General features: G+C 40.6%; 2 protein-coding genes across 6 annotated transcripts; one reads left to right on the top strand and one right to left on the bottom strand.

Moving 5' to 3' along the window:
* Positions 1 to 1,167: 1,167 nt before the first annotated feature.
* Positions 1,168 to 15,129, bottom strand: LOC124131722 (alpha-amylase-like). The gene is made up of 8 exons (XM_046495190.2): positions 15,048 to 15,129; positions 11,455 to 11,591; positions 7,335 to 7,486; positions 6,152 to 6,486; positions 5,306 to 5,495; positions 4,408 to 4,704; positions 2,266 to 2,621; positions 1,168 to 1,346 (listed from the first exon to the last, which is right to left on the bottom strand). The coding sequence occupies exons 1-8, from the start codon at positions 15,085 to 15,087 to the stop codon at positions 1,309 to 1,311; spliced, it is 1,545 nt and encodes a 514-aa protein (XP_046351146.2). The 5' UTR covers positions 15,088 to 15,129; the 3' UTR covers positions 1,168 to 1,308.
* Positions 15,130 to 22,098: 6,969 nt separating this feature from the next.
* Positions 22,099 to 53,631, top strand: LOC124131673 (uncharacterized protein C8orf34 homolog). Of its 5 annotated transcripts, none has more exons than XM_046495111.2 (20): positions 22,099 to 22,235; positions 22,621 to 22,716; positions 24,290 to 24,332; positions 25,669 to 25,719; positions 26,034 to 26,132; positions 27,420 to 27,503; positions 33,189 to 33,346; positions 34,576 to 34,721; positions 35,883 to 36,025; positions 37,214 to 37,281; positions 44,767 to 44,813; positions 45,355 to 45,374; positions 47,967 to 48,017; positions 48,471 to 48,538; positions 49,968 to 50,001; positions 50,491 to 50,566; positions 51,159 to 51,285; positions 51,760 to 51,868; positions 52,020 to 52,049; positions 53,173 to 53,631. In XM_046495111.2, exons 1-20 carry the CDS (start codon positions 22,179 to 22,181, stop codon positions 53,178 to 53,180), a joined length of 1,515 nt encoding a protein of 504 aa, XP_046351067.2. In that variant the 5' UTR covers positions 22,099 to 22,178; the 3' UTR covers positions 53,181 to 53,631. The 5 variants fall into 5 exon arrangements, with proteins under 5 accessions (XP_046351067.2, XP_046351069.2, XP_046351065.2 ...); XM_046495113.2 differs by having other exon boundaries at positions 48,471 to 48,532; XM_046495109.2 differs by lacking the exon at positions 45,355 to 45,374 and adding an exon at positions 46,405 to 46,442.
* The last annotated feature ends 18,458 nt before the right edge of the window (positions 53,632 to 72,089 follow it).

The following is a 72,089-nucleotide window of genomic DNA, read 5'->3' on the forward strand; positions in this document are numbered from 1 at the left end:
ACCTATGTAACACAAACATATAAAATTTCTCCTACCTACAACAAATTATCTTTGATCTGTAAACATCTATCCAGCAGTGAGGAATCGTACAATGGACTGAAATGTTTGCAGATATTTCTTATGAATATGAAAATGCTTTTGTCGTTAATATTTTCACAATCAAAGCAGCGTTAAACCCAGCTTACTCAATCATAACGTTTTGAGAACTAGACTTGTTTTCACAAAGCAATCTTAGCGCTTTGAGTACTTTAACTCTTCTAACTGTATCAATCCTTACAATCTTCGTAGCATTGTGTCCATCTGAGACCAACCATTTGACATTCTTACAAGTATTTTGCCTGAGGTTCTACCATAAAATGTTGCTACATGCTGGATGTCCCGAAGACATTAATTGTGTACAAGACGAAATAACTTGTTCGGCTCCCCCTTTCAGAGATTTAATATTTGTATGTCTTGAAGTAACTGGTTTTACAAGTAGGTACCCTGTAACCTACTGTGTAGGTTTTTAGTGTAGTTTCTTCTTTGATCAAGGTTCGCCCCATGTTGTATTTCCTTTTAGATCCTTCTATTAATTTTCGTCACTGTTGTGCCTTTTCAGATAGTCGATATGTTGACGTTTTGAATTAATATGCAGCAGTAGTCAAATGTTCAAGGTGTGAATGGGTCATGTGTAGGAATATAAAAATGAAGAACATTCATTGTAGTTCATATTGCAAAGATAACTTTTTCACTTTTTAGTTCAAAGTTCATCATCTATATGAACGTCCAAAGTATCTAACCCCTGAAATGGGTGTTGTTGACAGGTTCTTATAGTTTACGTGTATTTATTATATATAACCTTTGAATGTCACGAATTTGGCTGAAATATTGCCGATGTGACTTTAAATTTTAAACTTTTTAAACCACGGACTTGGTATGTAGGTCCGTGCTGGAACCAATGTGGTGATAAATCCTATTGATGATATCCTTCCATCATTACAGTTACGATAACGTTTCTTAATGATCTACTTTGATCAATGTTTTCCTTATAATGTGTTGGGCAAAATTTACAAAATTCGTCAGTGACGTGTAACGAATGCATATTTCATGTGTACATTCCAGCTGTATAATATTGACAACGTCTACGTTTGCAAGCTCTAGACATTTATTCTTATGTCGTTTGTTCATTTTGTTATCTTTTAATTTGTGAGTTATTGTAATTGAGGTGATTATGAATTACCTAAATCCTATGAAACAGTTTTCTTTATTAATGTACATATATCTCAAGGATAGTTATTCTGCGATACATCCGAGTAAGCACGGCCTTGTTTAGCCAACACGACGCATAGGAGATCCGACCTTTGCCCCTAGAAGAAAACAAAATATAATATAATGGTTTAGGTTACACATTAAAGATATCAATTCAGCGAATCCGATTTATCAATAATAAACACATGCTTTTGGTTCAGCTAAGGTCAATGCTATTCCAAATATTTACTTTCACAATTTGATCAGTCAATAATTATTTATTTGACTACAAAATATAATTTGTTTCCTTATACCTGCCGGTTTCAAGCATCATCGTCGTACACCTGTGGTGATGGCGGGTTGGAATAAGCCCACAACAAGCTTTGCTTATCATGAGAGGCGACAAAATGGTGGTCAAGCTTAGAGACTTGCATATCACGGTATCGCTGCTCATAACATCAAGAGTGAGTGAGTGAGTGAGTGGGTGAGTATGGTTTTTCGCCGCTTTTAGCAATATTCCAGCAATACCACAGCAGGGGACACCAGAAATGGGCTTCACACATTGTACCCATGTCGGGATTCGAACCCGGGTCTTCAGCGTGACGAGGGAAGGCTTTAACCACTAGGCTACCCGACCGCCCCAATAACATAACGACAAACGAGTTCCAATTGTTCAGCACCCTTGTCATTCGGGGTAAAAATATAGGGCCCCAGTTGCCTAAGCCTGTCGTAGAAGGGAACTAAATGGATTGGGTGGTCGGACTCGGTGACGTGGTTGAGTTCATGCCATCGTATCCCAATCGTTGATCAATCATGTAGATCGATTCACATGATGTCACTCACTTGACTGTCTTGTGTCTTGTATAGATTCGATTATGGACAGACCGCCATCCGAGTGTGGCGTTAAACAACAAACAAACAAACAAACAAACAAACAAACAATCGAATTATTCAGGGTAAACCTCGAAAGGAAAAAATCTGTAAAAAAGGTAAATGCTGCTGTATGATGTTTGTAAATATAATACTGTCATTGCTTACCAACATGGATGGCCACCATGGGGTCTTGGTCAGATCCACCGACATGTATAGGGGCATGTCCGTCAGCATCAACGTGCACTGTGTGGCCAGTGCAGTTTCCGTTCTCAAGGTTGCCGGAAATTACATCGCAATAGTCTCCAGACGGAAGTCCAGTGTTGAGTGTCTGTTGGAGATCGGCTCCCTCGAGATTAAAGGCAATAAAGGCCTTGTTCCCTCTCGAGAATGCTATCTGATAGTCTGAACCCGACCACCAGTTAGTCAACTCAGAGCCATAAGCAACGTTCTTGAAGGCAACCATGTTGTACATCGGGCGCCATCGGTGCTCACAAGTCCATCCGTTACCACAGCTCATATCACTGGAATACAGCAAATTGAAAAACGTGAATGGAATCAATGCTTTAATGGTATTCGTATTCGCATTCGCATTCGCCCGTGAAGAGGTCACCCGTTCAATAAGCATACAGGTGTATTACACATTGCGTTATACCAAAGAGTGTGCTCATGTACTGCGGGAACAAGTTTCACTGACAAATATTGAAAACTCTCAACATCCCTTGGCTTATTCATTGACACTGCGTGTACGGATGATAGATCACTGAGAGTACACTCGACGATCCGAGCAACACCGATGCTACTCTGACGTCACGTGGCATAGGGTATGGTGACGTGATTGTACACTTTGTGGTGCAAGATCCCGTTCCACAATACAAGACGTTCGTAGCGCAACGACAGTCGTGAGTCTATGTTAAAGTACGGGAGCTTCTATCGTTTTGTGGAACAGACCTCTGAATTCTAATGTATTGTATACGGTTAGTACTAAAACTATTCACTCGTTTCACAAAACTGGTAGTACACGGGAGCCCGTTTAGTATTCTATATGTCTGTGATGAGAAAAGAAAAACGAGTTCCAACAAAATGGCAAGACAAAATTATTCACAGTAGGATTACAATGGATATGCATATTCTGCCGCTACATTCGTTGTGGGGCATGTATGGCAATAAGCAGATTACCTTCGAAAAAATGTTCAGGAAATAATGTCTCAAGTTACATGAGACTTGATTCAATAATGCCTTAATATAATTGTAGTTTCAAGGATCAATGAAATCTGTGATACTATATTAAACTGTTTTTCAAATCCATTTCAAGAGACTTGAGACGATGACAGCTAGCTGTAACATTATATATAAAATATATGACAGACATAGAGACAGAGCCAGGGAATTGAGAATATGTGAGCAATGTGGTTTAAATGTGATTTAAGATGAGTTTCATTTTCTGTTGGTTTGTCCAAAATACGACCACCTAAGAAGAAAATATATTGATATGCCTTTTTATGTACATCCAAATCAACAAAAAATGATATCGATCATGTCAACAACTGTAAAGATACTCTAAAAATTCTATCAATGTTAATTTATCATGCTTCATTAATTGGAATATGACCTGTTAAACAGGGCCCCGTTCCACAAAGCGATCTTAGCGCTTAGTCGGTCGTAACTCCCATTATTTAACACTGACTTACGACAGTCGGTCGTAACTCCCATTATTTAACACTGACTTTACGACAGTCGTAGCGCAAAGATCCCTTTATGGAACGAGTCCCAGATCTGTAACCACTCCTGAAAACAGAATTGCACAATGGGCCTGATGCCTTTCAGTATGGAATAAACCTTATCCTTATCCTTATCCTATATATAAAATTAATATACAATAAAAGCGACGAATAAAACCTCTTCCATCATCATAAAAAAATCTATGCGAAAAGCAGAGGCCATTGCACGAGTGTACATAAAAGCGGCAAAACATTTCCATAATTATATGCAACAGCTGTACGATTCCGACTATATTACAAACAGTGATGATACAAGGTGTCCGCCACAATGAGAGCGTATTCTGCCCCATCGGTGGCACCCGTCACAAACACACGCAAAGGCAAGTCAGGTGTTCACCTGAACAAACACGTGAACACATGGTACTAGTCAAACTAGGGAATTGCATCGGACATCATTTGTGTCACAGATGCGTCAAATTTGGAAATGTCCTCCACATGTCAACTAAGACATATTCTTGTTGGACCCGTGAATACAGCATTATATGGTCAAACATTAAGCTTCATAGCTTTGATCTTGCAATACATATACCTATTGATAGACACTGATTTGATGGTCATGTCGTTGTTATGAGGAGGTCCCTGATCACTGTCCGTCAGGGGAAAGTCGTATGAGCTCATCACTTTGGCGAAGCCATACGGAAAGGCTAACATGAACGCCGTCGCCATCTTGTAAGCACGGGGTTCAAAGTGGGAGAGGACGTCCCCTGGGGCTCCATGGTCTCCGTGGTCTCTCTGGGTGTCCTGGTTGTCAATGAAGATAATTGTATCGTCAGATCTCATCATCCCTGTTACCAAGTTGATCAACAGTTTCATGGCCTTCTGTTTCCTTGCAGAGAAGAACAAATACACACGGTCAGTGTAAAATAAACATACTTACCACACTTGTTTGTATACAAACGAACGATTCAAGGAAAAATGAATCAAGCACAGTAATTCAAGATTCATGATGATATTCCCTTTATATTGCATCATGTATAATATCAATCTAGCCGTTAATAATCACGCAATATATCTCACAATGTCTGAAGTTCACAAATGAAACTTATAACAACGTCTTTCCTTGCCTGAAAATGAGTACGGTGGCTCATAGTGCATAGTTAACTCGTGTTATATTTAAATTGTTTGAGTGGCGGGTGCTACCGGTAGACCATTGTCCGAACACCAGATCTTCTCAGTTTGGGATTCTAAATTGTCTTCCGTGCACAAAGTTGGATGTCAGGTATTGCTGAATACTCCTACTGGAAGAGCAGGACATGCTTACCCTATTCGCGAATACCTTGTGTCGGCTCTGATTTTCAGTGATCCATTCGTATAATTGTCACCACTATTTTGTCTTTAACCCCCAATGGAATCTATTTTGGCAAATAATCGAGACCGATTACTGCCGTAACTTTTTATATGTAAACATAACCATTGTACGTTGCTACCTGAAGTACTTGGTGATCTCGGCTCCATAGATGAAATTGGTGACTCTCCCGCTACTGAGATACTGGTCTCCCGTGATTGGCTCAGGGACAGCCCTGTCTATTACTTCTTGGAATACGAAGGGCCTCTTGTTGTGACCAAATACCTCGGAACGGAGGTTGTTCACTTGATCCATAATAGCTAAAATGTCCCCTAGAACGAATTGATACCAAACATGCACAGATCTATTACGTCAAGTGAAACGTATGGCATTGAACATTTCCATTGTAATATTCTGGATACGATTAAGTTCACAATAACATATGGGTATTGGACATTTAGGGTTATACTACTTTAACTTTATAACATCAACATTGTCGTAAGAGACGACCACCGGATCGGGTGGTCAGGCTCGCTGACTTGGTTGATGCATGACATCGTATCCCAACTGCGTGGATCGATGTTCATGATGTCAATCACTTGACTGTCTTGCATAGATTCGATTATGTACAGACCGTCGTCACATAACTGGAATATTGCTGATTGCGGCGTTAAACAACCTTTACACAAGAAATAAATAAAAAATCGACACTAAACATTTAAGTGAGTGAGTATAGTTTTACGCCGTTCTTAACAATCACGTTGGGGACACCAGAAATGGGCTTCACATATTGTACCCATGTCGGGAATCGAACCCGGGTCTTCGCCGTGACGAGCGAACGATTTAACCACTAGGCTACCCGACCGCCCCCTAAACACTTAAGGTTATAGAAAGTTTGATAATTATTATGTGCCAAGACGGTCGTCGAACGTACACGTCAATTTTGAAATAAAAAACGAAAGGACAAGGACGGCACGTCTCTACATACCTGGCCACATGTGCTTTGCAGCATCCAGCCGGAAGCCAGCGAACCCCATGTCAATCAGGTGATTCAGATAGGCCACTATCTTGACTCGAACAGAGGTCTTGTCCAGCTGCAGATCTACCAGGTCAAACAGTCTGCAGTTCCGCACCTCTTCAACATTGTTGAAATCGTGGATGCTCATGTCAGGGCTGTGGCACGTAGCGTCGTCGTTGAAGTCGGAGGGGCCAAAGGGCACGCCGGGAAATTGAAGCGCAGTCCCGTTGTACGTACTGCCAGACGTCCCAACTCCAGAACTCGCAGCGCTTGCCATGTGGTTGATCACCGAGTCACCGTATATTCTGTAAGTAATAAGTGTAATCTTGGCTGTAAGGGTAAATGTTGTTTATCGACAGTAAACACTTGAAACATAACACAGCATGGTGACAAAGAAACATCTAGAAAAAAAAGTAATTATCCCACATCGTGTGTGTTCTTTGCTAGACCAAATAAAGCACGCACATATCTTACAGAGAAATTTAGTACAAAGCCTTCAAGTAGTTTCGCAATTCAAATACATATACGTTAGTTGTGATATTCGAAAAGAATATAAGTAAACTACGGTTATAACGAACTCAAAGAGGCCACTAATTTTGGTTCGTTATAACCGTAGTTCGTTATAAGCATATGTATAGCGTATATGCAGCAGTGGCCTGGGCAAACAAATGAGTTCCTTATATTTGTCAGTTCGTTATAAGCGTGTTCGTTATAAACGTAGTTTACTGTATACCTCCTAAAGTTTTCAAAGGAATATTGAGATGCAGGTACCATACTGTCGTAATATTGCATTGCTCACACCCCATTCAACATCAACAATATTTGCTGACAAAACTTACATAAACCTCCAAGAAGATCAGTCTTACTTATGCAGGTTAAAACGTCTTTGCATCCCTGAGATAAAAAAATCTGAAAATATGACATCCTCTCAAATAGGCTGCGAATAGAGAACATAGGGAGATGGACATACTCACTCACTCGACCACTCACTCACTCACTCACTCAGACATTCCTTGCATATTTAAGTAATTAAATTTTTTGACATTTTTCTTTTAACCAATCCCTAATTCTGTGTGGTTTTTGAAGTATACAAATGTGAAAAATGAAACGAACCCTCTCCCTGGGACGATGGTGCCAACAGCCAAAAGCTCACCTGACTCCGACCTTGTTGCACCTGGCTACCATGTCCTTCAGATCCTGCTCTGTGCCACTCCTCGTCTGGAGTTTGAAACTGATAGGCTGGTACCTCTCCCACCATGGCCGCATGGGGTTGTTGATAACTCGATTTTCATGGGGAGGGGAGATCTATTAATAAATAATGATAATGTGCACTTATAAAGCCTCCATGTAGCAGTTAAAGCTCAAAGAGCTACACTATTATTACCCCGAACAATGGATCACTCGACTTTCCTTCTCAGCTCCCTGGGGAGTATAAAACCTAAGCTGCCTGTGAGGCGCTAGAAGGTTAAGAGCCACATTACCATATCATCCTACCGGGTACCCACTCACTGCTGGGTGAACAGAGGCACATTTCGAACAAAGTCACTTGCCCAAGGAGACACCACATGTGGTACATGTGCTGCAGTGTGGGGCAGGACCAAAGCCCTAGAACCTCTCAGGAGTCAAGCTGCTCAACGTGGTCACCCATCCAACTACTCTCCGAGACCGACGTTGCTTAAGTTCACCTGATTTGTGACCTGAATGAATGAGTGAATGTTGTTTTGTGAGAATGGCAGCAGTGTGTTTGCTACCTCACAATGGTCTTTAAATCCTCATCTCCCCGAGGCAAGGGAGTTAACTGACAGTTAAACTCCAGATTCAACCCTTGCCGAACTAGGCTGACAATTATGGGGTTATAGTTTGGCCGGACTTACGAGTCAATGCAAAGTCCAATAAAAATCGCGTAACTAAGTCGACATCCGGTTCGTAACTAACATGGATTTCAACGTTAGGATTTCGGTCGACTGCAGGATTTGCAAAGAGGTGTACCGCCAATTGGGCGTCGACATATATTTTCCAAATCTTTTCATGTTTTTAATCAAGTAGCTCACGTGATTTGATGCGCCTCGCGAAGTAAGACCCGTCTTAATGCAATATATATCTTAATCATCGATCAGATCGTCTTGACTGGGCGCCGCCATTTTGACTGTAGCAAATGCACGTGATATGAGAGGTGGAATCTGATTGGTCAGTGGAAGGGGCATAGAAAGGACATAACTAATAGCCAGTGGTGGCGCTACTATCAAGCCCAGAAATTCCAGCCAAGTGCGGCAAGGGTGGAAACTGGAATTATAAAGTCAGTTAAGACCCTTGCTTCGCGTAGATGGTTAATCCTCGAGGCAAACCAATTGTTGATGGCACGAGGGCACACAAGCAGGCAGGCACTTGGCATGCGTTGGAATGTATAAATGATTTACATAAGGACAAAAGTAGCTTGCATATATTGGCTGACTGTTTGATTGGCATTCTAGAGGAAACTGTTCGTGAGTAAAAAACAAAAACGTAACATCTTCTGGTTGATTGCATATAGCGACGTTTTCGATGTAGATTCTTACACTCTAGCTTGATCATGGTGTAAAAACTACATCGAAACGTCGCTCTATGCAATAAACCAGAAGGTGTTATCCATAAAATTGTACGTTATGTTATATATGTTGGCTGGTTCACTGGGTGTAGATGATTTGGGAAGTTAGGGTAATTTCGGAATTTCATAATTTTAGGATAAAATTAATAAGTATGAAATATGTCGCTTCCTTTTTGCTTCAAAATATCGACAATCAAATAATGAAAGGGGGGATCGTAAAAAAAATATTTTTCTTTCCCTTAGAGGTATGTTTTAATATCAACACATCGTCCACGCACAGTTCTCGGGAACTGTCGAGTTATTTGTTACAGCCTTTCGAGAAAAGAGGATATTAAAAATGCCGATAGGGATTAGGGATGGTGACGATACGATGTATGCTAGAACGGTAAAGTTACGCGGTTTTAAAAGATTTTGTGGAATCATTGCGAGTCAGTGTCTCAACAGCCTGACCAGGAATTGATGTAAAGAAGTTTACGCCACTATGATGTTTTGGTAATTTTCTTTATACTTTTACCATTTTTGACCATATCATATAGTTGGAAGAGTTTTTGTATTGGCTGTCTGTGATTGCTTATGCTCAAAGCATATATATTTCAGTTCAGACACGCAAGTGATGGATACATTAAATCTAAATATATAACGTCAATGCTAGAGGATAACCAGTCTTGCTTATCCTCCGAAACAGATTCCATTTGGCGTAATACTGGTTATTTCTCGGTATATTCTACCAGGGGATATAATTGAGAGGCTGGCAGAGACCTGGCCGAAAAACAGCAATTGTTGCAGTGCAGTTGTTCCTGCAACTGGATATCCCCCGAAGAAAAACATATGGGTATCATCTGATTTACAATACAAACTACTATCGTCAGATAAAAACGTTTCTGATCAATATTCATCAGATTTATCATCAACATAAGGCCATGCTTTGTTAATCTCTTCACTGATCGACATCGAAATAAAATGAATATAAAATGCGCGATTTCTTTATTATCAGCGACAAAAACATTTCCATAATCATCAAAAACCATTGTCAGAGATTCTGACTATAACCTATTCATGTGTTTATGAATCATTATAAAGTGATCATACCGGATGTAAAAGAAATGCATGTCAAGCGGGAGAAATGAAAAGAAAGTTACTGTGCACCCTGATCTGACTTTGATTTTCTAAAAAGGGTCAGATCCTCGGCAGAAAGAAAAGGATAGGAATGAAGGCATATCACTGAACTAAGTTCTGGAAAGACATCAAGTAACGCTAAGCATGTTAATAAAATATCACTAATTCATCTAACTTGATAAAGTATACTCTGACATAACATAAATACGAATAAATACGCAAACCCAGATGTAGCTGCTCCAGCCGAAACGTAAAACATCTAGCTGATTGATTAACAATGTAATATAACTCTATGCTTATGATAAAGAGTAGTTCAACATTCGTGTGTTCGCAAATCAATACCATGAATAGAAATTCAAATTGAAAAATGAACACGAGAGAAATGCATTAACCCAAAGAAATACTAATGAAGCCAATTTCAAGCCCGCTAGTTTCCCCGGTAACCTATAACACAGGACACAAGAATCAAGTGCGTAGGAAAGCCCTAAAAACACATTAGATCTGCAAATAATGATTACAATCAGAAAACAAATGCATCGCGACCATCCGGATATTCTTTTACCTGCCAACCGTGTCATGCTCATAGAAGTTTATCGTGAGAGTTGAGTACAGTTGCAACATGTATATTGCTTGCTAAGCACTCGTATTTAGTTCATATAATTGTACAAAAGACTATGTTTTAGGTGTGGCAAAGATTCAATTCAATAGCGTTATGTTACAGACGAGGTGTGCACAATAGTATACCCGTTGCGATTAATGACAATGTCAACGAATCACTGTTATAAAAGTGTTAGTGGGCAAGGGTACTTCCTGTTGATGAAAAACGATAACAGATGACCACCTGCTGCCTCTCCTTCAAAGTCGATGTTGGATGGGATGCTGTCGTTGTTGTTGGGGGAGATATAGATGACGATATGGAATGTCCTGACCTGGACTAATCAGTGTAACATCATCGAATGTCATGAGAAATGACCTACTAATGTCTCAGTGTTATCGCCAGGACAGATAAAGAATCGATGACATTGATGGATAAATGAAATCAGTTGAGCGTCTACATAAGAGGCACCCAGTGGCAAGATGGTATTGTTGACGATCTGGTGATTGTGGGCATCTTGTCCTGTCAGTGTGTGGAAAATTATATTTACACTCCCGTAGTACTATTTCAGTGTGACCTACATCAAAATTGACACAAGTAATATGGCATTTGATTCCCTTTTCAATGCAAAGAAAAATGGATCTATGGGTTTTGTAGCAATGGTTAATTCGTTAAACCAGTTTTCTTGCCAAATCAGAAACCAGAATTCAAGAATTCAATCAGACGATGAACACGTCTGAATTACGATATCTGTTATAGTTGAACAATCCATTATTGATTTACTCTAGGAATACAATTATATGTACAATATGATTAAAAAAAAAAAAATAATAATAAATGTACTTATATACAACAAATGGCCGGGACTAAATAATACGTTCGTTATATCGACAAGTTCGTTACAAGCGTGTTTGTTATAAATGTAGTTTACTGTATATAATATATTGGTGATTGAATTTCCTATATATAAATAGATACCTGAACACCACAGTACCCGTAGGGCCCAAGGAACCTCTCACATTCGGCAGCAATATCCGCCCAACGCCACTCGAACAGGTGTGTGATGGTGCTTCGCCCCTCGACACAGTTGGGGTCACTGTACATGGACCCGAGGGCTGCAGGGTTTAAAACAGATCTGACCATATAGAAATAAATAACACGCATAGAGATAGTGTCTTGTTTTGTTTCCAACTTTATTTTGTACTTCATTAAGAAAGCCGTGCATTTCATATTGTGTTCGTCGTATAGACTATTTTTTATTAAAGAATTGACTTAAATTATTATATGTCTTCGTTTATAGAGGTATGAACATACAAACCGGTGTGGACACTGTGTAAATCCGCGTATAAAACGTTCCAGTAAGTGTGGACACTGTGTAAATCCGTGTATAAAACGTATGAAACCGATGTGGACACTGTGTACATCCTCGTTTAAATCGTTCCAGCCAGTGTGGACGCTGTGTAAATCCGTGTATAAAACGTATCAAACCGATGTGGACACTGTGTACATCCTCGTTTAAAACGTACCAGCCAGTGTGGACACTGTGTAAATCCGTGTATAAAACGTATTAACAAACCGGTGTAGACACTGTGTAAATCTGTGCATAAAACGTAACAAACCGGTGTAGACACTGTGTAAATCCGTGCATAAAACGTAACAAACCGGTGTAGACACTGTGTAAATCCGTACGTAACAAACCGGTGTGGACACTGTGTAAATCCGTGTATAAAACGTAACAAACCGGTGTGGACACTGTGTAAATCCGTGCATAAAACGTAACAAACCGGTGTAGACACTGTGTACATCCTCGTATAAAACGTACCAGCCAGTGTGGACACTGTGTAAATCCGCGTATAAAACGTATTAACAAACCGGTGTGGACACTGTAAATCCGTGTATAAAACCTTACAAACCGGTGTGGACACTGTGTAAATCCGCGTATAAAACGTAACAAACCGGTGTGGACACTGTGTAAATCCATGTATAAAACGTAACAAACCGGTGTGGACACTGTGTAAATCCATGTATAAAACGTAACAAACCGGTGTGGACACTGTGTAAATCCGTGTATAAAACGTAACAAACCGGTGTGGACACTGTGTAAATCCGTGTATAAAACGTAACAAACCGGTGTGGACACTGTGTAAATCCATGTATAAAACGTAACAAACCGGTGTGGACACTGTGTAAATCTGTGTATAAAACGTAACAAACCGATGTGGACACTGTGTAAATCCATGTATAAAATGTAAAAACCGGTGTGGACACTGTGTACATCCTCGTATAAAACGTACCAGCCAGTGTGGACACTGTGTAAATCCGCGTATAAAACGTATTAACAAACCGGTGTGGACACTGTGTAAATCCGTGTATAAAACGTTACAAACCGGTGTGGACACTGTGTAAATCCATGTATAAAACGTATTAACAAACCGGTGTGGACACTGTGTAAATCCGTGTATAAAACGTAACAAACCGGTGAAGACACTGTGTAAATCCGTGTATAAAACGTACCAGCCAGTGTGGACACTGTGTAAATCCGCGTATAAAACGTATTAACAAACCGGTGTGGACACTGTGTAAATCCGTGTATAAAACGTTACAAACCGGTGTGGACACTGTGTAAATCCGCGTATAAAACGTAACAAACCGGTGTGGACACTGTGTAAATCCATGTATAAAACGTAACAAACCGGTGTGGACACTGTGTAAATCCATGTATAAAACGTAACAAACCGGTGTAGACACTGTGTAAATCCGTGTATAAAACGTACCAGCCAGTGTGGACACTGTGTAAATCCGCGTATAAAACGTATTAACAAACCGGTGTGGACACTGTGTCAATCCGTGTATAAAACGTAACAAACCGGTGTGGACACTGTGTAAGTCCGCGTATAAAACGTAACAAACCGGTGTGGACACTGTGTAAATCCGCGTATAAAACGTATTAACAAACCGGTGTGGACACTGTGTAAATCTGTGTATAAAACGTAACCAGCCAGTGTGGACACTGTGTAAATCCGTGTATAAAATGTAAAAACCGATGTGGACACTGTGTAAATCCGCGTATAAAACGTAAATTAAATACGTCAACAATATTAACTTCATAGACTGCTTATTTAATGATAATTTAATAACAAAAAGATCTGCAGACAACAGAACGAAATCAGTGACATCGTTCAGCGACATAATGCAACACAAGCCCCGCCCATTCTACGGTCAGCCAATCAGGAAACAGTAGTTCGTTAGTGGGAGTGGCGTGTTTTTTTCGGATTCGGTGACTGTAAAGAGCAAATGAAGCGTCTTTGCATTCTGGACCAGACGTGAACAACGATCCAAGAGGTCGGGTTACCCATCATCTATATCTCAAGATCTTGCATTTCGGTAAACCTACACTAATCCCTCGCTCCTCTCCCGTGGTTCTCGCAATTACCCGCCCTAGATTTTCATTAACCAATGTAATTTGCCAAGGTACTCAGTCTAAAGGACCAATTAGAAATCAGCTTTAATGTTGGGTTTGGGATATAAACAACATGATTACGACAGCTTTTGCGAGCAGTTCAACATTGAAAAACCGAAAGGATGTCTTAAATTCGTGCCAAATAAAACTGGCGGTTGCAAATCCCATTTAAGTTTTCCTTATATCGACGTTTGATGGGTCTGTAAAATGATAATAAAATCAAGGGCAGGTAATTTGGGAACCAGGTAAATGGATCCAGGGGTTAGTGTCGGAGGAGGTGAGGTGAGGTGAGGTGAGGTGAGGTGAGGTGAGGTGAGGTGAGGTGAAATGGGGTTTAACGTCGCGTCCAAGATTATTGCACTTACATAGCGACGTGCATGTACGTGTGTGTGTGTGGCTGCCTGTACTAGTCCGGACTGATGCCGATTTATAGTGCTAGCTCACTGAGATACCATGCCGCAGTTTAACATGAATACCCCACTCAGACACAGTATACTGACTCCGAGCCGACCAGTCCTTGTTTTAGCCCCTTAATGCCGAGCGACAGACAGGGTAACAAAAAGTACCATCTTTTAACGTCTTTAACGAACCCCGGACCTTACGCTCTCCGGGCGGACTCTCTACCACTAGACCACGGAGGCGGTCTGGATGTCGGAGGACATTGAAAAGCTGTCAACTAAGTCACCGAGCCTGCCCACCCAATCCACTTGGTTACTTGAACCTGTATGTATTCCAGGGCCCCGTTCAACAAAGCAATCTTAGCGCTACGATTGTCGTAAGTCTATGTTAAAGTATGGAAGTGAGTTAATATTTAAAGTCACATCGGCAATATTTCAGCCATATAGTGACTAAAGTATGGACGTAATGATCACCTTAGCGCTGTGATCGCTTTGTGGAACGGAGCCTAGGGTGGGTTAGGCGTCATTGGACTGGTAATAATGCCATAGATACGATGAAGTCGTGCAGTACGTATCAACACAGAGGTGTTCTAGTAGTGATGAGCATTTTGTGAACTTTTGGTGACAAATCTGGTGTAATTTATTGTACTTCAAACCAGCTTGCGTAATGTTAACTTCTCAAGCTTCTTGTTTCAGTGTGCAAATTCGCTTACCCGTGTGCAAGATGAACGTCAGGAACCAGATGGTGGCCATGACAGCAGACACTAACCGCTTAGATAACGGAACTGCCTTATATAAACGGCTATATGTGACATAAATACACATACTGACACGACTGGGGTCGTGTCTTTCAATGTTATATATCTTGAACCCGAAAATAACATTTCTGGCATAACGTGATTTTTTAATACAAATGATAAATTCTGACCAACCAACCAGATTGTGAACCAACCAGATAGTACGTCTACGCTACGCCCTTTCTGCGCTATATAGGTGCAGTTATCTCGAACGTGGCTCTGTATCAGCAGTTGTCATGTGTGTATGTAAACATGTGTCATGGGTGTACATAAACAGTTTGACATGGATGTATATTCAAATGTTTTTATTGGCTCATATTACCATTTGACACGGGTATACATTAAAATATTGTCATGGGGCATATTAACATTAGACATGATGTATAAAGACATTTTTCATGACGCATATAAACATTTTTCATGATGCTTGGGGACATTTGTCATGATGTATATGGACATTTGTCATGATGTATATGGACATTTGTCATGATGTATATGGACATGTGTCATGATGTATATGGACATTTGTCATGGGTCTACATTAACTTGTCATAGAAGCAATTAATCAGCGGTATGGTATTTCAGTAAACTAACTATAAAACGGGCATAAGTCTCTAGTACAAGCAGCCACACACACACGTGTATACACGTCACTGTGTAAAATCTTGACCGCGACGTTAAACCCACCTCACCACTTGAAGAGCGATATTAAACCCAACTTACACACTAAAAAGAACATAAAGTATTCTTTAATACCATACACCGTCTACTCGTCCATATGGTGTAACCTTTCTCTGTTTTCGCCAATAACAATACCAATATCCCTTGATGGGAAAATGTCAATAAGGGATCAAAATATGACGTTATCATTATCGTGCAGGTGAGGTGAGGTGAAATGGGGTTTAACGTCGCGTCCAAGATTATTGCACTTATATAGCGACGTGTGGCTGCTTGTACTAGTCCGGACTGATGCCGATTTATAGTGCTAGCTCACTGAGATACCATGCCGCAGTTTAACATGAATACCCCACTCAGACACAGTATACTGACTCCGAGCCGACCAGTCCTTGTTTTAGCCCCTTAATGCCGAGCGCCAGACAAGGTAACAACAAGTACCATCTTTTAATGTCTTTTTGTATGACGCGGTCGGGGATCGAACCCCGGACCTTCCGCTCTCCTGGCGGACGCTTTACCACTAGACCACGGAGGCGGTCTTATTGTGCAGGAGTAGGGCTTTACCTAAAGTAATGCTCTATAAACAAGTTGATATATTGACCTTGTCTTGTTCCAGCAGTTGAGTCACAAGCTGTGTGCCTTTGTCCAACACTGTAGCGACCATGCAGTGTTGTATCAAGTTGATCTGATGTTAAGCTACAATGAGGTTTTAATGATACATCTACAGATCGTTATGAATATTGCAAGTATTGATGACAGTGCAGAGTCTTTTTGTGAAATAGGACATAACAATGAACAAACAACAAGGGACACTACAACGGCCTCATTTCCGGCTAGCACATGCTGATTGTGAACTTGTCTTTCTCATTATGGCGTATTTATCCTATAACCCGATGAAGACGATAGATAGATGGTTAGATTGTGTCCCCCGCTGTGGTCGACAATATGAAATCGCGTTGTTGGCCATGCTTCGAAATCAGGGAACTATTTTTCACTTTTTACTTTCACAATCATGTAGGTTTTGTTATGGGTGTATGCAAATATTTGTCATGGGTGAATATAAACAGTTGGCATTGTTATATATGAGCATTTGGTATGGTGTGTGTAAACATTTGTCATGGGTATATATGAACAGATGCCTGGGTATATATTAGCATTTGTCATGGGTGTGTGTAAACATTTGTCATGGGTATATATGAACAGTTGGCATGGGTATATATTAGCATTTGTCATGGGTGTGTGTAAACATTTGTTATAGGTATATATGAACAGTTGTCATTGGTATATATTAGCTAATGTCGTGGGTGTGTGTAAACATTTGTCATGGGTATATATGAACAGTTGGCATGGGTATATATTAGCATTTGTCATGGGTGTGTGTAAACATTTGTTATATGTATAAATGAACAGTTGTCATGGGTATATATTAGCATTTGTCATGGGTGTGTGTAAATATTTGTCATGGGTATATATGAACAGTTGTCATGGGTATATTTGAACAGTTGTCATTGGTATATATTAGCTTTTGTCATGGGTGTGTGTAAACATTTATCATGGGTATATATGAACAGTTGTCATGGGTATATATGAACAGTTGTCATTGGTATATATTAGCTTTTGTCATGGGTGTGTGTAAACATTTGTCATGGGTATATATGAACAGTTGTCATTGGTATATATTAGCTTTTGTCATGGGTGTGTGTAAACATTTGTCATGGGTATATATAAACAGTTGTCATTGGTATATATGAACAGTTGTCATGGGTATATATTAGCATTTGTCATGGGTGTGTGTAAACATTTGTCATGGGTATATATAAACAGTTGTCATGGGTATATATGAACAGTTGTCATGGGTATATATTAGCATTTGTCATGGGTGTGTGTAAACATTTGTCATGGGTATATATAAACAGTTGTCATGGGTATATATGAACAGTTGTCTTGGGTATATATTAGCATTTGTCATGGGTGTGTGTAAACTTTTGTCATGGGTATATATTAGCATTTGTCATTGGTGTGTGTAAACATTTGTCATGGGTATATATAAACAGTTGTCATTGGTATATATTAGCAATTGTTATGGGTGTGTGTAAACATTTGTCATGGGTATATATAAACAGTTGGCATTGTTATATATTAGCATTGGTCATGGGTGTGTGTAAACATTTGTTATAGGTATATATGAACAGTTGTAATGGGTATATATTAGCATTTGTCATGGTTGTGTGTAAACATTTGTTATAGGTATATATGAACAGTTGGCATGGTTATATATTAGCATTTTGCATGGGTGTGTGTAAATATTTGTCATGGGTACATATGAACAGTTTTCATGGGTATATATTAGCATTTGTCATGGGTGTGTGTAAACATTTGTCATGGGTATAATGAACAGTTGTCATGGGTATATATTAGCATTTGTCATGGGTGTGTGTAAACATTTGTCATGGGAATATATGAACAGGTATCAAGGGTATACATTGTTATATGGTAGTGTATTGTGATTATGAGTTTAACTGTATTGTATTGTTTCTGTTCATATTCAGTAGAAGCTCATTGCATTGTTTTGGGACAGCGATATATTGTCGGGAATGAAGTACTATTAAAGTAAGCATTGGTGATGACGTTATTATATTTAGATGCTTAAATTATCTGTAAACTTTCGGAATTCCATTGCTCTCACGTTATATACTGCCATTGACTGTTCTTCTTCCGCTCTATTGTGTACTGCAATAATTGCTGTGCAGTTATTTGTATTGATTTGTAAACCTAGTTAATTTGGTAGTACAACGTTGATTGTATACCATGTGTTGTTCTTTTGTTGGTTTCACGCCAAATTCTTTTACGTACCAATTTCTGGGCTAAAATATTACTTCAATTTGGGAATCGACACATAACAATATGAACATTTGCCACGGGTGTACATAGACATTTCTCATTAGTATATATGAACGTTTGTTATAGGTATATACGGACGTGGTCATGGGTGTACATGGACATTTTCCATGGCTATACATGTATATTGACCGTTGTCATATATATACATTGTCATATTTGACATCTTGGGTGTACATTACAAATTGTCATGGGTGTATATTAACAATTGCCGCGAGTATTAACATTTGTCATGGGGTCATATTAACATTTGTCATGGGTCTTTATGAACAACTGCCATGCGTGCATACGAACATTTGTCATGGATATACACTCTTCAAAAAAAGAAACGCACAGGTAGTATGTAGTTCATTAAGCCTGACTACACAAAAAATCCGGTATTTAAATTGGATATATATTATTGGAAAATGTTGGTGGTATGATATTCGACAAACGGTGAGTCAAAACGCAGCCATTGTCGATTTACATTGTCTTAAACGGCAACTTTTTCACATTTGTTTAAAAATATCATTGATAAAAATAGTAAAGCAAAATGCACGTGCAAGTTATGGCACTCGTAACTCGTGGTAGTGGCTATAAAAAGGCAACCATGAGCCAATAATTTGTCATTCAATTGTCAAGTGAGTGAGTATGATTTTACGCAGCCTTTAGCAATATTCCAGCAATATCATGGGGAGGACACCAGAAATGGGCTTCACACATTGTAACCGAGTCGGGAATCGAACCCGGGTCGTCGGCGTGACGAGCTTTAACCACTAGTCTACCCGACCGCCCCTCAATTGTCAACATTTTTCAAGTTCGAAAATGCCGAGACTCAGCGCTACCGATCGGAAAATCCAACGGATGTTGGATAGGACGTATCCAAAGAGGAGAATCACAGTCTTCTGTTGCACGACACTTCAACGTGGGATCGATACACGCAGTTCAATTCCACTGCAAACCGTCCGAGAACCGGTCGACCAAGAGTAACCACCCCTGCACAGGATCTCTACATTCGACTGTTCCGCCTACGTCATCGCAATGACACAGCTACGGAGACTGCGGGACACATCCCTGGTTTGAGGAGGATTCCGGACCAGACTGTCAGGAACCATCTTCGCGAGGCTGGAATAGGAATCAGAAGACCAATTATCGTCCTTGTTTTGAACCAGATCCATCGACAGCGACGCTTGCGTTGGTGCCAATACCTTACAGCCTTGGAATTTGAGAAACTGGAGACGCGAGTGTGGTTCTTCACCGGCGAGATTGAAGACTTAGTGTTTATCTTCGTCGAAATGAACGTTTAGCCCCCCATTGTGTACGTGAATTCAGCAATTTCGGTGGCAGTAGTGTCATAGTGTGTGGGGGGTGGGGTTGGGCGGGGTGCGGTGGGGTGTGTGTGTGGGATGGGGGGTGGGGGGTGGGGGGTGGGGCATATCCTACGCCACGAGATCTGACTTTGTTGTGGTCCAGGGAATCGCTACATGATTCAAATTCTTCAACCTCACCTTCTTCCAATCATTGACCGCCAGAGGGAGCTGTTTCATCAGGACAACGCTTCACCACACACAGCTCGTGTCACGGTAGACTAACTTCATAATGCCAACATCAACGTTTTGCCCTGGCCGTCGAGATTTAAAGATCTCAACCCAATCGTACATAAACTGTATAACGTCGGAGCTTGCGACGACGTTCATACAATGTTTGGCCCTCACTCTATGAAGGTTCATACTCCAATGAACTCACACAAAGTGAAAGTCATTTCTTAATATTTTTTTAATTTGACGTTTACACGATATACGGCTTTTCGATTGGACGAGAGGTCGGTCACATGACCGCGAAATTGACGTTCATAAGTGTATGAACGACACAATTTGACGTTCATACGTTTTTCACGAGACCGTGTACCTACACTGACGGACTACTTCCACATTCCTGGGAAAACCCCTGGGAATTCCCTAGCACGAAAACATACATACGCATTATTTCTGATCATTTAGAACCTTTAATCTTGGTCTCAGCATTTCAGTATACATTGATAAACGTAAGAGAGCTTGACTGCATTATTGTTCACGAATTTCCTCGCTACGGCCAATCCTAATGAACAAACGAAAAAATGCACATCCAAACTATCGTCAATATCGATTCGATCTGTGTCTAGGCTGACAGTGACCGTCTCAAGCAATCTACGAATTTACCTAGGTGTCTGTTTGACGCATCTTTAATCACCTGTCAATAATCGGTCAGTTGATCAATGATGACTAACACATGTAACCGCCACAGGTTCATTAACAACTTCGGAAATCTCTCCCGTCACGTTTATCGTATCGGCCATTTTGACGTCTTGTACTTGATGTAAATGTATTACGACGCGCTGTCATTGTGCCTGACTTACTAAGGTAGTTCTTTACAGACCTTTCTCATCTGATGAGGATATAATTTGAACAAATCTGCTGCGTAAGATGTTTCTGAAGAGCAAGTTGTGCATCCATACGCCCATGTCACCTCTCTTTTTGAGGAACTATTTTAATCCGCGATATAGCTGGTTGTTGTTTGGCTGTCAGTGTAAACATGAAGTCACACGTGCTAAATAAAATTGTGTTTAGATCTTTGCCTACATCCTTTGAGGTAAGAAATTGTGATAACAAATTATAAGAATTGACTTTCACTTTGTGTGAGTTCATTGGAGTATGAACTTTCATAGAGTGTATGAACGTCAATTTCGCGGTCATGTGACCGACCTCTTGTCCAATGAAAAAGCCGTATATCGTGTAAACGTCAAATTAAAACATTATAAAAAATTCAACGTCATAGAACATAATATATGTTGACGGTACAGACTGGAAACGTGACGCCAATGACGTCACAATACAATAAAACAGATGGCAGCCCCACGGTGGAGAAATGCGGGCAATTGTTGCAATTGCAATGGTTCGCAGATTTATGATTACATGCGGTCATTTTTATAATAATTCTGTCCATTTTAGCTGAGACTGTTTACAAACTGAAAAAGTTGTAAGACAAATTTTATTATGATAAATCGAATATCTCATCTTTTGATATCAAATATATCAACACTGGTCAATTAAAGTTTAAAACACTTCGGCAAGCAAGCATATTTTAAGCTTACATCGATTCGTGTTGATATATTTGTCTTGATATCAAATGACACTTAGGTGAGATTCCCAATTTATTTCTAAATCACCTCATTAACTCAGGCGGCAGAGAACATATCTTATTCTACAGTGCCCCTTGAAAAAGAGTAGTCTATGTAAGATTGGCTCCATACTGTCCTGGAGCGAAATCGTTGTGTGCAAATAATTGGCATTCCTATTCCTGTTTGAGAATAAGAGACCGTTCTATTTGTCTGGCGCAACATATACTAATAACCAGTTTATATTTCTGGTACGAGTTACCCACCTTTGCCGCTAGAGCGCACTGACTGTATCCGGCGCGGAATAGCTGCTAAGGAAAACAAATCTAAACACGTTTGAAATGACACTAAAGATGCAGAACTACATGGAAAAACATAAGATAGGTCCTCTATTTGAGGTAAATAATAACAGACAATTATACAATTAGAAAGGTTTATCATGTCACGAGTGCAGTAACTAAATGCATTAGCTTTTAGCAATCTGTGTCAGATTGTGTTTGTGTACTATTTCGACAAGCCTGTTCTAATAATCGTAACAGAACATTTCTGACATTTTTATCTTCGTTTCGGTATGTGTGCATACGTGTGTGACTAGATGTGTGCATACGTATGTGACTAGAAATAATAAAATAATAAAGTGTTTTCGGTATTCATGTCATTGGTGGTCTTATTGTCTAACTAACAGATCTTAGCCATCTAATAATATTTGGTAAAATCAGTTAAATTTCCGCCGCTTTTTGTCCTTTTCTTGCTGCATATTTATTGTCACGATCTGTTGTACAGGACCTAATGAACAAAGTCTTACGAGACATGCCAGAGGATCCCCTCATCTATATCCTGAGGGCAGTTTACAAGAAGGCTGGAGTAGAAATTCCACAGGTACGTACCAGTGAACTAAATTTCTATACATAACAACTTATTTGTTGTTTGTAAACTAAGGGTTTTTCGTATAGTAGTGTGGGGGCCGCTGTAGAATATGTTTGCTACTATTATTTAAGAATTCCTAGCACAACTTACTATGTATTACATATTTGTTTTCTTACAACATATCCAGTTTTAATCATGCTGGTAGGCAAACAGATTCTATGATTGCGCCTTGGTAAAAAGGAAGTGCAAGACTGTGATTGTAAAGACATTTCATTTTCACCACTGTATGTCTGAGACTTCTGTGCGGAATTGGGTTAGATTTATAGGTGTCAGGCATATCTTGTAAGACTGAGAAGCAGTTAAAGGGGCAGTGCATAGACAGTTCTGGGTGTTTTTAAATCATACATGAAATAATTATCGGTTGTCACATTACACCTTTAGTTCATGCTTAATCCAAAATAATTGAGCTTTGCACAGCAAAGCCAACAACGCAAGCGCTGTGCAGTGTAGACTGGCTTCAGCATTGTGTTCAGCATGATCAGTCATGTGTTAAAATTTTATTTGAGGCAAATTGAAGAGAAAGCTCTAACAGACGAGTTACAAAATCCTTATTGCCAATTTGATTGTATTAGACATGTTAGAAGCCAGTGTTTATCAAAGCCTAGATTACGATATGAATGCATCAGTCGTATGAAGCCAATCTCCTACCCAGAGTTCCTTGTGGCCGGCCTAGTACCTCTGCCCACATTGTCACATCTTACCCATCCCATCCAGATATGGCATATATTTTTCATATATTTCTTACAAGTCTACACATTTAGATAAACATATGACATAAAATGTTTTACTTTCATTGAGAAAATATCCTAAAATGTGAAAAAATTATTTCCGTTTGCATATTTGTCTTTTGTTTACATTGGTTGTACATTGCCCAAAGGTGCTTTGTGTAAGGCTCTCTTGTCATGCACCTCACTGTCACAGTTGGTGTAGCATATCTATAGGATTATGCAAAAACAATACTGGTATGTAAAGTGCACTAGGCCAGTCTGTTTTAAGAATAAGTAAGTGTGTTTAAAAACTAGAGAAAAGTCCAGTCATGTGATAAGCCTACACCAACGATGTGGTCACTGGAACAGAACTTTCCCTCGCGGGATAAGGAGAGCAGAGCCGAGTAAGCTCGTGGGTTATCAGCTATTGTTTGTAAACATTGCTTCAGATCAGTTGACTTCAGCCCTTTTAGTGAGATGAGGTTGTCGGGCATTGTACCATGGTTGATTGTGTGTCATCATTCCCCAACAACCTGAAACATTGCTTCGAATATCAGACACTGGTTTGTCAGATCCAGGCTCAATTATTTACAGATAGTGCAGGCAAATCAAAACACACAAACTTTAACAAATATGAGCCCAAGAGCGCTTAGAATGTGGGGAATATCGTTTCTTTAAATGACATTTTAGAAATTGTAGTGTCAATGAAGATGATTTGATGTATGGATGTTGGTTTGTTTTGTCTTTCAATGTGATGTTTAGCTACAAATTCCAGTACCTTTGAATGACTGAGTATGATGACTGCTGTTTAATTCCAGGACATCAGGTATGGCGGTATGAGGAGAAGTGCTTCAGACATGAGTGAGTAGAATCATAGTGAGAAACCAAAATACATTTGTGAACTGACACCTTGAAATTGTTTAAATCGCAAAACATTATACTCTGTGATTTAGTGCATAAAGCATCTGCCTGGAGAGCAGAAAGTTGGTGGTTTGATCAACGGACACTATATACCAAAATAACCCATGAAGATCCGTGTAGAATAGGTCTTCAGCAACCCATTCTTGCCGTAAAAGTTGACTATACTTGTCGTAAGAGGCGACTAACAGGATCTAGTGGTCAGATTCGCCGACTTCGTTGATGCATGTCATCATATCCCAATGGCGTGGATCGGTGCTCTTGATGTCAATCACTAGATTGTCTGGTCTAGGCTTGATTATTTAGAGACCCCCTGTCATATAGCTAGAATATTGCTGAGTGGGATGTTAAACCAAAAAAAACAAACAAACAATATACCAAAAGACATTAAAAGATGGTACTTGTTGTTACCTTGCCAAGGGGATAAAATGAAGACTGGTAGTCTTGGAGTCAGTATACTGTGTCCAAATAGGATGTCCCTGTTAAACTGCAGCATGGCATCTAAGGATAGCACCATGAAACTAGCAGCATTATTTTGGGAGTAGTACATAGAAGCACCTCTCACCACGCACACACGCGTGCATGCACCTCACCATATAAGTGCTATATTCTTAAATGTGACGTTAAACCCTATTTCAACTCACCACAACCAACTTCGACAATTTCAATCTGAACTCAGAGTTTGGTTCATGATAAAAGCTGTTTTGTAACAGTCTGAGATAACCATTAACAACTGCAAGTTCAGGGCTCGATTTAGCTACATCATTTAACTTGCACCAGGTGCACGTTGACATGAAAACCTTGTTGCACCAGGTTGCACCCTGGTCCCACAAATTTATCAAAGTTGAAACATAGGCTGGTCTACTGCCAATGTCACATAAATTGATGATGTATTGTTGTAAAACGTAGCAGGAACATGTGCAAATAATCTTGAAGTATCCATAGTTTGATGATGTCAGGCCCACTAAAGCATTACAAAATACCCATACACAGAGATGAATGATTAGATATGTGTTCAGAAATTGATTTTGTGTTGACAAGCAAGAGTTAGACAAACACAGATTTTCAAATCTTTTTACATGCGCTTAGTGCATGTTGATATGAATATTAGGTTGCAATTTTCATTAATAGGTTGCACTAGTGCATGTTTTATATAAGTAAATCAAGCCCTGGAGTGTGCACTTGTCTGTCAGATAGGTAATGTGATGAGATAAGCTGACTAGATGGAGGAAATAACTGTCGGATGTGTTATTAATGTGTTCATGTTATCTTCCTTCAGCACGTGGAAGAAGTAGGAGTCCCGAGAAACTGCCCGTGTCCAGCAGCGCAGGTTAGCTTTCTTCTTTGTCTCTTTTCTAACTGGGGCGGTCGGGTAGCCTAGTGGTTAAAGTGTTCGCTCGTCAAGCCGAAGATCTGGGTTCGATTCCCGACATGGGTACAATGTGTGAAGCCCATTTCTGGTGTCCCCCCACCGGGATATTGCTGGAATATTGCTAAAAGCGGCGTAAAACCATACTCAGTCATTCAGTCAGTCTTTTCTAACTTCATGTACTCACATAATTAGAGATTTTTAGTTGAGTGTTTTTGTATCATAAATATCATATATTTGGAATAAAAATTGAGTTATGCAAACCTTTTTTGTAGATGCAGCATTAGGAACTCGGGACTATGACCGACCATGGAAGTCGCAGGCCAAGAGACTCAAGCCGAAGAAGTCTTCAGATGATGCAGAGCTGTCAAGATGTAAGAACTGATAAATGTCAGCATCTTAAGGAATATTAATGATGCCTTCAATGTGAAAATATTGGCTGTGTTGATGGCTCCCTTATATTAAGATTATTCTTTATACCCGGTACATATGTTTGTGGTAAGAAAATAAGATGTAAATTTTAAATGATCACTTTGTTGAAAAGAAACCAGCTCAATTGATGTTAACATGTTCATGGTATCTGTGGGTCTTTCAGCAGGGTCTCTCGTCCTCTAGAACACAGATATGTAGACACTTATCCGTATTCTTATCTACACATCACCACCTGTCTTTTGTGAAAGGTATTCCTTGTGACAGTGTATTGTTACACTTACAGCAGAGTGCAAAATCAACAACACCGGAAGTTCTTGTTCAATCTCCAACATCATCATCATCATCATCATCAACGTACAGCTTTAATATTTCGGTTTAAGGCAACTCGTTTCTACTTGTACTACTTCTTGTCAGCATCCCTCTGTCATCAGGCTTGATTACCCTGTATATTATGATACATTCCCTCGACCCATTTGTCACCATGGATTCATTTTGGAAGTGACATCACCATGACCATCATTCTTTATGCACAAAATATCAATCATTAATGAGCTTAAATCAAACAACCATTCAAAAAAACGGAACAAAAATTCTGTATTTATTGAAAGTATTTATGGCAACCTTGGATGAGAGTAAAGGAGTTTACAAGGAATCAAGAGACTGTTATTCAGAGCTCCAGATAAGCTTTTGCCCGTTTATAATTTCAAAATAAGTTGCTGATTTGCTAATTGAATACGCTGGTTACTTCACAATATTTTGATGATACTCACAAGTTTTATTTTTGTAGCGTATCTGTAATGTTTGTTGCGTATTTGATATGCTTGGATTTTACTTTACTGCATATTTCTGCATTTCTGATGCGTATTTCACGCAGATACGCAGCTTATATGTAGCTCTGGTTATTATAGTAATAACTGAACCTTTAGATGGAAAATATGTTTCTAAGTAGCAGCATGATTAAGACATGGGGAGGTAAGTCAGCATGCTACCAGGTGTTCCCAGGTTTATTTGAAACACAAGTCAATTCAAATACAATGGAATCGTAGCTTTTTTCCACAACGGTGTAATTTCATTTAGCCACTGTTTGTGTCACCTTATTCCAAACAGATTCAAATGATACAATAGTGGTTAAAGGGTCCAGGGTGTATATCATGATTGGATGGAGATATTATACCCTGGATAGTCGAGGATGCTCTGTGATCAACACTTTACAATTACTCATATTTCAGCTCAGAGCTCCAGGCTGCACTCTGCCTCCTCTCTCAGTGACAAAACTGTAGAGGACTTGCTTAAAGTGACCCCGGTCAAACTGGGCAGGTGTTATTCTGTTATCAGCATGTCTTAGGTCTGCCTGGACACTGGTCAAGGAAATAGTGCCCGATATTGGTGCATGGTGGCAGTTCCTACTAATATCTATATGGTGGAAGGCTTGCTTCAGTGCAGCATGAAGACCAGTCAGTGTCCTAATACCTCACCCAATATGATCTCGCATAGCCAGTCCATTTCCAAAGATGCCAGCCATTCTGACATGACATAATCATGACAGTATTTTTGACCAAATAGCACCAATACGATTAAGAAAAATATATTATATATATTGTAAAAATATATTGCCAATAATTCTGACTAGTTATTGACTTTGCTACAGGCACTGACACATATGCCGGCAATAAATGGTCAGTGTGATCACTTGTTTTTGATGGGAAGGTTGAAGGATTTAGAGGAGCCTTGGTGGTTACGTGAAATGCCAGAAATACCATACAATCAGTCATGCTAATTACTAATTTTTTATCTCAATTATCCTAAATATTCCTAATTCCCTCAATTTGGGTTTGAAATCTCAGCATTGACAGCCTTCGACATACACTCTGGTCTATCAGCACGAGACTGCTAAATTGTGCTGAGGGCAATAAAAATCCAGTGATGGTAGTCCTCATCGACTATAGCATTTGAGGGCTATAATTCTGAAGCAGTCACAGTGCTTCAAGCTTGCTACAAATTGGATCTGAATGAAACTGACAGAATATGTAAACATTTTTGTCTTGTTCAAGCAAGACTAGCTACAAACTCTTGAGGGAGGACTAAAAGATATACACTCGTCTTGGTTGAGACTGGATTAGGGCATGGGGTGCTTGTTGGTCGTTGAACCTAGTGCTTCAACTGCCAATAGTACATAGAAATCAGTCTGATGATTGCATGCATGTGGACATGAGTGTTGGTTGGAGTGTATGAAATGAGTGTCAGAAATGTCCTTCACAAGAGTGAAAGAAAAACAATTATTTGGACACAATTTTTGCCCTCCAAATGAAATAATATCTTTATATCCCTACATCATACTTTGCTGCAGTGAACAAGGGATGTCTTCTGTAATTAGAACTGTATCAAGCATGTTGAGAAGCGTCTTCCCAAGGCAAGGGAGTTAACTGCCTATAACAGTCCAGTTTCTACCATTACCGAACTAGTCAGATAACTCCCTTGCCTTGGGAAGATGGTGGAAAAGCCCATGTTATGACATCTGTGCAGTAGAGAGTCAACTTTCCGAGGCAAGTGAGTTAACTGACTATAAAAGTCCAGTTTCCACCCTTGCCGAACTAGGCTGGTATTATGGAGTTACATTTTGGCTGCACTAACGAGTCTGTGCATAGTCCATTCAAAATTGCACACTGAAATCGAAATCCGGTTCGTAAAGTGTCATGCAGATTTCGGTCGACTGCAGGATTTGCAAAGCATGTGAACCGCTAACTTGTTGTCAATAGATATTTTCTAAATCTTTTCATGCTTTTAATCAAGGTGCTCATGTGATTTGATGCACCTCGCGATGTAAGACTCGTTTTATCACAATATAGATCTGGATTATCAATCAGATCGTCTTGACTGGGCGCCACTCTTTTGTTTGAAGCAAATGCAAGTGACACGAGAGGTTGAATCTGATTGGTCAATAGGAGAGGCATAGAAGGGACATAACTAGTAAGAGCCACTGGTGGCGCTACGATCGAGCCCAGGAATTCCAGCCTAGTTCGGCAAGGGTGGAAACTGGACTTTTAAAGTCAGTTAACTCTCTTGCCTCGGGAAGATGTAGAGAATGTGCTTCACATAGATTGATATTACGTATAATTAACTTGCTTGTCTTAAACCATATAATTATGTCATATTGATAACAATAAGCCATGTCTACCTCTACTGCCACACATAGAAGGACATAAGCTGGGAATAGTGTTTTTTGGAAGGTTTCTTAATGACAAATTATAACTTCAGGTAAACTCTTTAAGATATTGAATAGTTGGTGAAGGAAGACAATATTTTCCATGTGAGCATTTAGTGACGGAACATTTATGAAAATTGTGACTAATTTGTGAATGTTTTGGGTTATTTCTGAAATCATTGAGTGAAATAAGTCAAATAAGTGAAATAACGACAAAGTTTTTAGGAATGATATTTTTCAAATGAATATTTATCTATTTGAGATGGGGAGGAAGGTTTATAGGTTATAGCACAAGAGATAGAAAAATTAAACTAGTTTGTCAGTAGTAGTGTAACGATATGGCGATGCAGTATTGTATCCAGATACAAGGCGCACAATACAATACATCGATTTACAATCCCTGTATCATGATTTTATTAAAGTTATTTTGGTGTAAAAACATGAATAATAACATTTAAAATGCTAAACGAAACTGTTCATCAACCATCTTATGCAGATTCTCTTGTATTTCCTGGTTGGCTATAAATACAAGGCTCGATTAAAGGAAGTTGATGTAACTTGAACCATGTGCATTTTGACATAAAAACCAAGTTGCACCAAATAAAACCAGGCTGCACCAAATAAAACCAAGTTGCACCAAATAAAACAAGGTTGCACCCTGATCCCATAAATCTATCAAAGTTGAAACACAGCCTGTCTTCCGCCAGTGTCACATAAATTAACGAAGCATTGCTTTAAAACAGAAACAGGAACATGTGCATATTATCTTAAAGTACCCACAGTTTGATGACATCAAGACAGTATGACAAATTACACATAACACAGGTATTGGTGTGTTAGTATGTTAAATAAACCTGAGGGGTATTGGGTGTGTTCAAAGATCGATTTTGTGTGGGGACAAGTTAGGCTTACTCAGACACAAATTTGTATATGTTTTACCTGCGCCTTATGCATGTAAACATAAATATTAGGTATATTTTTGAATAATAGGTTGCACTGGTACATGTTTTATAAAACTCACTCAAGCCCTAAAATAGCATGACATTCACAGAACCCTCCAGCCTACATGTGTCAGCCCGACTATTGCCCATTATCCCTGAAATTTGGGGCAGTCGGGTAGCCTAGTGGTTAAAGCGTTCGCTCATCACACCGAATACCCGGGTTCGATTTCCGACATGGGTACAATGTGTGAGGCCCATTACTGGTGTACCCCAACGTGATATTGCTGGAATATTGCTAAAAGCGGCGTAAAACCATACTCACTCACTCACTAACTATCCCTGAAATTTAAAAACAAATGATTCAGGGTTGTGATTCCCCTGCAAAAAGAAAGAATATCAACTTATGAAATAATATACTGGTTTGGGATCTAAATCAAATCGCAACCATAGTATTGGGATATACATCATATTGACCCTACCGTAGTGTTACTCCTGTGCCATTTGGCTACTCAGAGTGACATTGTGACAAAGACACATTGTGGAAAATGACATGGGTGGTTATAAGAAATAAAAGACTTGTGACATCATACTGCATTTCAGACACCAAGCATGATATGTTTTGAGTGGTTCTGGTGCATGTGTATTTGGTCAGGAACTCGATATGATGTCCTAGCTGCATGAACAACACGATGCAATAGACCAGGCACAAGGCATTGTGTGAAATATATTGCAAACTTATTCAAATATCTGATTACTAACTATAGTTTTATCTTAATATGTTGGATAAAGCAAGTAGTAGACATGCTTGTTATCATGATACGTACTAAGCACTTGATAAGAATGGTGTCACTTATGTAGGACTACATATTAAAGTGCATAATGTGACTTGTATGATTGTTTGTTGTTTAACACCACTCTCAGCAATATTCCAGCTATATGATGGCAGTATGAAGACCATCTTCCCGAGGCAAGGAGTTCACTGACTTTAAAATTCCAGTTTCCACCCTTGCCGAACTAGGCTGGAATTCCTGGGCTTGATCATAGTGCCACCAGTGGTTATTACAAGTTATGTCACTTTAAATGGGCCAATCAGATTCCAGCTCTCGTATCACCTGCACTTGTTTCAAACAAAACAGCGGCGCCCAGTCAAGACGATCTCATCGATAGTCAAGATCTATATTGTGATAAAACGGGTCTTACGTTGCACCTTGATTAGAAACATGAAAAGACTTGGAAATTATCTGTTGACAACGAGTTGGCGGTGCACATGCTTTGCAAATCCTGCAATCAACCGAAATCTGCACGTCAGTTTACAAAACGGATTCCGATTTCGGTGCACATTTTGATTGGACTATGCATAGACTCGATAGTCAAGCCAAATTGTAACTCCATAATTCCTGCCTAGTTCGGCAAGGGTGGAAACTGGACTTTATAGTCAGTTAATTCCCTTGCCTCAGGAAGATGTATGAAGACTAACTGACATGAAGATATTGTGTTACGATGGATTAATCACATACCAGAACCTACATTGTATGCTTGACATTCCTGTTTCTACTGCGAAGCATGTAATGAAGTAAAGGATAAATGCTGGATGTATACCCATTACATGTTTGTTTGTTTCTTAGTTTGTTGTTTGATACCGCACTCAGCAATATTCCAGCTATATGACAGCGGTCTGTGAATAATCGAGTCTGGACCAGACAATCCAGTGATTGATATCATGAGTTGATCCAAGCAATTGTGATACGATAGCATGCATCAACCAAGTCAGCGAGCCTAACCACCTGATCCCGTTAGTCGCTTTTCTGACAAGCATGGACTGCTGAAGACCTATTCTAACCCACATCTTCATGGGTCATGATAACAGGAGATTATTGGGCCCACTGGTTCAGCAAATTTGTTAACGTACATTATTTCAGTATATAAAGGTCTACCTCTGTCTCAATACTTGAGATTATGGAGACAGAGGTAGACCTTTATACTGTATTAGGGCTTTGACGGGTAACTCGGGTACTCGGGTCGGGTGGGTACTGAGTACTGAGTAGGACCCGGGTACCCACAGGACTACCAGGACCCGTGGTTAGTCACGTGATATATTGTTTTAATATGACAAAAATTATCTAAAACTCTATGGTTGCACTACAAGTCACTAATGTTCCCATTTCTTTCTGACTATGCACCATTCCTCTGACTTTGATATGTTTGAATGAAGATAAAACTTCATGCAGTAATCTTCAGTGTTTGCAAGACCAGATTGTTTTATACGTGTATCTAAATACATTTTGCCAGGGCAGACTTTTCCAAATCGGACATTTTGTAATAGGGGGGTGGGTACCCGGGTAGTAAATACTGTACATTCACATATCTGCTGAACCAACAGACCCATAGGTTTCATAGTTGTGGAATAAACTTAGTTTCTATCTTTATCTCTATTCTGTTAACTAATTTCAGTAAAAGAAAAAAGTATATGAAGGAGTCAAGTTGGGGAAGGGAGATAACCCTTTGACTTAGGTTTCCCCAAACATACTCTTACTATAGTTTTTATTTGTTTCAGCTGACCTGAAATACTTTAGAAGAGAGCACTTAAAAATAAATATTATATGTTGTTGAATTTTAGTTAAATAGATAATCTGTGTTTGGAAATTAATCTGAAAGCTTGCTTATTAGAAGAAAAGGGCTTTTTCATGATAAACAATCAACACATTAAATGTTAAAAAGTGTTTTAGTGTGATAAATGATGCTTTTTAGTTCAGCATTGATATTGCAATGGTTTCAGGTTTGTTTCAACAAGCATCTTATGGTGCATGCTGCTACAGGTACACGGTGAATGAATCTGTATTGGTGTGTTACAACAGCTCGGCGGCAGAGACCGGACTGGAACACCGACGTGAAGATGAAGACGACATCATTTGATGAGCTATGGGAAGATACATCGCCAGTGAAGAGAGATGACGCAGTGAGATCAGAGACTGTCAGTATCATGAAGAAATCCTGGGCCAGGGTTGGGCTGGATGTAAGTTGTGCTTCTATACTTGGTGGCAGTGTTCTTATTTATAAGTTATATGGGAGGCAGTGAGTAACTTTTACTGTCTCCTCTCCCAACTGTCTAGTTATATATTCCCAGTTATATATAACACTGCTTTATCTAAAAGCTACAGAAAGTATCAGAAAGTTAAGGTATTCCTCGGTCTTTCTAATTTTGAGTCTGGTGGACTCTCAGTACTACATTTTGAGGGTATGAACAAGGGGGGTCCCAGGATGATGACACGTGGCAGACTTCATTTGGTATCCAAGAATCTTCCTGGCATCATATCATTACACATGCTGAGAAGTTGTAAGCCTATTATGGATGGGAAATTCAATGTTAGATTTATGAAATTAACCATTTACGCTGTGCACATGCAAAACTTGTGTGCTTCTCACCAGAATACAAATGTTGGTTATATTTATAACATGCAATCTACAGTTGGATAAATTTAATGATTCAAACATCCATGCTTTTTAATGACAACCAAACTAGAACTGTAAAGTAACTTATTTATGTCCATGCCGAGTTTGTGGTGGCACATGGTCACAAATCAGGTGAAGTTAAGCACCGTCTGTCACGGAGAGTCCTTGGATGGGTGACCGAGTTTCGGCAACTTGGCTTCTAAGAGTTTCTAGGGCTTCTGTCCTGCCCCACACTGAAACACATCTGGTGTCTCCATGGGCAAGTGACTTTGTTCGAAATGGGTCTGTGTTCACCCAGCAGTGAATGGGTACCCGGTAGGATGAGATGGCACTGTGTTTGTTAACCTTCTAGTGCCAAACAGGCAGCTTGGGTTGTATACTCCCCAGGGAGCTGAGAATGATTCTTGAGTGCACAGTGATCCAGTGACCGGGATAATAATAGCACTTTGAGCATGCCCCTGAGTGGTGTGGAAATATGCACAATATAAATAGCCTATTATTATTATTAGTTTGTATGAGGGCGGTTGGGTAGCCTAGCGGTTAAAGCGTTCGCTGCTCACTGGCTTGTTTCCCGTCATGGGTACAGGGTGTGAAGCCCATTTCTAATGTCCCCCGCCTTGATATTGCTGGAATATTGCTAAAAGCGAAGTAAAACCATAAACCATAGTTTGTATGCATTTAGAATGCCATGTTTTGTGTGAAGAAAGATCCTTAAGACAAATGAGTGTTTCAGTTATTGAGTAGAATCTGAAAATTATTATTATTATTATTAATATTATTATTACCCCACAGGATGAAAATGACAACATATACAGCAGCAACAAATACACAGGTCCTCGTCACGCCCACTTTAAATCTGATGAAGACCTGCTGGCCTCAGAGAATATTGTGTCATCTCGCAGGGACAACAAGCACCAGATGAAGCCCAAAGGGAAGAGGTGGGTTGCACTACATGTCATTTACATGATAAAGTTTAGGGCTGGGACAGGTAACTCGGGTACCCGGGTCGGGTGGGTACTGAGTAGGACCCGGGTACCCTCAGGACGACCTGGACTCGTGGTTAGTCACGTGATATATTAATGACAAAAAAGTATCTGGAACTCTATGGTCACACTACAAGTCACTAATGTTCGCATTTCTCTCTGACTGTGCACCCATTCCTTCCGATTTTTCATATGGTTGAATAAAGATATAACTTTATTCCACTTCAGTGTATGAATGACCAGATTGTTCTTAAAACGTTTGCCAGGGATATGCTAAAGATGTTCCCAATCGGACATTTGGAAACATCTCCTGAGACCTACAGTGGGCACCCGGGTAGGGTTGGGTAATAGGGAGGTGGGTATCCGGGTAGTAAATTTGGACACATCCCAGCCCTAATACAGTTGTCTCATTCCTGAAATGGTGAGGCGAAATGTGATTTAACGTCTGGTTGAAGGTTATTGCACTTATATAGCTGCAGGCATGCACTTGAGTGCGTGGCTCCTTGCACTAGTCTGGAGTAGTCAGTTTTATAGTGCTAGCCCACTGAGAAACCATGCCACAGTTTAACATGGCTACCTCACTCAGACACAGTATGCTGACTTGGAGCCCAGCAGTCCATTTTATTCTCTTTTCAACATGTACCATCTTTTGACATATTTTGGTATAGGCCCTGTTTCACAACTCTCTTAGAACTAAGATGATTGTGACTCTCATACTTTAACATATACTTCCCCCAGTTATAGCGGTAAGATATTCATAACTCTCTTACTAAAGAAAAAGACTACCCTCAGTTATAGAGCTAAGAAGTTCGGAGCTCCTTACTTAAACATAGACTTACCCGAGTTCATGGTGCTATGACATTGGAACTCCTTACTTAAACATAATTTTACAATAATTGTAACGCTAAGATCACTGTTTGTAATGAGGCCCAGGTGATGTGTGCTACAAGGCAATGCAATCATTACCATGTTTAGGGAATACTGTAAAACATTTAGTTACAACTGCATTGAAGAGCATTAAACAAAATCCTTCAGGTTGATAAGATTTCCCGCCAGTATTCAGGCTACAGGGATGTTTGATTTAGAGATGGTCATGTTGATGTTGTCTGTTGCCAGCACATCATCTCGAAGCCACAAACTCAGTGCTGTACAGCATCGTCAGGAGCTGGAGAAGTTGTTGATGGAGTCGGAGAAGAGGTCTACAGATTCAGGCTATACGGAGGAACTAGGGGAGGAAGATGAAGCCTTAGAAATGCTCGGTGAGGCGGGAAGATTGACACATTGTGTCCTCGATGCAGGATATTTGATAGCCCAGAAGTAATGTCAATATCCTACCTCCAGTACATCACTGTTATGAATCCTGTGTTAATCACACTATATAGTCTTCAGATGTTTAACAGAAGTCTTCTTCACTTTCGACTATCCATTAACAGATGTGCAGGAAATGTATCCTGCTGTCTAATGCAGGCTCAAAGGGAGGAACCTCACTCTCTGATGTTCCCCAACATATTGCTACAAGCAGTGTAATGCCACTGTCCTAACTCACATGGTTCATTCATCCACATGTTAACTTTCACTCTTATCACGGTCATGTCAGAGTAGGTCTCTGACTGGGCCGATTTGCTTGTTAAAGAAGGCTGCCAGCATGTCCAGTGATTCCCAAATGTGTTGTTGAATCAGGGTACTGTAAATCTTGACATTAATTCGAGCGTGAATTAAATGCGAAAAATGCGAGTGGTCTTTGTTGGTATTAATGAAACTTCGCATTGATGTCTCCAAAATGACTAGCAACAATTTGCACACTTTTGATAGCAGAAATACCAACGTGAATATATACACAAACACGGTTTATTGAGCAGCAGTTGTAACAAGTACATAGCAATGCCATTGAGAGAATAGGAATTACACAACAGGCATCCGGTGTGTTATCACTGCTGGGGTCAAGAGTTCTACCCACTCGTGTTAAACTAGGCATCAATGACCACTCCAATCAGTGAATTGTTCCATTATGCCAGTCAACAGAATAATCATATATACTGTGTTGTTTTTAGGAAAACACTGTTTATTGTTACCAAACGAAGTTTTAATAAGCAGTGCTAATGCTGTTAGATTGGATTTAATGTAAGGATTTGTATCATAAGGTAAGGATATGAGTCACAATTTTTGGCTAGGGGTCAGCAGTTGTATTAATTTGGAGACGCATTAATTTCAAGATTTACAGTATTTGGTGCCAAGATGTACCAATTAGCCAATCAGTGTCTGGGCTTCCAAAGCCTCGGTATGAACAAGCATTCATACCTGCATATCTGATGGATAATCAGCTTGTCTCCACTGTAAACTCCAAATGCTGTGCCATTATATTGTTATTATTTTCACCCTGCCTTGCCATCGAAGGAATTCTGTGTAGTATTTCTTTGTGTTGGTAACACCTCAATATTGTAATTCAGAGGATGCTGATGATTTGAGACGAGAAGGGGTAACCAACATCCCAGCTACAGGCTACAGACTCAGTAAGGTGAGTAGATACTGTCAGACATCTATCTACAGGTACTCAGTCCAGTTGGTCATGGTGGGATTCTGGGTACAATAGGTCGCCAGTACCCTATTCTTGTCTTCCTGTTGGGTTTCCATGTAGAATAGGTCCCCAGAACACCATGCTTGTCTTCCTGTTGGGTTTCCATGTAGAATAGGTCCCCAGAACACCATGCTTGTCTTCCTGTTGGGTTTCCATGTAGAATAGGTCCCCAGGACACCATGCTTGTCTTCCTGTTGGGTTTCCATGTAGAATAGGTCCCCAGAACACCATTCTTGTCTTCCTGTTGGGTTTCCATGTAGAATAGGTCCCCAGAACACCATGCTTGTCTTCCTGTTGGGTTTCCATGTAGAATAGGTCCCCAGAACACCATGCTTGTCTTCCTGTTGGGTTTCCATGTAGAATAGGTCCCCAGAACACCATGCTTGTCTTCCTGTTGGGTTTCCATGTAGAATACAGTACCCTATTCTTGTCTTCCTGTTGTGTTTCCATGTAGAATAGGTCCCCAGAACACCATGCTTGTCTTCCTGTTGGGTTTCCATGTAGAATAGGTCCCCAGAACACCATGCTTGTCTTCCTGTTGTGTTTCCATGTAGAATAGGTCCCCAGAACACCATGCTTGTCTTCCTGTTGGGTTTCCATGTAGAATAGGTCCCCAGAACACCATGCTTGTCTTCCTGTTGGGTTTCCATGTAGAATAGGTCCCCAGAACACCATGCTTGTCTTCCTGTTGGGTTTCCATGTAGAATAGGTCCCCAGAACACCATGCTTGTCTTCCTGTTGGGTTTCCATGTAGAATAGGTCCCCAGAACACCATGCTTGTCTTCCTGTTGGGTTTCCATGTAGAATACAGTACCCTATTCTTGTCTTCCTGTTGTGTTTCCATGTAGAATAGGTCCCCAGAACACCATGCTTGTCTTCCTGTTGGGTTTCCATGTAGAATAGGTCCCCAGAACACCATGCTTGTCTTCCTGTTGGGTTTCCATGTAGAATAGGTCCCCAGAACACCATGCTTGTCTTCCTGTTGGGTTTCCATGTAGAATAGGTCCCCAGAACACCATGCTTGTCTTCCTGTTGGGTTTCCATGTAGAATAGGTCCCCAGAACACCATGCTTGTCTTCCTGTTGGGTTTCCATGTAGAATAGGTCCCCAGGACACCATGCTTGTCTTCCTGTTGGGTTTCCATGTAGAATAGGTCCCCAGAACACCATTCTTGTCTTCCTGTTGGGTTTCCATGTAGAATAGGTCCCCAGAACACCATGCTTGTCTTCCTGTTGGGTTTCCATGTAGAATAGGTCCCCAGAACACCATGCTTGTCTTCCTGTTGGGTTTCCATGTAGAATAGGTCCCCAGAACACCATGCTTGTCTTCCTGTTGGGTTTCCATGTAGAATACAGTACCCTATTCTTGTCTTCCTGTTGTGTTTCCATGTAGAATAGGTCCCCAGAACACCATGCTTGTCTTCCTGTTGGGTTTCCATGTAGAATAGGTCCCCAGAACACCATGCTTGTCTTCCTGTTGGGTTTCCATGTAGAATAGGTCCCCAGAACACCATGCTTGTCTTCCTGTTGGGTTTCCATGTAGAATAGGTCCCCAGAACACCATGCTTGTCTTCCTGTTGGGTTTCCATGTAGAATACAGTACCCTATTCTTGTCTTCCTGTTGTGTTTCCATGTAGAATAGGTCCCCAGAACACCATGCTTGTCTTCCTGTTGGGTTTCCATGTAGAATAGGTCCCCAGAACACCATGCTTGTCTTCCTGTTGGGTTTCCATGTAGAATAGGTCCCCAGAACACCATGCTTGTCTTCCTGTTGGGTTTCCATGTAGAATAGGTCCCCAGAACACCATGCTTGTCTTCCTGTTGGGTTTCCATGTAGAATAGGTCCCCAGAACACCATGCTTGTCTTCCTGTTGGGTTTCCATGTAGAATAGGTCCCCAGAACACCATGCTTGTCTTCCTGTTGGGTTTCCATGTAGAATAGGTCCCCAGGACACCATGCTTGTCTTCCTGTTGGGTTTCCATGTAGAATAGGTCCCCAGAACACCATTCTTGTCTTCCTGTTGGGTTTCCATGTAGAATAGGTCCCCAGAACACCATGCTTGTCTTCCTGTTGGGTTTCCATGTAGAATAGGTCCCCAGAACACCATGCTTGTCTTCCTGTTGGGTTTCCATGTAGAATAGGTCCCCAGAACACCATGCTTGTCTTCCTGTTGGGTTTCCATGTAGAATACAGTACCCTATTCTTGTCTTCCTGTTGTGTTTCCATGTAGAATAGGTCCCCAGAACACCATGCTTGTCTTCCTGTTGTGTTTCCATGTAGAATAGGTCCCCAGAACACCATGCTTGTCTTCCTGTTGGGTTTCCATGTAGAATAGGTCCCCAGAACACCATGCTTGTCTTCCTGTTGGGTTTCCATGTAGAATAGGTCCCCAGAACACCATGCTTGTCTTCCTGTTGGGTTTCCATGTAGAATAGGTCCCCAGAACACCATGCTTGTCTTCCTGTTGGGTTTCCATGTAGAATAGGTCCCCAGAACACCATGCTTGTCTTCCTGTTGGGTTTCCATGTAGAATAGGTCCCCAGAACACCATGCTTGTCTTCCTGTTGGGTTTCCATGTAGAATACAGTACCCTATTCTTGTCTTCCTGTTGTGTTTCCATGTAGAATAGGTCCCCAGAACACCATGCTTGTCTTCCTGTTGGGTTTCCATGTAGAATAGGTCCCCAGAACACCATGCTTGTCTTCCTGTTGGGTTTCCATGTAGAATAGGTCCCCAGAACACCATGCTTGTCTTCCTGTTGGGTTTCCATGTAGAATAGGTCCCCAGTACCCTATTCTTGTCTTCCTGTTGGGTTTCCATGTAGAATAAGTCCCCAGTACCCTATTCTTGTCTTCCTGTTGGGTTTCCATGTAGAATAGGTCCCCAGAACACCATGCTTGTCTTCCTGTTGGGTTTCCATGTAGAATAGGTCCCCAGAACACCATGCTTGTCTTCCTGTTGTGTTTCCATGTAGAATAGGTCCCCAGAACACCATGCTTGTCTTCCTGTTGGGTTTCCATATAGAATAGGTCCCCAGAACACCATGCTTGTCTTCCTGTTGGGTTTCCATGTAGAATAGATCCCCAGAACACCATGCTTGTCTTCCTGTTGGGTTTCCATGTAGAATAGGTCCCCAGTACCCTATTCTTGTCTTCCTGTTGTGTTTCCATGTAGAATAGGTCCCCAGAACACCATGCTTGTCTTCCTGTTGGGTTTCCATGTAGAATAGGTCCCCAGAACACCATGCTTGTCTTCCTGTTGGGTTTCCATGTAGAATAGGTCCCCAGAACACCATGCTTGTCTTCCTGTTGGGTTTCCATGTAGAATAGGTCCCCAGTACCCTATTCTTGTCTTCCTGTTGGGTTTCCATGTAGAATAAGGCCCCAGTACCCTATTCTTGTCTTCCTGTTGGGTTTCCATGTAGAATAGGTCCCCAGAACACCATGCTTGTCTTCCTGTTGGGTTTCCATGTAGAATAGGTCCCCAGAACACCATGCTTGTCTTCCTGTTGTGTTTCCATGTAGAATAGGTCCCCAGAACACCATGCTTGTCTTCCTGTTGGGTTTCCATATAGAATAGGTCCCCAGAACACCATGCTTGTCTTCCTGTTGGGTTTCCATGTAGAATAGATCCCCAGAACACCATGCTTGTCTTCCTGTTGGGTTTCCATGTAGAATAGGTCCCCAGTACCCTATTCTTGTCTTCCTGTTGGGTTTCCATGTAGAATAGGTCCCCAGAACACCATGCTTGTCTTCCTGTTGGGTTTCCATGTAGAATAGGTCCCCAGGACACCATGCTTGTCTTCCTGTTGGGTTTCCATGTAGAATAGGTCCCCAGAACACCATGCTTGTCTTCCTGTTGGGTTTCCATGTAGAATAGGTCCCCAGAACACCATGCTTGTCTTCCTGTTGGGTTTCCATGTAGAATAGGTCCCCAGAACACCATGCTTGTCTTCCTGTTGGGTTTCCATGTAGAATAGGTCCCCAGAACACCATGCTTGTCTTCCTGTTGGGTTTCCATGTAGAATAGGTCCCCAGGACACCATGCTTGTCTTCCTGTTGGGTTTCCATGTAGAATAGGTCCCACGAACACCATTCTTGTCTTCCTGTTGGGTTTCCATGTAGAATAGGTCCCCAGAACACCATGCTTGTCTTCCTGTTGGGTTTCCATGTAGAATAGGTCCCCAGAACACCATGCTTGTCTTCCTGTTGGGTTTCCATGTAGAATAGGTCCCCAGAACACCATGCTTGTCTTCCTGTTGGGTTTCCATGTAGAATAGGTCCCCAGAACACCATGCTTGTCTTCCTGTTGTGTTTCCATGTAGAATAGGTCCCCAGAACACCATGCTTGTCTTCCTGTTGGGTTTCCATGTAGAATAGGTCCCCAGAACACCATGCTTGTCTTCCTGTTGGGTTTCCATGTAGAATAGGTCCCCAGAACACCATGCTTGTCTTCCTGTTGGGTTTCCATGTAGAATAGGTCCCCAGAACACCATGCTTGTCTTCCTGTTGAGTTTCCATGTAGAATACAGTACCCTATTCTTGTCTTCCTGTTGTGTTTCCATGTAGAATAGGTCCCCAGAACACCATGCTTGTCTTCCTGTTGGGTTTCCATGTAGAATAGGTCCCGAGAACACCATGCTTGTCTTCCTGTTGGGTTTCCATGTAGAATAGGTCCCCAGAACACCATGCTTGTCTTCCTGTTGTGTTTCCATGTAGAATAGGTCCCCAGAACACCATGCTTGTCTTCCTGTTGGGTTTCCATGTAGAATAGGTCCCCAGAACACCATGCTTGTCTTCCTGTTGGGTTTCCATGTAGAATAGATCCCCAGAACACCATGCTTGTCTTCCTGTTGGGTTTCCATGTAGAATAGGTCCCCAGTACCCTATTCTTGTCTTCCTGTTGTGTTTCCATGTAGAATAGGTCCCCAGTACCCTATTCTTGTCTTCCTGTTGGGTTTCCATGTAGAATAAGTCCCCAGTACCCTATTCTTGTCTTCCTGTTGGGTTTCCATGTAGAATAGGTCCCCAGAACACCATGCTTGTCTTCCTGTTGGGTTTCCATGTAGAATAGGTCCCCAGAACACCATGCTTGTCTTCCTGTTGTGTTTCCATGTAGAATAGGTCCCCAGAACACCATGCTTGTCTTCCTGTTGTGTTTCCATGTAGAATAGGTCCCCAGAACACCATGCTTGTCTTCCTGTGGGGTTTCCATGTAGAATAGATCCCCAGAACACCATGCTTGTCTTCCTGTTGGGTTTCCATGTAGAATAGGTCCCCAGTACCCTATTCTTGTCTTCCTGTTGTGTTTCCATGTAGAATAGGTCCCCAGAACACCATGCTTGTCTTCCTGTTGGGTTTCCATGTAGAATAGGTCCCCAGAACACCATGCTTGTCTTCCTGTTGGGTTTCCATGTAGAATAGGTCCCCAGAACACCATGCTTGTCTTCCTGTTGTGTTTCCATGTAGAATAGGTCCCCAGAACACCATGCTTGTCTTCCTGTTGGGTTTCCATGTAGAATAGGTCCCCAGAACACCATGCTTGTCTTCCTGTGGGGTTTCCATGTAGAATAGATCCCCAGAACACCATGCTTGTCTTCCTGTTGGGTTTCCATGTAGAATAGGTCCCCAGTACCCTATTCTTGTCTTCCTGTTGTGTTTCCATGTAGAATAGGTCCCCAGAACACCATGCTTGTCTTCCTGTTGGGTTTCCATGTAGAATAGGTCCCCAGGACACCATGCTTGTCTTCCTGTTGGGTTTAATTGTAGAATAGGTCCCCAGAACACCATGCTTGTCTTCCTGTTGTGTTTCCATGTAGAATAGGTCCCCAGAACACCATGCTTGTCTTCCTGTTGGGTTTCCATGTAGAATAGGTCCCCAGAACACCATGCTTGTCTTCCTGTTGGGATTCCATGTAGAATAGGTCCCCAGAACACCATGCTTGTCTTCCTGTGGGGATTCCATGTAGAATAGATCCCCAGTACCCTATTCTTGTCTTCCTGTGGGAATTCTGGGCTCAATAGGTCCCCAGTACACCGTGCTTGTCTTCCTGTGGGAATTCTTGGCACAATAGGTCCCCAGTACCCTATTCTTGTCTTCCTGTGTAGATTCTGGGCACAGTAGGTCCCCAGTACCCTATTCTTGTCTTACTGTGGGAATTCTGGGCACAATAGGTACCCAGTACCCTATTCTTGTCTTCATGTGGGAATTCTGGGCTCAATAGGTCCCCAGTACACCATGCTTGTCTTCCTGTGGGAATTCTGGGCTCAATAGGTCCCCAGTACACCATGCTTGTCTTCCTGTGGGAATTCTTGGCACAATAGGTCCCCAGTACCCTATTCTTGTCTTCCTGTTGGGATTCCATGTAGAATAGATCCCCAGTACCCTATTCTTGTCTTCCTGTGGAGATTTCATGTAGAATAGGTCCCCAGTACCCTATTCTTGTCTTCCTGTGTAGATTCTGGGCACAGTAGGTCCCCAGTACCCTATTCTTGTCTTACTGTGGGAATTCTTGGCACAATAGGTCCCCAGAACACCATGCTTGTCTTCCTGTTGGGTTTCCATGTAGAATAGGTCCCCAGAACACCATTCTTGTCTTCTTGTGGGGATTCCATGTAGAATAGGTCCCCAGTACACCATTCTTGTCTTCCTGTTGGGTTTCCATGTAGAATAGGTCCCCAGTACCCTATTCTTGTCTTCCTGTTGGGATTCCATGTAGAATAGGTCCCCAGTACCCTATTCTTGTCTTCCTGTGGAGATTCCATGTAGAATAGGTCCCCAGTACCCTATTCTTGTCTTACTGTGGGAATTCTGGGCACAACAGGTCCCCAGTACACCGTGCTTGTCTTCCTGTGGGGATTCCATGTAGAATAGGTCCCCAGAACACCATGCTTGTCTTCCTGTTGGGTTTCCATGTAGAATAGGTCCCCAGTACCCTATTCTTGTCTTCCTGTTGGGATTCCATGTAGAATAGGTCCCCAGTACCCTATTCTTGTCTTCCTGTGGAGATTCCATGTAGAATAGGTCCCCAGTACCCTATTCTTGTCTTCCTGTGGAGATTCCATGTAGAATAGGTCCCCAGTACCCTATTCTTGTCTTACTGTGGGAATTCTGGGCACAACAGGTCCCCAGTACACCGTGCTTGTCTTCCTGTGGGGATTCCATGTAGAATAGGTCCCCAGTACACCATGCTTGTTGTGGGAGCTGACTAAAATTGAGATCTGTTGGTTACTGTTTGACCAGGCTGATTGCCTGGGATCATAGTATCTGTACCCTGACAGCCAGGGTCATCTGCTCATTCTATCAACCACTGGTTTGCTAACCTTTATGCAGCTAGAATATCACTGTCATGTAACTGTGAGAAAGAGTTTGTAAAACTGTTTGGAGTTTGTTAGTAGAATTTATCATATATATTCTGTTTTGCAGATCATGCGTCAGCGACGAGCGGAGCCAACTGTTAAACTGAACATCAAGTAAGTACTGTCATGCTACTTCACAAGGTTTCATTCAAAATTTGATTATGATATGTTAATAGTCCACATTTTTGTGTGAACAGAAAACAATAAGTATATTCGCAGTATATATTCTACCAGATTTGAGGGCACTGGCTGCCAAATTACCTAAGGCCATTTGCTCTGCAGACTTGCCGAAAGCTTTGATGGTGGGTTTGTTACCCTGTGTGCCCCAATTATGTTTCTAGGTTTTTCAGCACCCTTCCAGTGCATGTTGGTATCACCAAACTGGTAAATGTCCGAAACCTGCATCACTTCGGGCTGACATGCTGTGATATAACTGGAATACTGTTGAAAGTAGTGTTGAACCCAATTCACTCACTCACTCTATCAGATTTGCAGCAGTGACCCTGATGTTTAAACAAGTGAAAATAGATCTCATGGAAAATAAGTAATTCAACTTCAAGGTGACAGAATCAAGCTTTCCGTGTAAGTTTTAATGCTAGCCATCTAACTCAAGATCTGGATTTGTATTTTATTCACTTTGTGTTGATTATCTTAGACCAATAACAGTTTCCAAAAGTGAGTACATAGATTTTGCATTAGCTGATACCGGTATTGTTTGTTCACACTGTTGTTTATATTCTGGAAACAGCTTCTTTGATTCCTTGTTGACTTTGCTTGCACTTGGTTGTTTTTTCCTTGTTCTTTTTCCTCCTGCAAATGTAACTTGCCAAAAAATAACATATTTTAGGAGTTGTACAAAGAGTAGGTGAAAAGAGATTAGTTCAGTAGATGTAACCAAATAATTGAAAAGTTAACGTCTATTTTAATGCATTCTAAACAAGGGCTTGTTTTGGTCATATTTTGATTAGTATTCAAACTTAAGCATTTAACTAAATTGTCACTGACCTTTGGACAACCCTTAAACACTGCATCTGTTCATCTTGTATTATTTGCATTCATATCTTAGAGAGGTGGTGGGGTAGCCTTGTGGTTAAAGCATTTCCTCGTCACGCCGATGGTCCAGGTTCGAATACCCACATGGGTGCAATGCGTGAAACCCATTTCTGGTGTCCCCAGCTGTGATATTGCTGGAATATTGCTAAAAGCGGCATAAAACCCAACTCACTGACTTTCTCACACAATAACATAATAAAATGCAAGCATATGAAAACACATTATTTTCTTCACTTGGAATGGTGGAACACATTTTTTAACCAAACACATGTGACCCAATTCACAATGAGGTTTAATTCTACGAGTTTTGTAAGTCTATGTTAAACTTCCAGAGTTACACAGTTGTTGCGCTAAATCTGTTTGCGAAACCAGGCAATAGTTGTTATGTTTAGTATGGCTTACCTTAGTATGTGTAGATCCCTCAGTAGATTAGAGGAATGTTCATACAGTGCTGCTAAATTCTTCATTGACCATCAGACAATAATCTTGGGGACATCAATGCCCCAAAATGATACGCAATTTTCAGAAGAACAATAAAAAAAAATGACCAATTTGCAGCAAAGTATATATTGTGCACTGCTTGTCTAATGATGTGTTGTGCTAGTTATCTCCCCTGTCTAACTCTCTCACCCGTGGTCTCTACATCTTACAGTCTTTATCCAAGGCCTGAGCCAGCACCCTCAGTACAAGGTATGTCTGCTGTCATACCCCTCTTTATTGAGTCTATACTATGTCACAAAGCCCAAGTCAAAGTTTGAACTGTTGATATCACTATTTCTTGTAGTTAAAAGTGCTTTTGACTTAAATTTCCATTTGTAACAAGATTTTATTGTTGCATAATTTTACAACTAACATTTCGTTACAGGTACATTTGCTCTTTCTCTTCTCTTATTATCAATACATGTATTGTAATATTATCAATATCATAAATCAGCTCAGCCAATGATTACCTTGTTGTGAATAATCACATAAAAAGCAAATGTGTTTTAGCAAATAAAATATTTTTGTTTGATCTTTGCCCAAAATGCCTCAGAGTAAAGTGTTCTTGTCTTGCCTCATTTTGGTGTGTTACTAATGATAAAATGTTTGCCAGTTGTATTTACGTCATGAGATGTGATCTGCATGATACATAGGTTGTATGTGAAGATGTTTGTCTTATGTATTTATGTACCAAAGCCTGTTAAGGCAATTACAAAAAAATAAAATTGAATGTCTTGATGTTATGATAATATGTTGGTTTTTCAGATAATATAAACATGAATTTCCAAAACCAATTTTTTAAGAAAACATCTTTCAACATATTTTATATACATGTATATCTTTAGATTTCTTTTTATGATTGTTTATATGTTATGATGTTTTTTAGAAAATAAGTTGTGATGTTCTTGAGACAAAATGTGTTCACTGCAGGAAATTCAAAATTGATATATTGTGTTCTTTGATGGGTGTGGGATCACAAAGCAGGCCAACAGTTTTTAATGGATAACAACTTCTTTACTATACTGTAACAGTGATGTTTCGATATAGGTCCGAGTACCGTTGTCAAGCAAGGACAATAACTTATGCTTGCATCATATGTGCCTCTTGAATATGGGCTTCTTGAACCACCCTGAGAGCGGTGGGGGGCGGTTGGGTAGCCTAGTGGTTAAAGCATTCGCTTGTCACGCCGAAGACCTGGGTTCGATTCCCGACATGGGTACAATGTGTGAAGCCCATTTCTGGTGTCCCCGCCGTGATATTGCTGGAATGTTGCTAAAAGTGGCGTAAAACCATACTCAATCACTCACTGGGGCGGTGGAGTAGCCTAGTGGATAAGATATTCGCTCGGGCCCGGGTTTGATTCCACGCATGGGTAAAATGTGTGAAGCCCATTTTGGGTGTCTCCCGCCGTGATATTGCTGGAATATTGCTAAAAGTGGCGTAAAACCATAATCACGCACTCACTCACTCGAACCACCCTGGACATGGACTGATGTCCCAGACCTGCATCCTGATGATCCTACATGAAGCTGTGTTTGGCAAAGCAGAGTCCACTTTTAATCTTAACAGTGTTCACATAATCAGTATTTTATGAGGTGTACATGTCCTGATATGTTTTTTGAGATAGGTGATTCTCGAGTCCAGGCTGCATGATGTCCCGAGTGTCTCCTCACTACCCTTCTAACCCTTAGTAACTAACGTGATTATCCTTAATGCCCTATGTTTTTCTTCAAGGAGAATCGTATGGAGAGTATGATTCTGACATGGACTACAGGCCACATACAGGTCAGTATTGTAGAGCTCTATAGACTTGTGTTGTATACTACTCAAAAGAAGTTATCAACCGATTCCTTCATATCAGGCATAAAAAAATTAAGAAGAATTGGTTCTCAGGCAATGGATTTTAAAATATAATGCGGGCTGTTGGCCTTTTTGCTGTTGTTGTTCAACCATGTCATGCCATGACAGATTAATTATGGTAATATGAAAGATTTTGGTGGTCCTTAACGTCTTTTGAGTAGAATCTATTCAGGGGTAGAGACCATGATGAAAATTCCAATAGTCCAGAGCTTATTTTGAATTCTTTTGGGTAGATAATCACTATTCCTTCCCCTCTCCTTGGGACTATTGTACTGTTGGCAGAGTGCAATCCTGTTTTCACAAAAAATATTCAAAATTAAATCTGTAACCTGGAATTGTTTTTGAAATCGTTGTTCCAATTTGAAAACGTTGTTTCAGGAGGTCCATCCGGAGTGGAGAGTGATGATGAGTTTGAGAGTGTCTCCCAGGTGACGGGCCCGGTAAGTGTAAGTCATCACTTTTCACATCACAGTTGTTGTTGTAGATGTTGCCACAGCTTTCACACTGCCTGTGTTGCCAGGGACTGCCTGCTCTCTCTCCTGTTGTTTGTTTGTTTGTTTGTTTGCTTTCTTGTTCCTGTTAACATCTAAAAGCAAGAAACTTGGATTTGACGGGGGGGGGGGGGTGGGGGCAAGCACAGTGACTTTGTTGATTAAATTTCAAGTGTTGAATGTTGTTCATTTTGTCAACCTCTGGTTTATCTGGCCATGAATCTATTATTAACATACTGTTGTGATGTAGATATAGTAATGCTAACAGTGGTATAAACAACAAACAAACAAAACATGGCTTGAACAATTGAACTGATACTGATGCTGAATAGGATTGCATTGTCAAACCTCTCTCCAGCTGGATGAGACACTGCTACATCTTCCTCATCTTCTGTGTCTTCAGTGTTGCATGTCAATGTCATCTTGATAGGAATTCGTTTTTGTATGTCCTGATCCTTACAATGCACTGGGACGCTCGGGTAGCCTAGTGGTTAAAGCGTTTGCTCGTCACGCCGAAGACCCGGGTTTCAATTCCCGACATGGGTACAATGTGTGAAGCCCATTTCTGGTGTCCCCCGCCGTGATATTGCTGGAATATTGCTAAAAGCGGCGTAAAACCGTACTCACTCACTTCAATGCACTGACTTGATTGATAAACGTGTATATGTATATTTGACTATTCAACATTAAACACACTGACTTACTTTAGCTATACTCAGTGACAGGTGCTATATGATCAGGATTAACAGGGAGCAATTTTTCTATATCCAAGCTGCACCAGTGCAGGTAAAACATTGCTAGTGCAGGTAACTTGTATTGCCAGGTTGCACCCAGTGCAGGTAACATTTACAACCACAAGTGCACGGCAGCAGTTATATTTGATAACAGTGGAAAACAGAATTCATTTGGAATTGGCTGCAAATCTTTTAGAATCCAGGAAACAAAAGTTCCTTAAAATAATTAGATACACAGGTCTAAATGCAGCAAACTTGCAGAACTAATTCTTCACTAATACCACTTAACAGTCACTCATGCGGTTACAATCACAACAAACAGACACTTTGAAAGTTCTGTTTTAGGTTTTCTACTGGATATCGATACATGAAAAGCCATAATATATACAGATTTCGTCAAAATATAATACTGGAGCACATTCTCAAGTTTATTTTCTCTTTGAATTTATTAAATATTCCAAATAACTGAAAATACATGGTTTCAATTTATGATAAAATTGTGCAGCCAATATTTTGGTGGTGCAACCTGATTAATTCACTTGGTTTCACCCAGTGCAGGTAATAAAACAGAATTAAATTGATCCTGATTAACAAGGGTTGAGTCCTCGTGCTTCTGTTCCTGCTGCTAACATTGTTGATGGTTCTTTCAGAGACGGCCTGTGTGGAATGTCCCTGATTCTGATGGTAAGTGTACATACTGTTTACTGGGCAACTTATTCTGTTAGAATTCAGTCAAGAGATAAATTGCCCTTATTATCTCCATATACCACGTATATAAAAAACAACAATGCCAGAGAATAACCTGGTTTGATTATCCAGTGAACTTGAAACTCATTAAAAAAAATGAATCTTATTAACCAAACTCAGTTCTAATAACTTTATGAGCAATTTCCTTTGAAATTTCCATGTGGGGATTCCGTGGAATTTCTTCCCAGCTCTGTCGTTGGAACCACAGGGATAAATTAAATACTGCTTATTATCATGACTTGTAGGCCATTCCGGAATGTTCAGCAATATCTGTAGGTGTAACTGATGTCAGAAATGCAGGTGAGATGATCATGCATTTAGATAACAGTTGGACTGAAAGAGGAAAACCAGAATGTAGGTCTACTGTTACCATGGTTACGATGCATGTATGTGACAGATACCAGTATTTTATTTTTGTGTCAACAGGAGAAAGCTACATACCTCGTCCTGCTTTCTCCACTCCGCAGCCAAGCAAAGCCAAGGGGAAACCATCAAAGCACAGGTCTGCCTTTCTTCATGTTTCTGTAATCTTACTGTGCTGGAATCCCAGGTTTGCCCTGGTTATTAGGTTGGTTTGTCTGCACCATACTTGTGCTTGTAGTAAATACCAGCTTCAGTCTTCACCTCCACATGAAACAGATGTATCGTGGTATTTACCTTTAAAGTGGTGTAAATGATGTTAGTGACATGACAGATGAATATGGAGACTTCCAATATGAAGCTATTGAGGCAAATAATTCAAGGGTCTCTATCATTACAGAATGGAGATCTACTACAATTCAAATAAAGATATACACTAGATATTCAAAGATGATATCAATGCAAAATGGAGATATACACTAGCTATTCAAAGATGATGTCAATGCAAAATGGAGATATACACTAGCTATTCAAAGATGATGTCAATGCAAAATGGAGATATACACTAGATATTCAGAGATGATATCAATGCCAAGAATATTTGTACATATTGTATGCATTCAGATACACTGTAAGATGGACCAGTCTGTCGTTTGCATATTTTAGTCAGACTATGGGGGTTTAATTGATGTGTGTATTTTTGCAAGTTGACACAGGTTGTTCTCTTTCCACAGACACCTCTCCTCAACTGGTCCCGCCAGACACAACGTCCCGAGTCCTGGTCGGTCGCTGGAGAGTGTGGACGACTTTACACGGGAAGGCGTGAAGACTTGGACGCCGGGCGCAGCCAGCTCACATCGGGTACTACTTAATTTTTGCTGAAGTATGGTTTCAGGTCTGGCCACATGATGTGTGTTTGGACACGTGACCACAGAACTTGCTTTCATATTGTAGGATTACCTTTTTCACCCAGAAACGTTCAATGAGTTACATCAAGTGGATAATGATGTGTCAAGCTATATGTTAGTCTCTGATATTTATTCCTTTGAGGTGCAGTGATTCACTTGTTGCACCTGGGGCTTCAAGAATCCAATATTTCTGTGTTTGAATCCCAGAATTGCCCTGATAATGATCCTTGGTTTGTCAGCACCAAATCCATGCTTGTCGGTTCCATAGAAGTGGTAGTCATCACTTTAGGCATTCTTTACACATTAAACGGAAACTGTGATACAGCTGAAATACTGTTGAAAGCAGAGTTAAACACAACTTGCCCACTCACTGTTACTTGTCTACCGACTCGTGCTGCTATGGTGATGATGGTGTTGTTGTTGACAGAGAGTGATGTCCCCTGATGGAGATGAGGTTAGAGAGTCCTTACAGTCAGCACGTGGGGGATGGACGTTCCCGGATGATTCTGATGCCAGTTTCACAGAATTCAGCAATAGTAAGTCACTTCCATGAATATTCTTGCTCATTTTTATCGACTGTGTCATGAGGACTTGGTGAGAATTGATCTTTGTGTATGATTGCTGCCATTTCAGTGGTCTTTGGTTGGTATCACAAGATTTCTAAAGACTGGTCCTTTTCTTTTTCAGGGAAAGGATCATCATATAGAGAACCACAAGGTAAGCTGGATGAATCCATGTGTTGTCAACCCTGATAAAGCAGCCATATAAGACTGAGAATACTGTAAACTCTCTACTGTACTTAGGACAATCATAAAGATCCGGGGTAGAATATGTCTTCAGCAACCCCTGCTTGCCATGTAAGAGGATGATCACTAACGGGATCGGGTGGTCAGGCTCACTGACTTGGTGGATGCATGTCATCAAATCCCACTTACGTGGATCGATGCTCATGTTTTCAATCACTAGTCTGGTCCAGACTCGATTATTTACAGACCGACGTCTTTTAACTGAGTGCTGCGTTTAACAACAAATAAACAAACAAACATATCACTGAAATACATTAACTTGTGACCTTGACCTTCTCTCATGAAGGGGGCGACAGGTTGGGCTCATCTTTTTCACAAACCTTTTTTATGGTGAAGATCTTGATGTCACGTAAGGATCCACTGATCATTTGTTTTTGATCTCATATTCTCACTAGTTATGATCCTTGGTTTGTCAGCACCATACTTAAGACCTAGGAGTTTCATCAATGTGATCAATGTGTGTGACTTTGGAGTGGTCTACAACCTGCATCACTGGAGCTTTTAGCTGACATCAAGCTGTCATATAACTGAAGTACTGTTCCATGGCTTGTTGCAAAGAGGTGACTAACGGGATCAGGTGGTCAGGCGTGCTGACATGGTTGATCCACGTCATCAAATTAAGACATGTATCAAAGAATTAAACCATATACATTGATATCATACTTCCTATGATAATGCTAGTTCCGGAAGTGTTTATATTCAATGTCAATGGACCTGTGAAGATCCGGGGTAGAATAAGTCTTCAGCAACCCATGCTTGTGGTAAAAGGGGACTATGCTTGTCGTAAGAGGCGACTAACGGGATCGGGTGGTCAGACTCGCTGACTTGGTTGATGCATGTCATCGTATCCCAAATGCCTAGATTGATGCTCATTATATCAATCATTGGATTGTCTGTTTCAGACTCAATTATTTACAGACCGCTGTCATATACATGTAGCTGGAACTTTGCTTAGTGCGACGTTAAACAACAAATAAACACAAACACACACTTGTTGCACAAAACTCATTCAATCAATTATTTGCCCTTTTCAGCATACTGATCTACAGTCTAGAGGAGAGAAGCACAGACTCGCCACTGTTAATGGATTTTTCGCATATATATAACTCCCTTTTCAAATAATGTATTGTTACATTTACTTGATAGGTTTACATGATCCTTTTTTAAACTTTTCTGCTCATCCATTTTTGTAGGCAATCTATATTTTTCAGATAATATTGTTTGGTATCAGCGATACAGAGCATAATGATAAAAAAAGGATTAAAATTAGTTTGTGAGTTTATAGAGAGATAGCTGTTGTGATATATGGTAAGCCTATGTTCTATAATACATAGCACATGTAAACATGTTTGTTGTTTTTGTCCTTTCATCCTGATAGACATTGAACTGTGATATTTGCAACTTGACTGTCAATGTTGTATCATTGTATACAATTCTTTCATGTACATTATTTTGTACATGCATGATTTTAATAAAAGGTTTAGCTAAACATTGTTCTTCTTTTCATCGTCAGCTTTTTTTATACCCAGCTCACACATTATAAAAACCAGATCCTCAATAGTCGTCATGGGTACTCAAGACCAATTCTACCTGACAGCCTTTAAAATTCATACTAGTCCTCCAGCCCGAGACTACTAAATTGTGCCGAGGAAATCAAATGATGTTATTCCTCATTGACTAGAGGACTTTAATCCAGAACCATAACAAATGTTATATTTGGGATAACATTTTCTTGGAAAAGTACAGATTCAAGCACTCTTTGGGTTTAGGTCCTATCCAGGATTCGAACCCACACTGCCAAGAGTGAGGCACCTAATCGCCAGCACACAAAGTCAGTGATCCAACCCACTCAGCCACCGAGGCTTCCACAAAAATGAAAGTCTGACAACTGGTAGTCTAGATCACGTATTTTGTGTACCCCTGACAAGTGCAATTTGGCATGGCCGAAAGCTATGAACACAATGCCATTTAGACAGTGGTCAAATGTAACAAATGCTGTATTTGGGATAACACTTTCTTAGTAAAGTACAGATTCTTGTACTTTTTGGGGAGGAGTCCCATCTGGAATTCGAACCCACACTGCCAGAGTGAGGCAACTAAAAGACAGCATACAAAGTCAGCCATCTAACCCAGCCACCAGGTTTCCACAAAATTGAAAGTCCAACAACTGGTAGTGTAGATCACCTACTTTGTGTGCTAAGGATTAGTTTTTGGACCTTGTACGACACATTTTGATTTGTTTGAGGGGTAATGTTTATGTTCAACAAATTCTTTGGCTATTCTAATGGATGGTAAAGTAAATCAAACTAACTCATATCTACCTCATATGTACAATCAACTCGCTGCATCAATTTTTGTTCCATGAAAATATGCATATGTTCATGGTGGTTACATTAAAATTCGGACTGTTATTCTTACAGTATCGGGGCAGTGGAGTAGCCCTGTGGTAAAGTGTTTGCTTATCAAGTCACAGGTTTGATTCCCCTCACTCACTCACTCACTCACTCACTCACTCACTCACTCAAGAGTGGAACATAAACGTTGTATAGCGTGAATACTATGGCGTTCAACAACTTTAAGTGACTCACTCACAATGATTTCTTTAGAGCTGTTCCTAATAGGGCATATTTGAATGGGTGTTTTAAGATATATCTATCGAAGAATTAAACAATATACATTGAAATCATACTTCCTATGATCTTGCTAATTCCGGAAGTGTTTATGTTCAGTGTTAATGGACCCGTGAATATCCGGGGTAGAATAGGTCTTCAGCAACCCACGCTTGCCGTAAAGGCGACTATGCTTGTCGTAAGAGGCGACTATCGGGATCAGGTGGTCAGACTGGCTGACTTGGTTGATGCATGTCATCGTATCCCAATTGCATGGACTGATGCTCATGATGTCAATCATTGGATTGTCTGGTCCAGACTCGATTATTTACAGACTGCCGTCATATAACTGGAATATTTCTGATTGCGGCGTTAAACAACAACAAACAACAACAACAATGTTGATGCGCGACCACGCCCTCATACCCTCACACCTGTCATGTGAAGCCATTCGATGCCCTCACAAATGAAAACAACCAATAAATTGTGTTGCATTATTTGAGAAATCTGAACCATAACGGTAACAAACATATAATTTCGACAGGTGACCCTTTGGATCACGAGTTTCATGTTGCCCTGAAATAATAAATAATTGTTAATTTATAGTCACGTCGGTAAGCTGTAAAGTCGAGCGTCCCCACAACAGACACAGCCATTGCTAAAACTTGTGTCAGAACCTTTTCTTGAACTAATTAAATTAAAGGACATTCAACTTGAAATTTCTCACGGAAATGAACTGTACTGCTTTATGAAAAGCAATCTAAGAAATTAGGTTTAATTGTCAATGTTTTATCGAACCAGAAATAGAATATATCTGAACTAAATTTAGAAAGACGTCACAGTCCTAGTTAAAAATCACCAGTTTTGAAGAAGTCACTATATGTAACGAAATTAGTGCAATAATGTGACTGAAATAATAATATCTAAGACACATGTCGAGTCTGACCTCACAGCTGTACAATTATCTCCATATAAGGCAAGACCAGCTGTCTGTATCTGTCAGTGACACACCGATTGACATGACTCACGTGTGCTCTAGCCTTCCTTCTTCAACGGGTAAACCTTCACTTGGCACAGCACTTATGATACGCCATTGGTTGATTACGAGATAAACCTATTCTGTTTTCAACCTTGATCAGAAACTTTTAATTTTTTATTTGGAACCAACACATTAGCAAGAAGTATTTACAGGCTGTCTTTGACCATTCCGAAAAGTGGTCAATTGGTTATACAGGTAACAAATATTACCAAAGTTCAAGATACCAATTCTCATAGCCCTGACTACTTCAAAATAATGTTTCAAAACTCATATATTTTGCAAAAGAAGTTGTCAAACAATCCTCCAAAGATATATAGTTCCAATTTCATCGTGACCCGTTGCATATATTGTATTTGCACTGTTTGGACTCCGCCAAGTCATTCTTTATAAATCGACGCGGCTTTTTATTTCTTGGAAATCAGCGCGAAAAGTCACTTCTTGGAGATCAACATGACATCTCCCATTGTAGGGGTGACAGGTTGTAGAAATAGTGAAAAATATGCTGAACGAATTATTTTTTCAGCGAAATAATTCACCAACAGTAATACATCTTATGAATGACTATCTCTCCACCCCGAACTTCAACCTGGTTGAACTTGACTTCTCGTCGCTGTCCTTGCCTGCCAACATAGTTGTTCAGAGCTACAGAGCTATATACAAACTGCATCAACCCAGAGGACAATTTTCATCTGTAGTTATGTTCAACATTAACCAGGGGTGCCTCATGGCACACCATTGTCAACGGTAAACACCCTGACGTATGGCGGTCACGATATAGACTACATATTGTTGTGACGGATGATTATGTGGCCCTGACTACGTGGTTAGTTTCGTTGACTTTACGGTGTGTGTTCTGAAATAAATGTTTGAACGCTGTTGTTCTGATATCAAACGTATGCAATGTTATAATGGGTTAACGGCAGCCATTAATTAATTGATATACGTATCGAAGCATACATGCAGGCTGTCGATAGATCGATGTTTTTAGGCGCATGGCTTTTGTGTGAAATGACTTTAGAAAGAGGTATTAATGTGAAAAGAAAACCTCTTTTTAACCGGCTACATTTTAATGTTGGTTTATTCATGGGAAGTGTGGCGAGTTTGATGTTCTGACCCCGAATCCATGTAGGGTAAAAGATTAAGATGTTGGGTAGCTGGTTAATTAGTCAAATAATATCTATTGTCAATTTTGCATATATGTCGGTCTTGTTATGGAGCTAAAAGAAAATCATGTTTCTACTTTGTGCATTTAGAAAGCATAACAACCATTGTCTGTTATGTGCGACATAGAACTTTATGATATTTCAATGTTGAAGGGGTAAATATGATGTGTCATAAGGTAAGATGAGGTGAGTCGAGACAAGGAGAAATAGGGTTTAAAGTCGCTTTCAAAGTGATTTCATTGATACAGCGACGTGAATGCACGTGTGTGTTGGTTTGTTGGTTCGTTGGTTGGTTTGTTGTTTAACGCCGCACTCAGCAATTTTCCAGCTATATGACGGCGGTCTGTAAATAATCGAGTCTGGACCAGACAATCCAGTGATTGACATCATGAGCATCGATCCACGCAAATTGGATCCACCTAAAATCGGCCCAATACAATGAAATATCGAGTTGGAACCAAACTCAATTTACGTTTAGTTTTTGTAGTCTGCATCTTTCATCATTATGCAAATAGACCCTAGTATCTCGATAAGCGCGGGACAATCAGCATTATATTGATCTGTCAAATTTTCGGTAAAGTAGTGTTACTGGTAGGTTACAATGCATTGTGCAAAAGGAGCAATAGTTTCATTGAATATCAAACAACTGTGTACAGCTATGCCAGTTTGGTAACAACATCAACACGTACATAAAATACATGAGGCAAAGTCTTTAAATAAAGTATACTATTATGTTTTTTTGTTTCTAATTATCACTGGGAGTGTTACACATTTTAGACACTCCTAAACACACGCAGAATGCACGACTACAAAATTACTCATCTGGTAGACGAGATCTGTAGCTTATAATACCGGGTGGGTGTAGCTATTACTTCATCTCAATCAGTGCTAGCGGCAGTGAAGACAATGGTCTGTAGCCTATAATACCTGGTGGATGTTTCTGCGGTATTGTCAACATTGGCCCATGACAGTCGTAGCTCAACTATCACTTCGCGACTCAACTCCACAAAAGGGTTGTTATGTAATACATAACCCACCAAAAGGGTTGTTATGTGATATATAACCTACCAAAAGGGTTGTTATATGATATATAACCCAACAAAGGGGTTGTTAGGCGATACATAACCCAACAACAGGTTTGTATGTGATAATTATAAATAACCAAACAAAGGGGTTGTTATGTAATACATAACCCGTCCAAGGGGTTGTTAGGAGATACATAACCCAATAAAAGGGTTGTATGTGTTAAATAACAGGTCAAAAGGGTTGTTATGTAATACATAACCCGTCAAAGGGGTTGTTAGGAGATACATAACCCAACAAAAGGGTTGTTATGTAATACATAACCCGTCAAAGGGGTTGTTAGGAGATACATAACCGAACAAAAGGGTTGTTATGTAATACATAACCCGTCAAAGGGGTTGTTGGGCGATGCATAACAAAACCATCCTGTTGTAAGGTGATGCATAACCCAACAGAAGGGTTATTAGGCGGCGATACATAACCCACGAAAACGTGGATCAGTAAAACATTTGACAGTTTAGGTATATAGACGAAAGATGTTAGTGATATTGTATAATCCATTTTCAGGTGCCAAGAAGGGTTCTGTGGGAAAGCGCGTTGGTTAAATCTGATAATCAGGTTGTATCCGCCACTTTTAAAGAAGGTATCTCTTTGAGAATAAACTATTGTTTCATGTTGGCTTCTAATTGTAATAAAAAAGTTGTTCATCCATATACTTATCCTTACTTCGTATGCCTCTCAAAAAAAGTTACAAATATCATTCACTAAGTATAATGAAGCTCAAATGTTTATTGTATAATAGGCCATAGGCCAAAATACATGAAGTGGATACAATACAGTACAGGATAATTTTACAAGTAGAATATCATGTTTCATTTCTGTACATTTCTGGTCTTGAAGGCATATTTGAAATATACCATAACCGATTTTAAATCTTGATAATTTGAGGTTGCCATAAGGAGAAAAAATGTTGGACTGACGACCGAATTACATATTTATTTTGTATGTTTTGCTTTTGTATATCGCTTAAGGATTGGGGGCGGTCGGGTAGCCTAGTGGTTAAAGCTTTCGCTCGTCACGCCTAACACCCGTGTTCGATTCCCGTCATGGGTACAATACGTGAAGCCCATTTCTGGTGTCCCCCGCCGGGATATTGCTGGAATATTGCTAAAAGCGACGTAAAACCATACTCACTCACTCACTCACTCACTCACTCACTCTTAAGGATTGATATATAAAGGTGAAATGATACAGATCTTCGATATTGTTTAGGTGACAATATGTACATAATCTTTCAGATTTGGGGAATTTTGTGGTGTCTCCCGGTGTCAATATTTAGTAAGCCTTGCACATCCAACTCCAGCACGAGCAATATCGGTAGCAAATGTACACAAGGTCGAATCTATTGAATATTTCTCTGCTTATTAGCTCATCTTAAAAAGTGTATAAGCATATCTAGTACTAGATGATATAATATTGGTCCATTCTTGGCTGTACATATATTTCAAACAGGCTAAACAAGTTAATAATAATGCTGATATCATGTGTTTAGTAAGCGTCTTTTCATACCATGGTTCCCTTCTCAATTTGGTTCCCAGTTCAGCTATGTTTTTGTTAACGTATATGGGGATCGGGGGGATTTCTTTGTTTTTCTTGTCGTAAAAGATACTATTGAGGATCGGTTGGTTAAAATGTGCCACGTGGCAAATTGGGCGTGGATCGTTGCTCGTGTTTTAGTCACTGGTTTGTCAGGATAAGTCTCGATTATGTTCGCTTCCCGTGATACAGCAGGACTTTTTCGTACTGTGGCGTTTAACAAGTTTCACACATTCATTTCACCTGAGTCACCATGTTAACTAATGACGTCACAGTGTAGACTTGACAATCTGCAATCCCCGTGACAGCTCAAGCGGGTACCAATTCACCGCAACATCTCTCACGACACGCTGAACTGAAGTGAATGTCTGGAAACTCTCAGGATTCAAGCTTGCCAAACGCTGTGACCCATCCACCTACCCTCCGCCGCTAACGTTGCTTCCGAATTTGCTTTGACAACAGCATGGGTAAGAACTATGAATCAATTTACACAACAGGCATCTGCATACAGAGCCAAAGGTGAAGGTAACGTGTTCAGGTAGATATGGATCATGGGAAATCCCCTGAAATGACACTTAGACTTACGCTTAGTCTCTGAAAATAATATTGATAAAAACAAAAGACCCCATGTAAATTGAAAAGGACCCCCAATGAGACGGGCTGTTCTCTCCAGTGTTCACAAGTAAGACTAACGCTTGGCCTCTGAAAATATATAATTTTGATGAAAACAAGCAGCTGCATTTAATTTGAAAAGGAGCCCCAGTGAGATTCCCAAACCTGTGGACATCTAGACTTGCTTCTTTTAGGGTTGTAGCATTACCGTAAGAGCTGGGCGGACTTGAAAATATAATAGTTCAGGGGCTGTGGGACAGGCTAATGGAACACTAAACTGCAATAACACCGATCAGCGGTCGACGTGGAGGTCGTCATGACGTTTGACCGTCAAAGACAGATAATCGGTTATCGGCTATTAAATAAGCATTTATTCATAAATTTATAATCACCAACACAAACACGTTGCGTATGATGTAGACAATGAATAAAAGGTGCACACTGCATTCCTATTCAAATTTGAATCCAGCTGCTTCGGTTGTAAAATCAATCCGGTTGGCCGTGTACTTTTGAACTATTCTGCCCCACACGCCACACGGGGTGATGGTGATGAAGGTGACAGCTTGCATTGATCTTATCACTAATGCTAACAATGCTCACTTTAAGTAACTAAGTAACAGACAAAGCTACATAGAGCCCACGTTATCGTGGTTGCTTGGGATTTAACTATTGTGCTTAAGTTTATTTGTTTGTTTGTTGTTTAACGCCGCACTCAACATTATTCCAGCTATGTCACTGCGGTCGTATAAAATCGAGTCTAGATCAGACAATCCAGCGATTGACATTATGAACATCGATCCACGCAACTGGGATACGATGACATGCTTCAACCAAGTCAGCGAACCTGACAACCCGATCCTGTTAGTCGCCTCTTACGACAAGCATAGTCGCCTTTTACGGCAAACATGGGTTGCTGAAGACAGGGTCTTCACGGATCTGTTGTGCTTGGGAATAAGATTTTGAAAGCACACGAAAGCACGACAATTACATGCATGAGTCGTCTCGAGCAATCAGCGGCAAGTATGTAGGAATGATCTGTTATCTCAGTTTCTTCTTAGTTCGTACGTAACATCGCAGTTGATATCCCTCCTGGTAGCGCTCCAGTGACAGCAGGTTAAGTCCGTCCTGGCTCCAGGTAACGAAGATGGCATCTGCGGGAGAAATATTTCATGTAAAGCATCCGTGTCTGGTGGGGCTTTTAACGAAAGGGAGGGGGGGGGGGCGCAGCTATTCGTTGTGCAGAGTTGCGTCCCTTTGGCACGCCAGAAACCTATGATTGTGGGTTCGAATCCCGGTTCGCCCCGATTATGTTTCTAGGTTTGTCAGCACCATACCCGTTCTTGTGGGTTTCACCGAAGTGGTAAACTTCTGAGACCTGCATCACTTCGGGCTTTCCTCCCACATTAAGCTGACACGCCGTGATGTAACTGGAATACTGTTAAAAGCGACGTTAAGTCCAACTCACTCACTCACTTTAACGAAAGGCTGTATATATCAGATCACCCGTTTACCACAGACCGATATAAAGAAGCAGCAGTCACATAGAGTGAGTGAGTATGGTTTCACGCCGCTTTTAGCAATATTCCAGCAATATCACGGATGGGGACACCAGAAATGGGCTTCACACAATGTACCCATGTCGGGAATCGAAACCGGGTCTTCGGCGTGACGTGCAAACGCTTTAATCAATAGGCTACCCGACCGCCCCTCATAGCGACAACAGAAAGCTCGAATGTAGGCAATAATGTTTGGCGCCTGAAGTATTTATTTACCCTCAAGTCTGCAGATGACGTGCAATGAAGCTCTACACTGAAAATGCAATACGTTTATCGCATCATAATTGTCTATTAATATGAATACACTAACTCTTATTCAGTTGAAGGCCTTCCTGGCACATGGAGTCCAGCTTCCCAATAACGTCAGGTCCTGCGCTGTAGCAGGCTTTATTCTTCCTCATAGTGAGCATCTCCTTGCCATCTTGAGTCAGGCTGACCATGGTAAGGTGCTGGGCATTGACCAGCTGTGTCCTGTCCACGCTTCTCAGTGCATTGTTGCCGACGCGTAGCAGGTGCAGTGTCCCGCCGTCTCCCCCTCCACTGCCAGATTCTACCGTATATATCCGCCCTGTTGGAGTCAGGAAGAAGACGTCACAGCGACCCTTTATGTTCCTGAAAATAGAATTCGTCACTGAACGTTCCTCAAAAGCTGTTGGTGACAAAAGACAAATGGCTTTTGGATTATATGAGAGGTTCACAACTTTTTAAAGAGGTTTAGCGATGAAACACTAAACTTTTCACTGTAATATACTTTGGAAAAGAATGTCACCAGCTACGTAGAAGAAAAACAAACAAACAAATAACAACAACTCATTATACGTTAAGTGACAATTTGTCGGACAATCATAAATATTTCTTAACGAACTCATTTCATGTAACTCTTCAAAGAGGTCTAATAATGTTATATATAAACAAGACAAGTTTAACATTTTATAAAATATTTCCGATAATCGCGATAATCTAAACAGGCAAACCACCCAACCGCGAAACAACGTTTCTGCCCCTGCAACGGAAAACACTCTTTAAAACGTACAGCGGACAGCAAGCTCCATCCAACAATTCTCGCAACACACCAACACCCTTTAACGTACAGACGACAGCAAGCTCCATCCAACAATTCTCGCAACACGCCAACACCCTTTAACGTACAGCGGACAGCAAGCTCCATCCAACAATTCTCGCAACACACCAACAACCTTTAACGTACAGACGACAGCAAGCTCCATCCAACAATTCTCGCAACACACCAACAACCTTTAATGTACAGACGACAGCAAGCTCCATCCAACAATTCTCGCAACACGCAAACAACCTTTAACGTACAGACGACAGCAAGCTCAATCCAACAATTCTCGCAACACGCCAACACCCTTTAACGTACAGACGACAGCAAGCTCCATCCAACAATTCTCGCAACACGCCAACACCCTTTAACGTACAGCGGACAGCAAGCTCCATCCAACAATTCTCGTAGCACACCAACACCCTTTAACGTACAGACGACAGCAAGCTCCATCCAACAATTCTCACAACACGCCAACACCCTTTAACGTACAGCGGACAGCAAGCTCCATCCAACAATTCTCGCAACACGGCAACACCCTTTAACGTACAGACGACAGCAAGCTCCATCCAACAATTCTCGCAACACGCCAACACCCTTTAACGTACAGCGGACAGCAAGCTCCATCCAACAATTCTCGCAACACGCCAACACCCTTTAACGTACAGCGGACAGCAAGCTCCATCCAACAATTCTCGTAGCACACCAACACCCTTTAATGTACAGACGACAGCAAGCTCCATCCAACAATTCTCGCAACACGCCAACACCCTTTAATGTACAGACGACAGCAAGCTCCATCCAACAATTCTCACAACACGCCAACACTCTTTAACGCACAGACGACAGCAAGCTCCATCCAACAAGTCTCGCAACACGCCAACACCCTTTAACGTACAGACGAAAGCAAGCTCCATCCAACTATTCTCGCAACACGCCAACACCCTTTAATGTACAGCGGACAGCAAGCTCCATCCAACAATTCGCGCAACACGCCAACACCCTTTAACGTACAGACGAAAGCAAGCTCCATCCAACAATTCTCGCAACACGCCAACACCCTTTAATGTACAGCGGACAGCAAGCTCCATCCAACAATTCGCGCAACACGGCAACACCCTTTAACGTACAGACGAAAGCAAGCTCCATCCAAACAATTCCCGCAACACGCCAGCACCCTTTGAAGTACACCCGAGAACAAGCTCCATCCAACAATTACCGGGCAACATATTCGATCTCACACATTCCACCCGTAAACAACGCAGTGACGAAACAACAAAACTTGGAATCGGGCGAGCAGGCCATTTTACTTCATGGTATACAATAAAAGTCATATACCTCGGTGCTGATAAGTTCACTCCCTGGTTTGGGTCTCAGGCGACTAACGGGACAGGGTGGTCAGGCTCGCTGACGTGGTTGATGCATGTCATCGTATCCCAATTGCGTGGATCGATGCTCTTGAGGTCAATCCTGGATTGTCTGGTCTAGACTTGTGCAGACTCGATTATTTACAGACCGACGTCATATAGCTGGGATATTGCTGAGTGCGGCGTTAAACAACAAACAAACTCAGACTATTAAAAGGCTGCTGCGATGTAGCTTGAATATTACTCACTAATATTACTCACTAAGAACTTTCAGTCACACCGAATATACACCGAATTTCTACTGTTATCTTACAGGGATGGAATATAATAATACAATCGTACTCAATAATGTAGCGTCCGGCTTTTGCTGAGGTGTTCTTGAGTGCTTTGTGACGGACGTAGTATATACGTTTGGTGAGCTGGCTGCGGCTGTAGGATATCCCCATATACAGGCAGAACTCCCCACTCTGTTGGCAGTATCCAAAGTGAGCGTGGCTCACATTATCACTTTGCATTCCAAGAATCCTGATTGACCTCCACGAAGTGGTTTTGTAATTTGTTTCAGCAATGAAGTTGCTGCCGGTGACAAGTGATGTAGTGATGTAGTACGTGACGTTGCGATTGACAGCACTGGCAGCAAACCCCTGAATGTTTCTCTCATTTTCCAGTGTGATGACCTTTTCCTCGGCCGTGAAAGCCGTTTCTGAAAAAAGCCATGAGGTACATTCCTCATACGCATTACCAACACAAATTCGTATCACGGATTTTAATAAAGAAGTGTGGTATTTCGTGATATGGTTACTGGTGTTGTTTACCAGTTACATGCGCATCTTCCCGAAGCAAGGGAGTTTACTGATTGTAAATGTCAAGTTTCCACCCTTGCCGAACTGGGCTGGAATTCAGGAGTTACATTTTGGCTGGACTAACGTGTCTGTGCATAGTCCAATCAAAATCGCAACACAAACTAGACATCCGGTTCATAAACAACATGGATTTCAACGTGCAGATTTCGGTCGACTACAGGATTTTCAAAGCATGTGTTCTATCAACTGGACGTCGACAGATATTTTGCAAATCTTTTTATGTTTTTAATGAAAATGCGAAAAGATTTGATGCACTTCGCGAGGTAAGACCCGTTTTATTACAATATAAATCTTGATTATCGATCAGATCGTCTTGATTGGGCGCCGCCATTTTTTTTCAAGCAAATGCAAGTGGTATGGGAGGTGGATTCTGATTGGTTAATAGGAGGGGCATACGAATTTCAAATGAAAGAAGGAAGAAATTCAACCATAACTTAAATTTAAACTACTATGGGATTCAGAAGTATAGCCGATGTTAACCATAATGCCGTTATGAAAACGATACAAGGCTGAAAACAGTTCCAGAAGCACTGCAAACTTAAGGTCCAAAACACAGCCATGATACCCTATCACATACATCACCATCGATTAGCATGGGTGTACTCTTTCTTTTACCAAGCGGTTTAAAATGTTAATACATGGTCACGTACCGAAGGCTATGCATACATTCTGGTGCCCCCGTGTTTGAACACATCTGGCACTTCTTGAACAGGCGAGCTTGTGACATGGATTCAGGTCAATCTAAAAAAAACAAAACATGTCTCAACAATATGTTCAAAAATTTGCAAATGTAATGCGACTTTCATGACACAAAGGACATTTGAATGTTATGTAAGGGCACCGTAGTATGTTTCATTCGATTTGGTATGAATAAACCTATAATAAAACATTTGGTTCGTTCGTGAAATTCTTATGCACTGCCGTTACACATCAATTAAGTATGTCTTCCATAGACACCAGTGAGACGTCTCATGAGTATCCAGTGTGAATTCACATCCACAATGTAAAGTAGTAAATGTTTAGCAAATATATATGTAAATGACGAGAGCTGCATGTAGTACGAACTGACGTGAGAACGTATGGGAAATGATGTTATGTGAAAGTACCTTCAGAAATGGCATTCTGCTCGCTCTTGATCAAACAAGGCGACCAAGTATTTTTTCAAATGTAATATGTTGTTGTGTTTTTCTTGTTTAACGGCAGTATTCCAGCTATATGACGGCCGTCTGGAAATAATCGAGTCTAGACCAGACAATCCAGGATTGACATCAAGAGCATCGATCCACGAAATTGGGATCGATTACATGCATCAACCAAGTCAGCAAGTCTGACCACCCGATCCCGTTAGTCGCCTCTTACCAAATGTAATACGACTACTTATGTTTATCAGATACGGCAACCAAAGATTGATTGATTGATTGATTGATTGACCAAAACGTAGAGACATATATACCCTTATTCTTATAGTTTGAAAATACTGTCCGTGTGGACTGGTGCACCATGCGAGTATTGGGTCAACAACATATAAAAAGAATATGTATGAGTCTCTTTAGTAATAGATCTGAGAAATGTGTCTAATAGTGTGGCATTAATACATTAATTTTGTTTATTTTACAAAATGATATAGATAAATTGCAACACAACACTTCTCGCTGACAATTCGAACTCTTTTATTTGTATCACTACAGACGGACGGACGTTTAAAGAATTCTCAGTTCATCAAAAGAATGAAACATTTCCCAGACTGATATAATTTATACCACGACTCCAACATCCTTTAGCCCTCACCTTTCGAAAGGAACATATTACTGACTTGTTTTAAAAGAACGCTGACAAATATTTGTTCCTTTAGAGTTTGAGTGAGTATTGTTTTACGCCGCTTTTAGCCATAGTCCAGCCTGAATATGGCTTCATTATTGAACTTCACGGCGTATTTTGCAATAGTACTTAAATATATAGAGAGGGGAACACAAAGAATTGGTTACAGCTCAAAAGCCACCTGAAGCCTACCCACGCTGCCACATACGTCAGAACTCATGTACTTTCATGTTTGTATATTGTGCATAAACAACAAGCGTTTGCTTTACCTGGTCCCACGAGTGAATCTCTGTGAAGCTGACATCGATGTCACGGTAGACCTCGGCAGTGGAAGCATCTACAGATCTCAAGATGCACATCAGTGTAGCCTTGTTGTGCGTGATTGACAAACAAGCAGGCTGGCTTGCACACAGACTCAAGCACATCCTGAAGCCGCTTGGTTGATAGGAGTCAAATCCTCCTGCAAGTACATTGGTATGTTGCCTGATCTTCCCCCGTACCCGATGAGGAGCATGTGTTCCCTGTGAGTGGACACCTGGGCCTTGTGTAAAACACATGGCCAGGAGAAGTTGAACCAGACTAGACATTCGTACCATTGTCCTCACAGATTTCATATAAACTGACCCTTAAAATATTTCAAAGCGCCCTATAAAATGCGTGTGTGAAGATTTGTGCCGCGTGAACACGGTACAGTATTAATGTACTGCAGCCTTGATGGCAACTGTCACGTTACAGACCACTGAGCGAAACGACCACGGACAAAGGCCATAACACGGAATTTTAAACAAACGACTGAAATATCAAACAGTATCTATATTTCATTTTCACATTCCATGTGTAAAAAAATATATGGAAAATTAGAGATAAAACGCACAGAATCAACTACATTGTAGACTTGTTTGTGTTAGCTGTGACGTTTTTACGTTGTCAATTCTGCCCCTCTCCCCCACCCCGTCCAAAACACAAAGACACACACACACACACACACACACACACACACACACACACACACACACACACACACACACACACACACACACACACACACACACACACACACACACACACACACACACAGCCACACACACACACACAGAGAAACACACACACACACACACACACACACACACACGAACCGATTACCGAAATAGTTTGATAAAAACACCCACGGATGAATGAAACAAATGGTGGCAATTGCCCCGTTAAATGTTAATACTCCAAAGGTTGAACGAGACCCCCCCTTTTGAATTCGAATTCGGATTGTTGGTTTCACAGCAGCCCATGGTTAAAAACAGTCTTGTGAAGATGTCAAGCACCTTCCACACCAGCTGTTTACCACAAGTTGATGCCCAATGTCTGCCACTGGCCACGTTAATGAGCAATCCTTGAAAAGTTACACAACCGAACCTTCTGTTGCGTAGCGAGGGGAATTTAGCAACAAACTGCAGTCAAACAACGACCGCTGTTGCGCTTCAGGCTATGTTTCTTGCATACAATGCAAGTGATTAAACGGAACCAAATTTATTCTAAAACATAAATTAAACTTCTACTTTTTGCTGTACGGAATTAAGGACAATGTCACACTATGCGAATAATAACATAAGACTTATTTAACGCTAAACTATCCATTTTAGTGGTGTTTTATTATGTTTAAAACGTATTTTGTTTCTTAACGTAAGGGAGGGAGAATTAGGTGGAACAGACCATCAGTTGGCCCTGTACGATATTAAATTTTCTTACATTCGGCATCCCAAACAAGTAATAACATTTGCCCTATTCCATGAGTGAGTGAGTGGATGAGTGAGTGAGTGAGTGACGTTTTACACAGCTTTTAGTAATATTCCAGCAATATTACTGAGGGGATTACCATAAAGGGGCTTCACATGTACCTGGGTTGGGAATCGAACCCGGGTCTTCGGCGTGACGAGTTAACGCTTTAACCACTTGACTATCCTTATATACACGCAGGGTTGATACCACTATTGTCTCCGTTCATCACACATGGTCTATAGATACCAGTATTGTCACTGATCATCACACATGGTCTATCGATACCAGTATTGTCTCTGTCATCATACATGATCTACAGATAACAGTATTGTCCCTTTCATCACACATGGTCTATAAGTACCAGTATTGTCTCTGTTTATCACACATGGTCTATAGATACCAGTATTGTCATTGTTTATCACACATGGTCTATAGATACCAGTATTGTCACCGTTCACCACATATGGTCTATAGATACCAGTATTGTAAACAGTTCATCACACATGGTCTATAGATACCAGTATTGTCACTGTTTATCACACATGGTCTATAGATACCAGTATTGTCTCTGTCATCATACATGATCTACAGATAACAGTATTGTCCCTTTCATCACACATGGTCTATAGATACCAGTATTGTCACTGTTCATCACATATGGACTACAGATAACAGCTTTGTCACTGTTTATTACACATGGATTATAGATACCAGTCTTGTCACTGTTTATCACACATGGTCTATAGATACCAGTCTTGTCACTGTTCATCACACATGGTCTATCGATACAAGTAGTACATTATTTAGTGCATCATTCCTAGTGATACACACAAACATCGCCCCATATTTGCGTTTCAATATGGAAAATACTTCATTAAAGAGACATCTTCTGTGACAATTTTAAAACGACAAAGAGGAGAAAGTGAGTGAGTTGGGTTTAACGCCGGTTTGAACAGTATTCCAGTTATGTCATGGCGCGTTAGCTTGATGCTTTGTCGGAGAAAACCCAGAAGGGATGGAGTTATAGATGGAACGACGTCTTGTGGCGTCATCAACATTATAACGAACAACTTAAAATGACGTTAACGGTATAATTAATGAAATTAATAACGTCAATCATAGTTCAAATCAAATCACATGAACAGTATAATGACGACTATATTGAATGATCATTTATTAAAATAGCAAAATGTAAAATACATCCTGTGAAGATATACCTACACGATGAGGAGCAAAATAAACTATACGTTTCGGCACACTTTTACATTTCAAACATGGCAAGGGACATGTGGTTGCCCCTTATTTCTTTCCCAAGTCATTAAACCAATTTATTATTGCAAAAACTTACCCAACTTAAACTTAATTTTTAAATTTTTATGTTTCAGTGAGTGATGGTTATACATACTTTAGACAGTCAAATTTAACAACATTTCTTTTAATTATCAATTACAGAAAAAACAAACTTGGTATACTTTTTGTTGCCCCTCAGTATATCAACACCCACACGATATACATTCCTAGCAATAACTGAATTGAGAAATATACGGATTTAATATTATTAATATTCATACATGTCAAAGTGGGTGCGTGCAAACCTAGACATAACATACATCAATGGTATTTCTACAGTGTTGCTAAATATCAGGATATTAATACTTAAGCTACGGTTAACAATATTTCGTTTAATTGGAGTGCAAAAGGGTGCTAACAGGACTAACACCACAACCACCACATGTGCTGACTAGATACTTAAAGTTCTTATTGTATATATCCTGTATAAAGTACATTTGTACACACAGCAAGGTATCGAGTTGGTTTTCACTTGAGACAGAGAATTGTACACTATACGAATATGTCTAACCAATGCAACCGTGTGTAAAACGCTCACCTGCTGTGCTCGCATTCCGACATGTTTCAGCATGCAATAATCACATGCGATATGAAAATTCAGCATTCAATATATTTTTTGTCATTTTGGTACAGTCGTTCCAAGTTGAACATTTCTGAGCTTATTCCGCCTTTCAGAATGATACTATGTATTTTACAAAGATTGTTTGCATGAAACTGATTGGATAAGCATAATAATAAAAAAAATATGCTAGTATTAACACGAAATTCCATGCAGCAGGATCTTTATTGAAAAAACAACTAAAATGTTTTAGCCTTGACTGGAATACACATTCTGTACACATTTCACTTGCAAACTCACAGTGATGTAAATTATAATACCAGGCGTGTCAGCTTGACAAAGGATTACCAACATGGTATTACACTGTCAGGTGATATGGTGTGTTTACATGATTTACATATTTTCACCAACAATTTTACAAAGACCCAACAAGATAGCTTTCATGTTCCATGGTTACAAAAACGTGAGTCTCAGTACCCTTAAGATATACATTGTGTCATAAAAAATGTCGCCATCCATCTTTATTGCTGTAAGATGTAGTGGAACGCGATCGAAGCCTCTACAGCCCGGGCCAGATTATATGTTCCGATAAGAATCTCCGAGCCCAAATAATCATTTCCCTGTGGTGTGACTATTATAATAGATATGTATATTTGAGAATGGTACCTTTATGCCTTGTGTTCTTTTGGCTTTTGTGCATGAATAAATAAAATGAAGAAAACTTAAGCCGTATGTTTTCATGGCTTAATTCGCAGTCACTGACCGCTATTTTATTTTAATTCACTGCCGTTCTAAAAACATGTTTTTGAATACACGGAATTTGATTTTGTGTTTTGAAAAGGACCGGTTAAACATATATTTTTCAACATTCCAACATCCGCGACTCGCGAGAGATGCATGTCTAAGTTAGTATCGATCGATTTGGCCGGAGCATTGACTCGTCTCTTCGCCATATCTCCGTGCATTGTGCAAGCACCTTGGTATTCTCCCGCTGTTATATGGCAGAAATTCAGCAAAATATTCATCTTTTCAAATTATAATGACACGATATATACAAACGTTCATTCTTGACACTTCTACTATTTCAGTTTTTACCAACAAAACGATGATTCAAATCAGCTGAATACTACATTTGTAAGAAGGGAAAGACAAAGGTCAAACGTTGTTTGACTCCTCAATGCGCCCGCACTTCTTGAAATATAGTTATCGTTTATATTGGTGATCGTTCAATTGTTGATCATTATCGTTGGTACAAAGTGAAATATTACTACCAAAAGTGACATTCCAAGATATTTGAATAAATTTGAAGATATTTATGTTGTGTTCGCAGAATGCAGGTAAAACCTCAGAAAATACTTATGTGAATCAAACTGTCATACATTTAAAACTTGTGAGCCTGGTAGCTGAAACCACTGTCATCACACACACGCACGCACGCACGCACGCACGCACGCACGCAAACACACGCACACGCACGCACGCACACACACACACAAACACACGCACACGCACGCACGCACGCACGCACGCACGTACGCACACTAACACACACACACACTGTCC

This window comes from Haliotis rufescens, unplaced genomic scaffold (genome assembly GCF_023055435.1).
Source record: "Haliotis rufescens isolate VD_foot unplaced genomic scaffold, xgHalRufe1.0.p SCAF_1, whole genome shotgun sequence".
NCBI classification, from domain to species: Eukaryota; Metazoa; Mollusca; class Gastropoda; order Lepetellida; family Haliotidae; genus Haliotis; species Haliotis rufescens.

What these genes read in the sequence shown, in the direction of transcription:
- LOC124131673 (XM_046495109.2), top strand. Translation starts at nt 22,179, where the DNA reads ATGACACTAAAGATGCAGAACTACATGGAAAAACATAAGATAGGTCCT. An exon ending in GAGAAGTGCTTCAGACATGA is followed by an intron (nt 24,333 to 25,668) that starts GTGAGTAGAATC and finishes ATCTTCCTTCAG; the next exon opens with CACGTGGAAGAAGTAGGAGT. An exon ending in TTTCACAGAATTCAGCAATA is followed by an intron (nt 51,869 to 52,019) that starts GTAAGTCACTTC and finishes TTTCTTTTTCAG; the next exon opens with GGAAAGGATCATCATATAGA.
- LOC124131722 (XM_046495190.2), bottom strand. Translation starts at nt 15,087, where the DNA reads ATGGCCACCATCTGGTTCCTGACGTTCATCTTGCACACGG. An exon ending in GACGTTCATCTTGCACACGG is followed by an intron (nt 11,592 to 15,047) that starts GTAAGCGAATTT and finishes TAAACCCTGCAG; the next exon opens with CCCTCGGGTCCATGTACAGT. An exon ending in CATGGTGGCCATCCATGTTG is followed by an intron (nt 1,347 to 2,265) that starts GTAAGCAATGAC and finishes GTTTTCTTCTAG; the next exon opens with GGGCAAAGGTCGGATCTCCT.